Source organism: Pteronotus mesoamericanus, unplaced genomic scaffold (genome assembly GCF_021234165.1).
Source record: "Pteronotus mesoamericanus isolate MK-2021 breed Mesoamerican mustached bat unplaced genomic scaffold, CSHL_Meso_final scaffold_118, whole genome shotgun sequence".
Classification (NCBI taxonomy): domain Eukaryota; kingdom Metazoa; phylum Chordata; class Mammalia; order Chiroptera; family Mormoopidae; genus Pteronotus; species Pteronotus mesoamericanus.
Genome location: NW_026555301.1, coordinates 78,748 through 150,836, shown reverse-complemented (window position 1 = coordinate 150,836; position 72,089 = coordinate 78,748). Strand labels below are relative to the sequence as shown.

Sequence of the window (72,089 nt, the reverse complement as noted above, 5' to 3'; positions counted from 1 at the left end):
TATTGCTGGATGCGGTTTGCCAATATTTTGTTGAGGATTTTAGCATCTATGTTCATCAGCGAAATTGGCCTGTAGTTTTCTTTCTTTGTAGGGTCTTTATCTGGTTTTGGGATCAGGGTGATGCTGGCCTCATAGAAGGAGTCTGGCAGTCTTCCCTCCTCTTGGATTTTTTGGAATAGTCTGAGAAGGACAGGGGTTAGCTCTTCCTTAAATGTTTTGTAAAATTCTCCTGGGAAACCGTCTGGCCCTGGACTTTTGTGTGCTGGGAGTTTCTTGATGACTGCTTCAATTTCCCCAACTGTTATCGGTCTGTTCAAGCTTTCTGTTTCTTCCTCCTTCAGTGTTGGAAGATTATACTTTTCTAAAAATTTGTCCATTTCATCCAGATTTTCAAATTTCTTGGCATATAATTGTTCATAATAGTTTCTGATGATCATTTGTATTTCTGTGGTATCAGTTGTTATTTCTCCTCTTTCATTTCTGATATTATTAATTTGGGTCCTGAAAGCTTTCCCACTAAGATCGGGAACACGACAAGGATGTCCGCTCTCACCGCTTCTTTTCAACATCGTATTGGAAGTCCTAGCCACAGCGGTCAGACAAGAGAAAGAGATAAAAGGCATCCAAATAGGAAAGGAGGAAGTAAAACTATCATTGTTTGCAGATGACATGATAGTGTACATAGAGAACCCTGTAGACTCTACCAAAAAACTCCTCAACCTAATAAGTGAATTTGGCAAAACAGCAGGATACAAAGTCAACATTCAGAAATCAAAGGCGTTTTTGTACACCAGCAATGCAATAGAAGAAGAAGAAATCAGGAAAAATATACCATTCGATATAGCACGAAAAAAGATAAAGTACCTAGGGATAAATTTAACCAAAGACACAAAAGACCTGTATGCAGAAAACTATACAACATTGAAAAAAGAAATTAAGGAAGACACAAATAAATGGAAGCATATACCGTGCACATGGATTGGAAGAATTAATATCCTTAAAATGTCCATACTACCAAAAGCAATCTATAGATTCAACGCAATCCCTATTAAGATACCAATGACGTATTTCACAGAAATAGAACAGACATTTCAAAAATTTATATGGAATCATAAACGACCTCGAATAGCTGCAGCAATTTTGAGAAAGAAACACAAAGTAGGAGGGATCACAATATCGGACATCAAACTCTACTACAAAGCCACTATACTCAAAACAATCTGGTACTGGCACAAGAACAGACCCATAGACCAGTGGAACAGAATAGAAAGCCCAGAAATAAGCCCAGGTCTCTATGGACATCTAATATTTGACAAAGGGGGCAGAAGCATAAAATGGAGCAATAACAGCCTCTTCAACAAATGGTGTTGGGAGAGCTGGATGGCTACATGCAAAAAATTGAAATTGGATCATCAGCTGACACCATACACAAAAATAAACTCAAGATGGATAAAAGACTTAACTATAAGTCGCAACACCATCAAAGTCCTAGAGGAGAACATTGGCAGGAAACTCTCAGATATCCCACGCAGCAGTTTTTTCACTGATATGTCTCCTAAAGCAAGGAGCATAAAGGAAAGAATAAACAAGTGGGACCTCATCAAAATAAGAAGCTTCTGCACGGCTAAAGAAAACATCAGCAAAATGAAAAGGGAGCCAACCATTTGGGAAAATATATTTGCTAATGATACATCAGATAGAGGTTTGATCTCCAAGATATACAAAGAACTCACTCGACTTGACTCCAAGAAGACAAACGATCCAATCAAAAAATGGGCAAAGGACCTGGGCAGATGCTTTTCTAAGGAGGAGATACAGAGGGCCCAGAGGCATTTGAAAGGGTGCTCTGCATCACTAGCCATTAGAGAAATGCAGATCAAAACCACCATGAGGTACCACCTCACACCGGTCAGAATGGCCATCATAAACAGATCCACAAACAACAGGTGCTGGCGAGGCTGTGGAGAAAAGGGAACTCTAGTCCACTGTTGGTGGGAATGCAGACTGGTGCAGCCACTATGGAAAGCAGTGTGGAATTTCCTCAGAAAGCTGAAAATGGAACTGCCTTTTGATCCAGCGATTCCCCTGCTGGGACTATACCCTGAGAACACCAAAACGCCAATACAAAAGAACCTATGCACCCCAATGTTCATAGCAGCACAATTTACAATAGCCAAGTCTTGGAAGCAACCTAAATGCCCATCAGTAGATGATTGGATCAAAAAATTATGGTACATATACACAATGGAATACTACGCAGCAGAAAGAAAAAAGAAGTACTAAACTTCGCAACAGCATGGATGGAACTGGAGAGCATCATGCTAAGTGAAATAAGCCAGGGGGCGAAAGACAAATACCATATGATCTCACCTATAAGCGGAACCTAACCAACAATGCAAAGAAGCAAGGCAAATATGACCAGCAACACTGAAAGGAAAAGAAATCAACAGAGACAAGAGGGAAGGGGGGGGCAGGGAAAGGGAAGGGAAGGGGAAAGTCAAGGAACATATAGCAAGGACTCATGGACAAAACCAAAGGGGAAGAGCTGAGGGAGGGAAGGTGGGAGGGGGTAAGGGAAAGAGGGGGGGAAGGCAGAGACAAATGCATTTAAAAAGTAAATAAATTAATTAAAAAAAATAAATAAAATAAAATAAATATTAAAAAAAAAAAAAAGGCAGTTCCATTTTTAGCTTTTTGAGGAAATCCCACACTGTTTTCCCCAGTGACTGCACCAGTCTACATTCCCACCAAGAGTGTACTAGGGTTCCCTTCTCTTCACAACCTCACTAGCACTTGTTGTCTGTTGATTTGTTTATGGTGGCCATTCTGACTGGTGTGAAGTAGCATCTCATTGTGGTTTTAATTTGCATTTTCCTGATTGCTAGAGGTGATGAGCATCCTTTCATATGTCTCTGGGCCTTTTTATTTCCTACTTGGAGAAGTGTCTGTTCAGGTCCTTTGCCCATTTTTTAATTGGATTGGTGGTCTTCCTGGAGTGCAGTCGTGTGAGTTCTTTACATATTTTGGAGATCAAACCCCTGTCTGAGGTATCATTGGCAAATATATTTTCCCATACGGTTGGTTCCCTTTTCATTTTGCTGATGTTTTCTTTAACCATGCAGAAGCTTTTTATTTTGATGAAGTCCCATTTTTTTTTTATTCTTTCCTTTATGTCTCTTGTTTTAGGGGACCTATCTGTGAAAATATTACTGCATGGGATATCTGAGAGTTTCCTGCCTATGTTCTCCTCTAAGTTTTTTATGTTGCTGTAACTTATTTAAGTCTTTTCTCCATCTTGAGATTTTTTTGTGCATGGTGTAAGCTGGTGGTCAAATTTCAATTTTTTGCATGTAGCTGTCCAGCTCTTCCAACACTATTTCTTGAAGAAGCTATTTTTACTCCATTTTATGCTTCTGCACCCTTTGTCAACTATTAATTGACCATAGAGGCATGGGTTTATTTCTGGGCTCTCTATTCTGTTCCATTGATCTATGTGTCTGTTGTTATGTCAGTACCAGAGCGTTTTGATTACAGAGGACTTGTAATATAGTTTGATGTCAAGTATTGTGATTCCTCCCACTTTCTTCTACTTTCTCAAAATTGCTGCAGCTATCTGGGGTCATTTATGGTTCCATATAAATTTTTTAAATGTTTGTTCTATGTCTGTGAAAGACATCACTGGTATTTTAATAGGGGTTGTATTGAATCTATAAATTTGTTTGGGCAGTATGTACATTTTGATGATGTTAATTCTTCCAATCCATGAACACAGTATATGATTCCATTTATTTGTGCCTTCCTTGATTTCTTTCTTCAGTGTTGTATAGTTTTCTGCCTAAAGGTATTTTACTTCCTTGGTTAAGTTTACTCTTATGTTTTTTATTTTTTAGAGATAAATCCACAAGGAAAAATCGGAGAAGAAATTATAGGAGGAGAGTTTAGAAACTAGAAAGAAGGCAGATGAAAGTAATTGACTTACTCTTTAGGAAACTGAATCATGGTTTGAAGTTGGAAAATGCTTGTGTTCTCTCTCTCCCTCCTCTCTTCTCTTCTCTCTCTCTCTCTCTCTCTCTCTCTCTCTCTATATATATATATATATATATATACACACATATACATATGTGTGTGTGTGTGTGTGTAAAATACATGTACACACACACACACATACATACATATACTGATTAGGTCAGTTACCACTGGAGATAAGGGAGAAGAAAATGTAAAATAGACCTGCTGATCAGAAACAATTAAATCCACACATCCCTTTCCCAGAACCAAAGAGATTTGTTTTCTAGGGAAGGTAAGCCAGAAGGTCTATGGATTGGGGTGTACTGGGTGAGTGCATGCTGATAGATTTGAAGAGTCTGCAGACTTCTGTACCAGATGATGGCATCTAGGTCTCCTTCTCCAGTCAGTAAGTTAGGAAACCCTTCCTTCAGAGTCTTACCATCCAAGAGAAAATCCTAAAGATACTAAGTTACAGATGCCAACCTCAGGGATATTCCAAAAGAACACAAGCAGATCATTACAGTGAGATCCTAATCATCATTTTACTTCCCCTTATAAAATGAGCACACAACAAAGTTTACCAAATATCAATAAAAACCTCCACCCCAAAACACAACCAAAGATAGATGGAAAAGAAACTACTTTGGGAAATAAGAAAGCAATGGAACTATGCATCTACTAGAATGGCTGCAGTTAAAAAGACTGATGGTACTAAAAGCAAGGATGTGGACTTCCACACATTATAGGCTAAAGTGTAACATGATACAATCACTTTAGAAAAGTTTATTATATAGTCAAAAACACACCAATCCCATTGATTTTTGGTTCATGAAGGTTTTTTATACTTTCTCTTTCTCTTTTTTTTCAATTAAACAAAACATCCTAAAAAGAGAAGAAACCCAAGGTGCCTCAGTATAGAGGGATGATAAGAGTATATCTTGAGGTAAATAACACCAGTGGTTGGGGCAGGGAATGAAGCCTGAGATGTGCAGATATTCTAGACCAGTTTTGCCAAGTATATGTGAGAGCCAACTCATACCACTTGCATTCTGAGCACCTGGCTGGTGATGGTGTTATCAAGTGAGATAATTTGTTTATGGATGTTTTGATCTTGATTTAAGCTTTGGACAACTAGGAAGATATGCCTGGATAAGAACTGTAAATACAGATTCAAAGTTTAGGAGAGGTTAGGCATATTTATATATTTATGTCTAAATATGTTTATAAAAGGAAGTTCTAATAAGCAAAAATTCTCTCAGTTTGAGGAAAGTATGCTTATGGTAAATTTATTTTTGTAGAAAGATCATTTGATGAGCTGATTTGAGACTAATAAAACATTTTAGATTATTTTACAGATGAGAACTTTGAAGATTGGAGAAATTAAGTTACTTGCCCAGCATCACAAAATCATGCATATCGGAGACTTAGAGCAGATGGGACCACTCCAAATTTTTTCTACCTGTTACTGGCTCCACCCAAAATTCATATGTTGAGTGATAAACCCAGTATCTCAGAATTTTACCATAGCTGGAATAGAGTCTTTACAGGGAAATAAAAGTAAAATGAGCTCATTAGAATGGGCTCTAATTCAATATGACTGGTATCATTATGAAAAGGGTAATATGGACACAGAGATAGACACACATAGAGGGAACATAATGTGAAAAGATACAGAGAGATCCCAAGAGGACTGCAAGTAGGTGGAAGCTACACTTACCTGTAACTGGGGCCAAATTAAATTTATATATTTAATTATATATTAATAAACCCAAATAACCAACTGATGGCTAGCTGAACTGAAATGTAACTAAGGATATACAAAAAAGCCAACAGACACTGGTGAGAAGGGTAGAGATGCAGAAAGGGCTGGAAATTTGGGGCCTGCAGAATCATCTGTTGGCTGCACTCAGCAGGGACTTTGGAGATCGTTTTCTGCAGAAGCTCTTGGTGGATACTCAAACAGTGATTGAAATGTATAGCTTTAGAAATGGAACCAGTATTTCCCACCTAGAGCACACTGGTGGAAACCCCCCCACCCCCCCACACACACACTTGTTTAATCACTGGGCCTGACTTGCCAAATTTTTATTCCCACCCTGCTGAGTTTAGTCATGCAGGGGGATCAGAAAGCTTGAACATCAGATCATCTTTGAGGGATATTTTTGTCTGCAAATCAGATGGATAGGTGCTGGGTTGTGTGGCTACATTGCAGGAGAGCCACTCCTGCCACCCCTGTGAGCATACCCCACACTATACCAGCAAAAGGAAGAAGTACCTGCCTCCCTGCTACAGACTTGGCAGAAACATCTTCAATAGGAGATTTTTTGGTTAAACCCTCCCAAGTCCCAGTCACACCACATGGCTGAGCTTACTTCTGTGGGAGAAACAGTATGCTGCTTGGAGCTGAGATATTCAAAGTGTGTCATCCTCAGAGGTTATTACCTGGAACTGGAACAAAGTACTTGGGCCCCTCCTTCAGGCTCAGCTGGCAACATCCCCAATGGAATACTCTATTGCTCTTTCTTCCAAAGCCCCAGTGGCTCTACCCTGTTGAACTTGCTCCTGCAAAAATGAGAAATGACTGTACCTAACTTGAACCTGCAGTGCACTCCTCCTGTGGGGTTGGGGTAGCCTTGCAGAGGCTGAGTGTTTGGCTCTGAGTAGTAGCCACTTAAACATCCTTGAGTGCCTGACTGTGAAGACCACAAGTAGGAGGAACCACTAGCCCCCAGGAATCAACCCCTATCAAGCTCATGACATGTGGAAAATTCTGTATTTTGTGGCCAATCTGGACCCACTCTACAACCTTTCTTCAAAAGGCTCTGGAAAAAGGCCAGGCAACCTCTGGAGGGTGACAGAGTAGCTGACAGGTGGAGACAAATCTTAGGGAGTCTTGGACCTTTTATAGATCTGCCCCCCAGATCTAAGATGGAGAAAATGGACCTTTGTACACCAAGGGGCCCCTCCATGCCAACACAAGCCCAGGAAACACAGCCAGTAACAATAAATAGTATGGTAGCTTCAGACAAGTAGTCCAAGGCTGGTTAGACATAATGTCTAACATCAACCTGTAACCTAACCATGCCCAAGTTGACACAAAATCAACACAACCAGTGGCAGGCTTCAATCCAGCCAGCCACACAAATAGCATTCTGTACTACTTGTGGGTTCTGGAAGCCACCAGACCCTACTGGGAACAACTCCACCTTGAAAAGGAGACCCTGCCCAGTGACTCATACATGATGATCAAGGTTTACCCTTACAGTGAGCCAGCCTGAAGGCTTAACTTCACTCAAGAAAGGGACAGCATGATTCAAGACACAAATACAAAAGGAGAGTTCATATCACCCATAAAAAACATTCCTGGATCACCAAGCTAAGGTGTTCTGGAAGATTTTGCCACTGAGCTTAACAAGACACCTTCATCATGAAGCCATAATAACAAGTTTGGGAGTTATCAGATATTTACTTAGTATACAAAAACAAAATGGGGAGAAAAACATGTGCCCTGAATGGGAAAAGAAGAAAGAAATGAAAGAAAGAAAGAAAGAAAGAAAGAAAGAAAGAAAGAAAGAAAGAAAGAAAGAAAGAAAGAAAGAAAGAAAGAAATCCCCAGCAAAAGAATTCAGTGAAATGGAAGCAACCAATATATAAGATTTGGAGTTTAAAATAGTGGTCACAAAAATGCTCAAGGACTTTAGGGAGAGAATGGTGATCTCAGTGAGAACTTAAAAAAGAGAGAGTAAGCATTAAAAACAACATAAAAACCATAAAAAAAAATCAGCCAAAAATAAAGAATACAACACCTGAAATGAAGAATACACTATAAGGAATCAACAAAAGGTTAGATGAAGCAAATGATTAAGTCAGCAATTTAGAGGACAAAAGAATAGTAAGAACCAAGACAGAACACCATAAAGAAAAGAGATTTTTAAAAATGAGGAAAGTCTAAGGAATCAATGGGTCAACATCAAGAATAACAACATTTGTATCATAGGGATAACAGAAATAGAAGAGAGAGAGCAAGGGACTGAGAACCTCTCTGAAGCAATAATGGATGAAAACTTTCTGAACCTGGTGATGAAAAAAGTCACACAATTTCAGGAAACACAGAGAGTCCTAATAAGATGAATCCAAAGAAACCCATACCAAAGCATATGATAATTAATATTGCAAATATAAGAAACAAAGAGAAATCTTAAAAGCAGTAAAAGGGAAAGAATTAGTTACCTAAAGGAAGCTTCCATAAGACTGTCAGCTGATTTTGCAGCAGAAAAACTTCAAGACATAATGAACTGGCATGAAAAATTCAAAATGATGAAAATCAAGAACCTACAATCAAGACCACTCTATCAAGCAAAACTAGCACTTAAAAATAGAGTGAAAAAGTTCCAGTCGGATGGAGGCATAAGTAAACATGGTTAAGCTCCCACAAACCACATCAAAATTACAACTAAAATATAGATAAACCTTCACTCAGAAACATCAGAAATCAGGTTCAATGGAAGTCAACCAGGGTTCCAGTGCCAGGGAGATAAGTTCCTAAAACTTCTGTCAGCAAAAAAACAGTGGGGATTGAATCAGTGGAAGAAATTTCTGGAATCTGAAACAGTTCCCCTTAAAGAACCCACAAAAGGACTTACTCAGACTCACTCCCTCTGAGCTCCAGCATTGGGATAGCAGCTTGAAAGGTACCAGTGGCATACAGGGAAGAACTTAAGTGTCTGGCATCAAGGCAGGAGCTAGGGGAAGCTTTCTCCCAGACAGAAAGGTAAGCAAAGATCACTGCCCCTTTTCTGAGCCCTCTCCTTACAGAGCCACAGAGCTGCAGGTGAGTACCTTATCTGAGATTACATCAACCTGGCTAACAGTGTTTGCCCATCCTGGAGATCCCCTGAGACTCCATCCCACCCAACTTATGGGCCAACCCAAGCTGTTAACAATGACTGTTCCATATGAATGGCTGGTCTTGGCTGATGCTTCACAACTTCCTAAATTATATCAGACAAATAACAGCAGACCTTTGTAAGCCCCCAGCCCCTGTATCTCATGCTAAGTGTCCCTAGGCTCAGAAATAGCAGCAACCAGCCTAGATTCACAGCTTAGCTTTGACTGGGAATCTCCAAACCCAGCATAAGTAGCAGCCATCTTAGATCACTTCATAGATTGTACAGGGTGGTCCCGGTAAGAACACAGGTGAGCTGTCCTTGGCCTGCACCACCCAGGAAACCCCAGAGCCTGTACACCCAGTGGGCAACTATAGACCACACCAGAGCACCACCACCATGCTCCTGCACAGCTGACCCTCCATAGAGAGTGGAGATTGGTGGTCAATGGTAACTGTCAGTCCTTGCAGCTGACTGGCCTCACTAAATTCTTTCCATTGACCTGCCAACAGAAATCAAGGCTCAACTACAAGAGACTGTGTTTTCAGAGCACACAAAAGGGACAGGCACCTTCAGTACCCAGCTTGGGTGATAGGGGAGGCTGTGCCCCTGTACACTACAGGGCACCTGCTACATTAGGCCACACTATCAACACAGGAGTAACAGCAGTTCTACCTAATACATAGAAAAAAACACAGGAGCACCAACAAAGTGAGTAGACAAAGAAACATGCCCCAAATGAAAAAGCAGATCAAGACTCCAGAAAAAAAAAAAAAACATAAAATTAAAAAAAATAAACAAAAGAGATATATGCTGTCTATCAGATGCACAGTTGAAAACACTAGTTACAAAGATGCTCAAGAAACTTAGGACATCAGCAGCATAAAAATGACCTAGTCAGAAATGAAGGATAAACTAATTGAAATAAAGGGGGGGGGAAAAAAAAAAAAAAAAAAAAAAAAAAAAAAAAAAAGAACTATTTACAGGGAAATACACTAGTGGAATGGATGAAGCCAAGAACCAAATCAGAGTTGGAACACAGGAAGCAAAAAACAGTCTTAACAAGAAGAAGAAAAAAAAAGAATCCTCTAAAATGAGGACAGTGTAAGCAGCCTCTGGGACAATTTCAAGTGATCCAACATTCACATCACAGTGGCGCCAGGAGAAGAGAAAGGGCAAGAAATTGGAAGTCTACTTGAAAAGATAGTGAAAGAAAAATTCCATAATTTTATGAAGGAAATAGATTTTCAATTCCAGGAAGCACAGAGAGTCCCAAACAAGATGGATGCAAAGAGGCCTACTCCAAGACACATCATGATTAAAACACAATAGATAAAAGATAAAGAGAGAATCTTAAAAGCAGTCACCTACAAGGAAGTTTCCATAAGACTGTCAGCTGATTTCTCAAAAGAAAATTTATAAACTAGAAGAGATTGGTAAGAAACATTCAAAAATCATGAAAAGCAGGCACATACAGCCAAGATTGCTCTACCCAACAAAGCTATCATTTAAAATTGAATGACAGATAGCTTCCCAGACAATAAAATACTAAAGGAGTTCATTATCACCAAACTGTAATTATATGAAATGTTAAAGGGGCTTATTTAAGGAAAAGTAGATGAAAGCTATGAACAATAAATGGCAATAAATACATATCTATCAACAACTGAATCTAAAAAACAGAGCAAACAAGAACAATGGATACAGACTAATGGACATGAAGAGTGTTTTGGTGGTTGCCATATGAGACAGGGTGTAGGGGGATGAGTGAAGAGATGAGGACCTTAAGACAGAAATGCTTAGTTACATAATAGCCATGGGTATTTAAGGTACAGTATAAGAAATAGAGTAAACAAAGAACTTAAACACATAACCCATGAACATGAACAATTGTGTGGGGATTGCCTGAGGAAGTGGGGGTACTCAGTGGAAGGACACAAAGGGAAAAATTGAGACAACTGTAATAGCATAATCAATATAATATAATTAAAAATAGAATTGAAAGTGAAATAGATTCCCAAGTTTTTTTTTAAAAAAAGGCTAGAGGTCCAATATTGCAAGAAATGTTAAAAAGGCTGTTTTAGAAAGAAGAAATGGACAAAGAAAGAAGCATATATATAAAGAATAAAGTGACAATAATTATGTACCTACCAATAATAACCTGAAATGTAAACAGATTAAATGCTCCAATCAAATGACTGGGTAGCTGAATGGATAAAATAACATCGCCGATAATATGCTGTCTACAAAAAAAAAAAAAATGAAAACAAAAACACACAGAATAGAGTGGAGAAATAGAAACAATATTCTATGCAATTTACATGAGACAAAATGAACTTCAAAACAAAGGCCATAACAGGAAGAATCAGGATGATGGAAGAGTGAGTGGAAGCGACACTGACCTCCTCCAAGGACCAATTTGGAATTACAACTAAATTGTGGAGAATAACCAGGAACAAACAACTGAAAAATAGGGAGAGAGGAGCCTTAAAACCTCAGAGACATAAGAATAAGCTTTAGAGCAATCTAACTGGTAGAGAGTGTGGTAGAGACTCAAGAAGGTAAGCAGGGTGCCCACGGGCAGCAACACCAGAAGTATATGAAAAGGGTCATTAGATCCCCCTAAGAAGAGTGGGGTCTAAATCAAAAGCAAGAATCTCCAGCCTACAGCACCAGAGCCAAAAAAATACACAGATAACAGCCAGTTGCAAAAAGTGGCAGGGTTGTTCTCTGCCAGACACAAGCAGCTGGAGAGGCAAAGAGACATTTAAAGGACCAACGCATAAATTTTTATTTGCAGCCACTTACCCTGGTCTCTGGCAAAGGTGGGGGCTGAGTTGGCTAGAGATGCCTTAGGAGAGACAGAGAAAGGAGGCTTCAAAGAGCGAACTGAGAGAGTAGCGGATGAGATCCCATTGCTGACCATCCCCCATGCATCAGCAGCCATCTTGATCAGGCAGAGACCACTCCTCTTAGTGACAGCAGCATCAGAGGACCCAATAACCATGCCCCCCAGGTGGGATTCCAACCAGTCCTGTGCTTTATAGGCTGCCTGCTGAGTGCAGGGTGGCAGCCACAGACAGGAGATGTCTGGCTAAAGGGGGTGCAGAGTGCTCTGAAGACACTTGAGAAGACCTTGGAGAAGGAGGTTTTGGGAAAGAATGGAGAGAGTAGCCAACTGGATGCCAGTAATGACTCCTCCCCCATATGGCAGCAGTAATCTTGTTCACACAAAGACCACTGCCCTGAGCAGCAGCAGCTTGAGAGGACCCAAAAATGCCCCCCTCAGGAGGGAGTCTGCCCCATTCTGAGGTGTCTAAGGTGGCCTCCTGAGCACACAGTGACTAGATTAACAGCTAAAGGAGACAGCCACAGACAGTAGATTCCTGGAAGTCTCAAACAGACTGCCTAAGGTCAAACAAGGTCAACATCTGATATCATCAGAGGCAGATCCAGAAAGAAAAAAAAAAAAAAAACAGCGGTCTCCTACGATAAAAGTTGAAACCACAAAGTCAGGAATCCAAGATAGATCAACTTAAGAAGCAGAAGCAAAAAAGAATCTCACAAATAATGGGAAGACAAAGAAATACCCCCCACTTGAAGGGAAAGTAGGAATCCCCAGAAGGAGAACTCAATGAAATAGTGATGACTCAACTATCAGATATTGAGTTCCAAACAACAGTTCTAAGGAAGCCCAATGAGTTCAGTGAGCTCAGAGAGAATTACAAAACTACCAAGAAACTATGAGAAACTTACTACAAACCATATAAGCATGAAAAAGGACATAGAAACTATCAACAAAAATCAATAGGAAATGAAGAATACAATTTCTGAATTGAAGAACACAGTAGAAGGGATCAAAAGTAGGCTTGATGAAGCAGAGGATCAAATCAATGAGCTGGAGGATAAGGTAGAGAAAAGCTCCCAGAAAGAGCAAGAAAATGAAAAAAAGACTCAAGAGAATGAAGAGACATTGAGGGAAATGCAGGAAACTTGAAATGTAAAAATATCTGTATAATAGGGATACAAGAATGAGAAGAGGAACAAAGGATAGAGAATATGTTTGAAAAAATAATCATGGAAAACTGCCCTAATTGGAGGAGTGAAAGTCACACAAGTCCAGGAAGCACAGAGGGTCCCATTCAAGTGGATCACAATGAGGCCCACTCCAAGACACATCATCATTAAAATGGCAAATATCAAAAACAAACAGAGAATCCTAAAGAAAGCAAGGGAGAAAGAGGTAATAACATATGAGGGAGCCCCGATATGGCTAGTAGCTGACTCCTCAACACTGGAAATGACAAGGGAGTGACAAGAAATATTCCAAGTAATGAAAAGCAAAGACCTGGAACCAAGACTGCTCTACCTAGTAAGGCTCTCAATTAAAATGGAAGCCAAAATAAGGAGTTTCTCAGACAAAAGAAGGCTAAAAGTTATACTACCACCAAACTAGCATTACAATAAATGCTAAAGGAGCTGCTTTAAGATGAATAAAAAGAGGCTACAAATACCCATTTCCTTTCACAGTTGCCAATACTTGATATTACCAATATTTTTAATATACATTAATCTGATTGTGACAATGGTGTGTTATTTTAATTCTTCCTTTATTATTTGTTGAAACTAAACCTGTTTTTGTATATTTCTTGCCTATTTCTATTATTTTTAAAAAAGTTTTAAGTGACTTTTTGCTATTCTTTATCCATTTATTGATAAAGGTTTGTAGAATATTTTTGCCTTAAAATCACAAAACAAAACCTATTAACCCTTTTTTAGATGTCTGGCAAATACTTTCCCATTCTATTTCTTGTCCTTTTTTTTAATATATGTACATTATATACTCTTAAATGTTTAATATAGTCAAATTGTCAATTTTTACTTTATAGCTTCTGGGTTTGAATATTTTACCTCAGGGCAAGAGAAATATTAATTTGTATTTCCTCTTAAAACTCATTATATTTCACATATTGATTTTTAACTCACCTGAATATTTCTTTTTTTAAATTAATTAATTAATTTATTTTTTCAAATACATTTGTCTGCCTACCACCCACCACTTTCCCTTGCCCCCTCCCTCCTCCCCTCCCTCCCTCCCTCAACTCTTCCCTTTTGGTTTTGTCCATTAGTCCTTGCTATATGTCATTGACTTTCCCCTTCCCTTCCTTTTCCCCTGTCCCCCCTCCCTCCTTCCCTCTTGTCTCTGTTGGTTTCTTTTCCTTTCAGTGTTGCTGGTCTTATTTTCCTTGTATCTTTGTATCATTGGTTAGGTTCCGCTTATAGGTGAGATCATATAGTATTTTTCTGAATATTTCTTGTATAATGTGTGAAATAGGGCTCTATATTTGTTTTATTTCAACTACTAGTAGTTCATGCTCCTTATTTGTTTAATAAGCCTTATTTTCCCCATTGATTTGAAATACCAATTTAATCATGTATTACATTGTCACACATATATGTTTTTTTCTAGAATGCTTATTATATTTCATTGATCTACTTGATTATTTCTTGCTTGTGTCATCTTGTTTTAATTGCTGAGACTTTATACTGGTTTTAAATTTTTAATATTTTATAATTGATTTGACACTAAAAAGTAAATAAAATTAATCTGCATTTAGAAAGAAAAAGTGAAAGATAAAAAGAGAGAAAGAAAGAAAGGAAGAAAAGAAAGAAAGAAAGAAAGAAAGAAAGAAAGAAAGAAAGAAAGAAAGAAAGAAAGAAAGAAAGAAAGAAAGAAAGAAAGAAAGAAAGAAAGAAAGAAAGGAAGGAAGGAAGGAAGGAAGGAAGGAAGGAAGGAAGGAAGGAAGAAAGAAAGAAAGAAAGAAAGAAAGAAAGAAAGAAAGAAAGAAAGAAAGAAAGAAAGAAAGAAAGAAAGAAAGAAGGAAAAAGATGAATCTCCTACCTTTTGCAACAACATGGTTGGAACTGGAGAATATTACCCTAAGTGAAATAAGCCAGTTGGTGAAAGACAAATATCATATGATCTTATCTATAAGTAGAATCTATTCAACACAATAAACTAATGAACAAAATAAACCCACAGGCATGGAAACATGGAGTAGACTGAAAGTGTCTATAGGGAATGGAGGAAAAGGACAATTATGGAAAGAAGGGTAAGGAACTAGACAAAGAACATGTATGAATCACCCACGGACATGGACAACAGTGGGAGTTAACTATGGGCATGGGGGTGGGGGTGGGATGGGTGGAGGGATGCAAAGGGAGAAAAATTGAGACAACTGTAATAGAATAAGCATGACTTAAATTTTTTTTAAAAAGATTAAAAAGTACTTCATGAGTAGTAAATAAAAAAGGCCACAACAATAGTCAAAGAAACTGACTACATAATAGTAAAGGGATCAATTCAACAAGATAATATAACCCTTGTAAACATGTATGCCTACAAAATACAATCCCTTAAATAAATAAAAAATATTGTGGTTAACATTAAGGGAAAAATCACAACAATACAGTCATAGTAGGGTATTTAAACACCTTACTGACATCAATGGATAGATCTTACAGGCAAAAAAATATCAAAAAGGCAACAGTGACATCCAATAATCCACTGGATTCATGGATTTAACTGTTATTTATAAACATTTCATCCAAAAGAAGTATAACAGGTTGGAAAAAAGATGGTAGAGGAATGAGTGGGAGTCACTCTTACCTCCTCCCAAGACCAAACCAGAATTGTGATTAAATACTGGAGAAATCACCTGGAAAACAATGGAATGCTAGAGGGAGAGGAGCCTTAGAGCTGCAGACAGATAGTGGAATCAAATTTCACACATCCAACTGGGTGAGAAGTGCAATGGAGGCTCGAGAGGGTGGACTGGGTACCCACAGGCACCAGCACCAGAGAGATATTGAAATGGCCAGTTGGATCCCCCTGAGAAGAACAGGATCAGAATCATAAACAGGGACCCCTAGACTATAGCAGCTAAAACCAGGAAAACACACAGACAAAATGCAACCCCTAAAAGCTTAGGGGCACTCTGCCAGAGACAGGTGGCTGGAGATACAAACAGACATTTAAAGGGCCAATGCAAAAATTTGCAGTGGCAGCCGCCTTCCTTGATCTCTGGGTAGAGGCAGCAGGACAGTAGGCTGGTGCCTGATGAAAGATTGGTGAAGAAAACTTTGTGAAGAGAACTGAGAAGGTGGCAAGCAGAACCCCAGTGATAACTCACCTCCCACTCTGCAGCTACTATCTTGTTCAGGCATAAGGCAATCAATTAACCTGCCTTTTGCATGCTCCACACACAGCTTGTGTGCATGTGGGCTGGGGGCTTAGTGCAGACTGGCAGGAAGAAATAGAGGATCCCTGGCCAAAGGGGTCACACAGCTGCATAGAGACTTGAGGAGAGAATGGAGACAGAGGTGTTGGGGAAAGAACTGGAGGATTATCTGAGATCCCCAGAGCAGACTCCCTCCCCATTCCATAGTCCTCATTTCGCACAGGCAGGCCATTCCCCAAGGAGACAGAAGCGGGAAAGCACACAATAGAAGACTCTAAACTGACCAGTGCAGGGGCTCACACAAGTGAGCCAGCGTGCAAGTGCAGAGCGGTCCATAGAAATAGTGGATCCCTGACAGAAAGCGTCACAGAGCTGCACAGAGACCCTTGTGGAGAGACACTGGAGACAGGAATAACTGGAGAGACCTGTATCTGACTCCTTCCCCTTTCCATAGTCTCCAAAATGCATGGGCAGGCCATGCCCCCAAAGAGCCAAAAGTGGGAAAGCACACAATAGAACACCTTAAAATGACCAGTGCTTGGGCGCGCACCAGTGAGTCGGCCTGAGAGTGCAGAGCTGTCCATAAAAATAGTGGACCCCTGGCCAAAGGGGTCTCAGAGTTGCCAAGGAATCCTTGAGGAGAGACTGGAGAGAGAGGTATTCAGGAGTCCCAGTGCAGACTCTTCCCCAGTCCACAATCTCCATCTTGCACAGGCGGACTACTCCCCTGAGTGACAGCAGCCTATGAGGACACAATAGTCCCACCATCTGGAGGCACTGCTCTTCCCTGTGGAGCCTAAAACTGACAGGTGAGGACACAGTGACCAGATTGACAATCACAGGAGACAGACACAGACAGGAGATTCCTGGAAGGCTCAAACAAATGACCCAAGGTCAGACAGGGTGAAAAACTGACACCATCAGAGGCAGAATCAGAAAGAAAAATAAAGAAAAATAAATAAATAAAAAGACTCGCCCACTACCATAGAAGTTAATCCACAAAGTCAGGACATCTAGATGGATCATTTGAAGCAGAAGCAAATAATAATAATAATAAGAGACTCTCACAAAAATGGGAAGAAAAAGAAGTTCCCCCCAAATGAGGGGAAAGGAAGAATCAGAAAAGAGAGAGCTAAATGAAATAGAGGCAAGAGAACTATCAGATATTGAATTTAAAACAATGGTTTTAAGGAAGCTCAATGAGCTCACCAAGCTCAAAGATAACTATGAGAAACTGCAGAGAAAATATCAGGATATTACAGAAAAGTATATCAACCTGGAAAAGGACACAGGAACTATCAAGAAGACACAAGAGGATATGAAGAATACCATTTCTGAATTGAAGAACACAGGAGAAGGAATCAAAAACAGACTAGATGAAGCCAAAGATCAAATCAGTTAGATGGAGGATAAGGTACAAAAAAAGTTCCAGAAAGAACAAGAAATGGAAAAAAGACACAAAAAGAATGAAGAGCCATTTAGGAAAATTCAGGACAACCTGAAACACAATAATATCAACAAAATAGAGATATCAGAAGGAGAAGAAGAAGAAGAAGAGCAAGGGATAGAGAAACTCTTTGAGAAAGATGGAAAGTTTCCCCAATTTGAGGAGAGAAAAGGTCTCACTAGTCCAGGAAGCACAGAATGCCCCACTCAAGAGCAACTCAATGAGGCCCACTCTAAGACACATCATCATTAAAATGGCAAATATCAAAGACAAATAGAGAATCCTAAAGACACCAAGGGAGGAACAGGGAGGAACATACAAGGGAGCCCCAATATGGCTAGGAGCTAACCTCTCAACAGAAACACTGCAAGCTAGAATGGAATGGCAAGAAATATTCCAAGTAATGCAAAGCAAAGGCCTACAACCAAGGCTGCTCTACTCAGCAAGGCTCTCAACTAAAATAAATGGGGAAATAAGGACTTTCCCAGACAAAAAAAAAAAAAGAATAAAAAAATACATCTCCACCAAACCAACACTGCAAGATATGCTAAAGGGACTGGTTTAAGAAGATGAAGGAAAAGAGTAAGAAGAAGAAAAACACAGGTACAAAGAGAAAAAATGAATGTTTCTATCAATAACAAATCTTAATGTAAATGGATTAAATGCCCCAATCAAAAGACACAGGAGAGCTGAACAGATAAGAAAATATGATCCACACATATGCTGCCTACAAGAAACCTACCTCAGAACAAAGGATCTACACAGACTGAAAGTAAAGGAATGGAAAAAATATTCCAAGCAAATGGACAGGAAAAAAGAGCAAGGTTAGCAATACTTATATCAGACAAAATAGATTTCAAAACAAAGGCCATCAAAAGAGACCCAGAGAGACACTTTATAACACTTAAAAGAAGAATCTATCAAGAAGACATAAACATTGTAAACCTATATGCACCCAACATAGGAGCACCCAAATATATAGGGAAAATCTTGGACGACTTGGATAAAAGATATAGACAACAACACACTGATAGTAGGGGATTTTAAGACTTCACTGTCAAAAATGGACAAATCTACCAAACAAAACATCAACAACGATATTCTGGAGCTGAACGATGCACTGAATCAAATGGACTTAACTGACATATATAGAACTTTACATCCCAAAGGAGCAAAATACACATTCTTTTCAAATGCACATAGAACCTTTTCAAAGATAGACCACATGATAGTGTTGGGAAATGCCCAGCCTGGTTTCAGAAGCTGTAACCCTGACAACACACTGGAGGGCCCCACAGCTGGAGATAATCAGGAGGCCTTGGAGAAACAAGCTCCTGAGGAGACTTGGCCTGTCCCTTCCTGGCAGGAGCATAGCCCCTGCCTCTATGCTTTACCATGGGCGGTAAATTAGCCCATAATGGGTAAGGGACCTCGTGCTGAGGTATTCAACCTAAGACAGGCATTGGCCCAATTTTGACAGCAGATGAGAAATTGGGGGACATGGAAAAGGGGCAAAAAGGCCCCCACACCTCTCAGCTTGGCTTGGACATGACTGGAGTCCTCATTGCAGCCGAGAAGCAGTATCCTTATCTCTTGGTGGTTCATTCCCTTACCTGAGGCTCAGGCTTGAAAGAGTGCAGATCGAAAAAACAGCCCTAAATCTTTGGTTGGTTAGGCTCCACTTATAGGTCAGATCATATGGTATTTGTCTTTATTGAATGGCTTATGACACTTAGCATAATATATGCCCAGGTCCTTTGCCCATTTTTTAATTAGATCATTTGTCTGCTTGGAGTGGACTCATGTGCATTCTTTATATATATTTTGGAGATCAACCTCTCTCTGATGTATCATTAGTGAATATAATTTCCCATATGGTTGGCTCCCTTTTCATTTTGCTGATGTGTTCTTTAGCCATCCAAGCTTCTTATTTTGATGAGGTCTGACTTGTTTATTCTTTCCTTTATGTCCCTTGCATTAGGAGACATATCAGTGAAAAAATTACTGCATGGGATATATGAGAGTTTCCTGCCAATGTTCTTCTCTAGGACTTTTATGGTGTTGCGACTTATATTTAAGTCTTTTATCCATCTTGAGTTTATTTTTCTGTATGGTGTCTGCTGATGATCAAATTTCAATTTTCTGCATGTAGCTGTCCAGCTCTTTCAACAGCATTTGTTGAAGAGGCTATAAGTGCTCCATTTTATGCTTCTGCCCCCTTTGTCAAATATTAGTTGCCCATATCGACCTGGGCTTATTTCTGGGCTTTCTATTCTTTTCTACTGGTCTATGGGTCTGTTCTTGTGCCAGTACCAGATTGTTTTGAGTATAGTGGCTTTGTAGTAGAGTTTGATGTCTGGTATTGTGATCCCTCTGACCTTGTTTTTCTTTCTAAAAATTGCTGCAGCTATTCAGGGTCGTTTATGGTTCCATATAAATTTCTGAAATGTCTGTTTTACTTATTTGAAATACGTCTTCGGTATCTTAATAAAGATTGTGTTGAATCTATAAATTGCTTTGGAAGCATGGACATTTTGATGATATTAATTTGCCTAATCCATGAGCACGGTATATGCTTCCATTTATTTGTGCCTTCCTTAATTTCTTTCTTCAATATTATACAGTTTTCTGCATAAAGGTCTTTTACCTCCTTGGTTAAATTTATTCCTAGGTAATTTATTATTTTTGTTGCTATATAGAATGGTAATTTTTTTCTGATTTCTTCTTCTTCTATTGCATTGCTGGTGTACAAAAATGCCTTTGATTTCTGAATATTGACTTTGTATCCTGCTGCTTTGCCAAATTCACTTATTAGGTTGAGGAGTTTTTTGATGGAGTCTGCAGGGTTTCCTGTGTACAATATCATGTCATCTACAAACAATGATAGTTTTACTTCCTCCTTTCCTATTGGGATGCCTTTTATTTCTTTTTCTTGTCTAACCACTGTGGCTAGGACTTCCAATACAATGTTGAAAAGAAAGCCAACATCCTTGTCGTGTTCCGATCTTAGTGGGAAAGCTTTCAGTTTTTGCCTGTTGAGTATGATGTTGGCTGTAGGTTTTTCATATATGGCCTATTTTGGAGTAGCCTGAGAAGGACAGGGATTAGCTATTCCTTAAATGTTTTGTAAAATTCTCCTGTGAAACTATCCAGCCCTGGGCTTTTGTGTGCCGGGAGTTTCTTGATGACTGCTTCAATTTCCTCAGCTGTTATTGGTCTGTTCAAGCTTTCTGTTTCTTTCTCCTTCAGTGTTGGAACATTATATTTTTGTAGAAATTTGTCCATTTCATCGAGGTTTTCAAATTTCTTGGCATATAATTGTTCATAGTAGTTTCTGACAATCCTTTGTATTTCTGTGGTATCAGTTCTTTCTTCTCTTTCATTTCTGATATTATTGATTTGGGTCTTCTCCCTTTTTTTCTTGATGAGTCTGCTTGAAGGCTTGTTGATTTTACTTATGTTTTCAAAGAACCATTCTGGATTGGTTGATCCTTTGAATTGTTCTTTTTCTCTCTATGTCATTCAGTTCTGCTCTAATCTTGACTATTTCCTTCCTTCTACTTGCTCTGAGATTTATTTGGTGTTGTTTCTCCAGTTTTTGAAGTTGTAGTGTTAGTTCTTTTATTTGAAATGTTTCTCTTTTTTAGGTAAGCCTGTATTGCTATGAACCTCCCTCTCAGCACTGCCTTTGCTGAGTCCCATAGGTTTTGGACTGTTGTCTGTTCATTTTCATTTGTTTCCAGAAACTTTTTGATCTCTTATCTCATTATTGACCCATTCATTGTTCAATAGTGTACTGTTCAGTCCCCATGAGTTTGCAAGTTTTTGAAGTTTCTCTTTGAGGTTAATTTCCAGTTTCAAGCCCTTGTGGTCCAAGAAAAAGTTTGGTATTATTTAAATTTTCCTGAATTTGCTGGGGTTTGCTTTGTGTCCTATCATGTGGTCTATCTTTGAAAAACTGCCATGAGCATTTGAAAAGAATGTGTAATTTGCTTCTTTGGGATGGAAGGTTCTATGTATGTCACTTAAGACTATTTGATTCAGTGCATCATCAGCTCTACAATATACCTATTGATCTTTTGTTTGGAAGATCTGTCCATGTTTGACCGTGCGATGCTGAAATCCTCTACTATCAGTGTGTTGCTGTCTATATCTTTTTTGAAGTCATCTAAGATTTTCCTTATATACTTGAGAGACCCTCTGTTGGCTGCATATAAGTGTATAATGTTTATGTCTTCTTGATAGATTTTTACTTTAAGTGTTATAAAGTGCTCCTCTGAGTCTCTTTTCATGGCCTTTGTTTTGAAATCTATTTTGTCTGATATAAGTATTGCAACCCCTGCTTTCTTCTCTTGCCCATTTGCTTGGAATATTTTTTTCTATCCCTTTTCTTTCAATCTGTGTAGGTCTTTTGCTATGAGGTCGGTGTCTTGTAGGCAGCATAAGTGTGGGTTATGTTTTCTTATCCATTCAGCCCTTTTTTGTCTTTTGATTGGGGCATTCAGTCCATTTACATTGAGAGTTATTACTGATAGAAACCTATTCATTATTTCTCTTTATACCTGTGTTTTTCTCTTTTTCACTCTTTTCCTTCATCTTCTTAAACCAGTCCCTTGAGCATATCTTGTAGTGCTGGTTTGGTAGAGATATATTCTTTGAGCCTTCTTTTATCTGGGAAACTCCTTATTTCCCCTTCTATTTTAATTGACAGCCTTGCTGGGTAGAGCGGACTTCGTTGTAGGCCTTTGCTTTTCATTACTTAGAATATTTGTTTCCATTCCCTTCTGGCTTGTAGTGTTTCTGTTCCAATGTCAGCTCCTAGCTTATCAGGGCCCCCTTGTTTGTTACTTTCTCCTTCTTCCTGGCTGCCTTGAGGATTCTCTCTTTGTCTTTGATAGTTGCCATTTTAATGATGATGTGTCTTGGAGTGTGCCTCCTTGGGTCCCTCTTGAGTGGAGCCCTCTGAGCCTCCTACATCCAGGAGACCTTTTCTCTTCTCAAATTGGGGAATTTTTCTATCATTAGTTTTTCAAGGAGGTTCTCTATCCCTTGTTCCTCTTCTTCTCCTTCTCGTATCCCCATTAGGCAGATATTATTGCGTTTCATGTTGTCCTGCATTTCCCTAAATGCCTCTTCATTCTTTTTGAGTCTTTTTTCCATTTCTTGTTTTTTCTGGGAGCTTTTTTTCTACCTTATCCTCCATCTCACTGATTTGATCCTCAGCCTCATCCAGCCTACTTTGGATTCCTTCTCCTGTATTCTTCAATTCGGAAATGGTATTCTTCATATCCTCTTGTGTCTTCTTGATAGTTTCTATGTCCTTTTCCAAGCTGATACATTTTTTCTGTAAGATCCTGATAGTTTCTCTGCAGTTTCTCATAGTTATCTTTGAGTTGGCTGAGCTCATTGAGCTTCCTTAGAACCATTGTTTTGAATTCAGTATCTGATAGTTCCCTTGCCTGTATTTCATTTAGCTCTCTCTGTCGGGATCCCCCTTTTCCACTCCTTTGGGGGAACTTCTTTTTCTTCCCATTTTTGTGAGAGTCTCTTAAGTAAGTGATTAATTAATTAATTATTGCTTCTGCCTCAATTGATCCATCTAGATTTCCTGACTTTGTGGATTAAATTTCTATGGTAGTAGGCTAGTTTTTTATTTATTTATTTTTCCTTTACTTTTCTTTCTGGGCCTGCCTCTGATGATTTCAGTTGTTGACTCTATATGACCTTGGGTCATTCGTTTGAGCCTTCCAGGAGTCTACTGTCTGTGTCTGACTCCTGCTTTGGGCAGCTCCGTGACCCCTTCAGCCAGGGATCCAGTATTTCTGTGGATCACTTTGCACTGTCACGCCGGCTCCTTGAGCGCGCTCCCAGCTCAGCAAGATCCTCCACCCGCCTGGGCTCACACGTGCTTGCCCCAGCCCAGGGAGCTCATTTGGGATGTTGGGTATTCATCTGGCCCCCCAGGAGAGCGGGCACCCCGGCATTGGTCAGTTTAGCGTTTTCTATTTCTCAGAGCCGCTTTTGGCTCTTTGGGTGTGTTGCCTGCCCTCACTAAATGGAGACTACAGAAATGGGAGTAAGTCAGCTCCAGGACTCTCTGGTTTACCCTGTCTCTAGTCTCTCCTTCAGAGTCTTGGGGCAGCTCTATGACCCCTTCGGCCCAGGATCCACTATTTCTGCAGACCACTCTGCACTCGGGGGCCTGCATGGGTCAGTTTACACCTGCCCCTGCCGATATGCACACTCCCTCATAGGCCCCATCTGCGCCAACCTGCGGGAGTCCTCGCCAGCCTCCGTGGGTCCACACACACGTTGGTCAACCCTTGCCGGCCACTCGGCGCAAGTGTGCGCCTGCACTGGGTGGTTTTGGGCTGTCTATTATGTGCTTTTCAGTTTTTGGCTATTTGGGGGTATGCCCTGTTCCTGCACAGTAGAGACTATGGAAAGGAGAAGGAGTCCAGTCTCCCCAGTTCCTCCTCCCGTTCTCTCCCCAACACCTCTGTCTCCTGTCTCTCCTCAGGGGTCTCTGGGCAGTTCTGTGACCCCTTCGGCCGGGGATCAACTATTTCTGTGGACCATGTTGTAATTGCGGGCCATTTGGCTCATCTGTGCCCTGCTTCTGCTTCTTTGGCGGCACTTCCTCCAGCGCAAAATGGAGATTACCAAATGGGGAGGGAGTTGGGACTCCCTGGTTCCTCCTCCCGTTCTTTCCTCAATGTCTCCATCTCTAATCTCTCCTCAAGTATCTCTATGCAGCTATGTGACCCCTTTGGCCAGGAATCCATTATTTCTTCCAGCTTGTCTGCACTTAGCCCCCCAGCTCAAATGTGCACAAGCTGTGTGCGGAGCGCACAAAAGGAAGGTTAATTGATTTCCTTATGCCTGAGCAAGATGGTAGCTGCAGAGTGGAAGGTGAGTTATCACTGGGGCTCCACCAGCCACCATCTCAGTTTTCTTCAAAAAGTTTCCCTCACAAAGTTTCCCTCACCAATCTTTTCCCAGGCACCAACCCACTCTTCTTCCGCCTCTACCCAAAGATCAAGGAGGGTGGCTGCCACTTCAAATTTTTGCGTTGGCCCTTTAAAGGTCTCTTTGCATCCCCAGCCACCTGTCTCTGGCAGAGAGCACCCCTAAGCTTTTTGGGGTTGCGCTTTGTCTGTGCATTTTCCTGGTTTCAGCTGCTGCAGTCTAGGGGTCCCTGTTTATGGTTCAGACCCTGTTCTTCTCAGGGGGATCCAACTGGCCATTTCAATGTCCCTCTGGTGCTGGTGCCTGTGGGTGCCCAGCCCACCCTCTCGAGCCTCCACCGCACTTCTCACCCATTGGAATGTGTGAGAGTTGATTCCACTGTCTGTCCACAGCTCCAAGGCTCCTCTCCCTCTATTGTTCCATTGTTTTCCAGGTGATTTCTCCACTAGTTAGTCACAATTCCAGTTTGGTCTTGGGAGGAGGTCAGCATGACTCCCATTCACTCCTCCACCATTTAGCTCCCTCTCCTGATTCACTTTGAATTAACTTTTGTACATGCAGACAAACTAATTTAGTTTTATTTTGTTTTGTTTTGTTTTTGTTTTTCATTTGTTTGTTTGTTTTTGCATGTATCTTTCCAATTCCTCCAGTACCATTTACTGAAGAGGCTTTCTTTTCTCCATTGTGTGTTTTGGGGCCTTTGTCACAAATTATTTGCCTATATACATGTGGTTCTCTTGTGGGTTCTCAATTCTGTTCCATTGGTCAGTGTGTCTGTTTTTCTACCAATACCATGCTATTGTTATTCATGTAACTGTGTAGTGTAAATTGAAGTCAGGTAGTGTGATACTTCAAGATTTGTTGTTTTTTTCTCAGGATTGCTTTGGCTATTTGTGGGGTTTTTTTCTGCTTCTGTACAAATCTAATGACTTTTTGGTATTATTTCTTTTAAAAATGACAGAGGTTTTGATGAGGATTGCATTAAATATACATGTTGCTTTGGAAAATATGGCTATTTTAACTATGAACACATGCTTTGAAATTAGAAATCAACTCCAAAATAGAAGGAAAGAAATCCACAAATACGGAGAATACAGAACATATTACTGAAAATGACTGGGTCAAAGAATAAATAGAAGGTACAATCATAAAATGTGTAATTGCAAATGAAAATAACAATATGACATATTAAAATTTCTGGGATACAGTAAAAGCAGTAATAAGAGGGAAGTTTATATCACTACCAGACTATTTCAAGAAAGAAGAGAAATACCCAGGATGGTGAAAGAGTAAATGGAAGCTACACTAACCTCTTCCCAAGACCAAAATGAAATTACAACTAAATTATAGAAAAATATTCCTGAATAACTCCTGGACACTAGCTGGAAAGAAGCCTTATAACCACAGAAAGACAGAAGAAGCCATATCACCATAATGTGCCTTGTAGAGAGTGCAAAGGAGGCACATTATGTCTGGCTGGACTCCCATGGGTGGCGGCTAAGTTCCAGAAGGAGATTTCAAGAATGAAAAGGAGCAGGGTTTCTGAGAGATAGCTGGAGATGAAAAGAGATTCTTAAAATCCCGATTGTGTTGCAGCCTCTTTAGGCTGGGCAGGTCCACTCAGGGCTCAGGTAGATGGAAGAAGATGCATGGAGCCTTGGGGATACTTGACATGCTTTTATTAAGAAGTGTCACACAGGCACAAGCCTGGTCCAGGGAAATCACACAGGCTACAAAACTTGTATCCGCACTGCACACAGGCCATGAGCCCGTGTGGAGGGAGTCACACAGGCCACAGCCCGTGTCCAAGTTGGCACCCCAACTCTCCACACTGTCCAAAGCTCCTGTCCATTTTATACTACCCCCCAAAACAGCAGGGCAATCATGCCAGAAAGTGAAGGAACTATCATGAACTGCACATGCGATCCTACTCAAGGCTACAGCGTAGTTTATTGCACCCGTGGCTCAAGACCGTGAGACCTGGCAAAAGTGTGTGAACACTGCTTTATCAGACTCCTTCAAGGTTGTGAGGAGTTGCTCCTTCTGGTTACCAACACATCTATGTGAGGGAACCAAACCGCCTCCATGTACCCTACACCAATGCACAAAATTTCATTTGCAGACATTTACCCTGGGCTCCAGTAGAGTGCGGGAGACTTCCAGTAGGAAGAGAGAGTGCTAGATACATATGAGGGGAGTCTGAGGCTGGTGGCTCTAGGGAGAGAACTGAAGGAACAGAAACTAGGATCCCTGTGCTTAGTCAATCCCCATACTGCAGAGGCCACTTTCCTGAAGCAAAGCATTCCCCTCCAACTGGCATCAAACTGAAGGGAAGCAAGAGCCCTACCCACATGAATGCTCTGTCACACCCTGTGAGAAACAAGGAGATTCCCTGGCAAAAAAAAATAAAAGGTTAAGATTTGGTAACACCAAATCAGTTCTGCAACAAATAGTATAGGTTTTACAGAAAGAGGAGGAAGAGGAGGAAGAAGAAGAAAGAAAGAAGAAGAGGAGGAGGAGGAAGGAGAAGAAGAAGGAGAATAAGGAGGAGGAAGAGCAGGAGGAGAGGGAGGAGGAGAAATAAAAACAGAGGAAAAAAGTCTTGCAATAAAAAGGCACTACATATGTACCTATCAATAATCTCCATAAATGTAAATGACTTAAATGTTCCAACCAAAAGACATAAGATAGCTGAATGGATAAGAAATCAAGACCCATATATATGCTGCCTCCGAGGGATTGACTTCAAATCAAAGAACACACACAAACTGAAGTAAATGGATGGAAAAAGATATTTCATGCAAATATGAAGCAAAAGAAACTGTAATAGCAACACTTATATTCAACAAAATAAACTGTAAAACAAAGACTATAGTAAGAGACAAAGAAGGACACTACATAATGATAAAGAGAACAAATCTACAGAAGAATATAAGCCTAGTAAACATTTACACACCCAACATAGAAGCACCTAAATATGTAAACCAAATTTTTATGGACATAAAGAGAGAGATCAACAGAACTAAAGTCATAGTTGGGGATTTTAACACCTCATTGGTTTTAATGGATAAATCTTCCAGAAAAAAAAAACTGAAAAGGAGAGAGAGGTCTTAAACTACACACTAGATCAAATGGATTTAATTGATATCTTCAGAGCATTTCACCCAAAGCAGCAGAATATTCATACATTTCAAGTGAACATGGAACATTTTCTAGGATAGATTACATGTTAGGACATGAAACAAGTCCTAATAAATTTTTAAAAATTGAAACTACATCAGACATTGTCTCTGACCACAGTGCTATGACCAGAACTCAAACAAAATGTGATCATAAAAAAATTCCCACAAAGAGAACTCAATGACATAGAGGCAAGAAAACTATCAGATATTGAGTTCCAAACAACAGTTCTAAGGAAGCTAAATGACCTCAGTGAGCTCAGCAAGAATTACCAAAAACTACAGGGAAACTATGAGGAACTTACTGCAAACTTTATCAGCATGAAAAAGGATATAGAAACTATCAATAAGAGACAAGAGGAAATAAAGAATACAATTTCTGAACTGAAGTACACAGTAGAAGGAATCAAAAGCAGGCTATATGAAGCTGAGGACCAAGTCCGAGGGTTGGAGGAAAAGGTAGAAAAAAAGCTCCCAGAAAGAGCAAGAAAATGAAAAAAGACTCAAGAAGAATGAAGAGGCATTGAGGGGAATGGAAGACAACCTGAAACGTAATAATACCCATATTATAGGGAGACCAGAAGGAGAAGAGGATGAGGAAGGGATACAGAGCTTGTTTGAAAAAGTAATGATGGAAAACATCCCTAACTGGAGGAGAGAAAAAGTCACCCAATTCCAGGAAGCACAGAAGGTCTCATTCAAGAGGAACCCAATGACGCCCACTCCAATTCACATCATCATTAAAATGGCACATATGAAAGAGAAAGTGAGAATCCTAAAAGCAGAAAGGGAAAAACAGGTAGTAACATACAAAGGAGCCCCCATATGGTTAGCATGTGACTTCTCAAAGAAACACTGCAAGCCAGAAGGGAATGGCAAGAAATAGCCCAAGTATTGAAAAGCAAAGGCCTGAAACCAAGCCTGCTCTACCCAGCAAGTCTCTCAATTAAAATGGAAGGCAAAATAAGGAAGTTTCCCAGACAAAAGAAGGCTAGAAGAATACACCTCCACCAAACTAGCACAGCAATATATGTTAAAAGGACTGCTTTAAGATAAAGAAAAAGTTTCTATGAATACCCAGTTCCTTTCACAGTTACCAATACTTCTTATTACCAATATTTTTAATATTCATTAATCTGAGTGTGACAATGTTATTTTAATTGTTCCTTTACTTTTTGTTGAAACTAAACCTGTTTTAGTATATTTCTTGCCTATTTCTATTATTTTTTTTAAAAAGCTTAAATGACTTTTTGGTATTCTTTATCCATTTATCAATTAAAGGTTTGTAGAACTTTTTCCCTAAAAAAAGAAAAAAAACCTATTAACCATGTTTTAGATGTGTTGCAAATACTTTTCTATTATATCCTTTGTCCTTTGATTTTTTTATATGTATATTACTGTATAGTTAAATGTTTAATATAGTCATATTGTTAATATTTATAGCTTCTGGGTTTGAATATTTCACTTCAGGTCATGAAAAATATTAGTTCTATTTTCTTCTAAAACTCCTTAGATTCTACATATTGATTTTTTAACTCACCTGAGTATTTCTTGTATAATGTGTGAAATGGATCTCTATATTTGTTTTATTGCAAGTAATAGTGGTCCATGTACCTTATATGTTGAATAAGCCTATTTTCCCCATTGAATTGAAATATCAACTTAACCATATATTGTTAGACAGATATATACATTTGTCTCTAGAATGCTCATTATATTTCATTGATCTACTTAATTATTTCTGTGCCAGTGTCATGTTGGTTTAATTGCTGAGACTTTATAATGGTTTTAATTTTTTTAATATTTTATAATTAATTTTGACATTTAAAAATAAATAAAATCAATCTGCATTTAAGAAAGAAAGAGAGAGAAATGGAACTCCTACCTTTTGTGACAACATGGGTAGTAATGGAGAATATTAAGCTAAGTAAAATAAGCCAGTTGATGAAAGACAATTACTGTATGCTCTCACCTATAAGTGGACTCTATTCAACAAAACAAACTAATGAACAAAATAAACCACAGGCACGGGAACATGGAGCAGATTGAAAGTGACCAGAGGGGATGGGGAAAGAGGACAATGGTGGAAAGAAGGGGAAAGGACTAGACAAAGATCATGTATCAATGACCCATGGACATGTACAACAGAGTGGGAATTGACTGTGGGAGTGAGGGGTGGGGGTGAGATGGGTGGAGAGGGGTAAAGGGGTAAAAATTAAAACAAGTGTAATAGAATAAACATGATTTATAAATTTAAAAAATAAAAATAAAAAAGAAGAAAATTAGACCCTATAAATTCCAACACACCCCCAAAAGAAAACCTCAGTTAAAAAATGGACAAGGATCTGAATAGACACTTTTCCAATAAGGACATATTGATGACCAATAGACATATGAAAATATTCTCGACATCATTAACCATCAGAGAAATGCACATTAAAACCACAATGAAATACCATCTCACACCTGTCAGAATTGCTATGATCAATAAATCAATAAGAATAAGTGCTGGCAAGGATGTGGAGATCAGGGAACCCTTTTGCACTGTTAGTCGGAATGCAGATTAGTGCAGCCACTCTGGAAAGCAGCATGTAGATACTTCAAAAAATAAATAAATGGATCTGTCTTTTGACCCAGTGATTCCATTTCTGGGAATATATCCAAAGGAACCCAAAACACTAATTCAAAAGAATATAATCACCACTATCTTCATTGGAGCATTACTTGCAATCACCAAGATATGGGAGCAGCCTAAGTGTTCTTCCGTAGATAAGTGGATAAAACAACTGTGGGACACTTACACAATGGAATACTACTCAGCCATAAAAAAAGAAAATTTTGTCTTTTTCAAGAGGATGGACATGGAGAACATTATGCTAAGTGAAATAAGCCAGTCAGAGGAAGACAAATACCATATAATTTCACTCATATGCATAATCTAATGAACAAAATGAACTAACAAACAAAAAAGAGACAAACTTAGAGAGCAGGATGACAGCTAACTGGGGTGGAGTAGGTTAGGGGGTGAAGCGATTGAGCAAAAAGGAAAAAGGACTCATGGACATGGAAAAAAGTGTGGTTATTCCAGGAGGTGGGTGGTAGTGTGTGGATTTAATGGGACTAAATGGTAATGGGGAAAAATACAATTAAAAAATAAAATAAGAAGGGAAGAAATAGTTTTCTTGAGAAAGGGGGAGGGGGAGCAAAAGATAGCAAAGAAAAGGGGAGTGGATAGAGGCGAGAGTGTAGAAACCAGAATATTCCACAGGGTTATCCACCCACTCGTTGTCATTTGCTTGAAGATGTCTGTCTCCCAAGATGGCCAGTTCTAGTCCTGTCTCACCTTAAAGAGGCTCAGTTCTGGTCATTTCTGCTGAAGAGTTCAGTAAGGAGTGGCTGCTGCCATCTACTGGAATTTGCTTTGTTTAGTAATATGCAGTGTTACCATTTGGCCCAAAACCGGGAGAACAGGGCCAGGAAATGTGTTCCCTAGAACCCAAGATAGCACTCAGGAAGAGTTTGGTTTGCAGAGCCCCTTCTCAGAAGTCTGATCTTAAGTCACCCCAGAGGAGGCTTGAAAAAAGTGCAGCACAGAAATGAGCCTGGGATAAGAAGCTGGAGGAGAAGGCTCATAACCTATGAAGTGAATGCTCCCCTCTGGTGGTCACTGTTGTCACGTGGATTCTCTGCAAACTCCTAAATTCAGCAGGGTTTACAGAGCAAGGAGACTTCAGGCCCTGGAATGGTCCTTATCATTGTGGTTGATGTGCCAGATTCAATGATTTTTTTCTTGGTGTCTTCATCTTCATATTTGGTATCTCAGTGTATCAATTGTTTCTTCATTGTAGATTGGGGCTTGTCCTTTATGTGAGCATCTTTCTTTTGTTCCCCCCCTCCAGAGGTCCTCCACTTCCCAGAGCCCTAAAGACTGACCTTCCTGCACTGTGGCACAATCCCCTCATTCCTCTCAGATATCATCCAGGCCATGTGGTGCAAGATGGACATTACCATAACAAGGCTTTTTTTTTTTTTTTAATGAACAATGCTAATGTTTTTATCTTCAGGTAAGATTGTCAAAGAAAAAAATCTAGCATCATTCCTAATAGAAAGACATTGCAATACTGTCAAAAATGAAGGCTGTCATCAAAATGCAGGGGTGTCTGCCTTCAATTTAATTAATAAAAATTATCCCCTTAGGCTGAAAACATGTGTTGGTGTCTGACATCCACAGACCTACTCCCATGTTTTCCCCAGGATCTGAGAACAGCTCTCTATTCCTCCCCCAGCCCAAGGCAGGGTCTTGACAGTCTGTGCATCTTCACCTCTTCTCCAGTAACTGTCACTTCCATTTGCTCAAGCCTGGGCTTCAGCCTTTGTTCTTTCCTCTCCTCTGAATCATACCCACACCCTCAGCAAGTCCACTTCTCACATACATCTTGAGTCTCTCTTCTTGCTTCATCTCTGTGCCACTACAGCAGTGTAGGTCACTGTCCTCTCTTCCCTCAGCCACTGCAATATCTTCTTGACTGTTCTCCATGTTTTCATTCTTTCTGACTTAAAACCCATTCCAGCCAATGTGGCCATGCTCATCTTTCAATAATAGAGGGCCTTGCACAAATACTGCCTATTTTTTATTACAAAATCATACGTATGTAAATCTGTAACATAACGATATCACACTTAAGCACACCATATGACATTTTAGGTGAAATTTTCAAATTAAAACTATACATTATTACCCTACCAACCACACTCAAGCAGGCTACTTACTTCTGCTGGACTCTGTATATAAGTTGTCATGCTGTGTTCCTATAAAGCCTTTCAAAGTTTTCTCATTACATTTTCAATAAAATACAAATTCATTATGAGGGTATATAAAGTCTGTCATAAACTGATGTTCTTTTATCCATCAAATCCAATTTCCTTTACCTCAACCCTGCCAGTACCTGGCACTTCATTTAAGAGCTTAAATTGTTAAGAACTTTTGTGCCTTATGGTCATCTCAATGGTTCTTCTAAGGAACATTCATCCTTGGTTTCTGCAGCTTGCTGCTTCTCTCCCTTCAGATTTTAGCTCAGATATAATCTCCTCTAAATTATATTTCCTAATTATTCTTTCTAGGTAGGTAGGCTGTTATTTGGGTGTAAGCTCCTTGAAGCCAATACTGTACTTGTTCTTCATAATGTGTCTTATATGGGCTTGTCAGAGATATTCCAGTATGCATAAGATGTTCTGGGGTGGATGTCTTACTGTCAGTATTATTAGGTCATAATGATTTTAAGACAGTTTGTTAAGATGGATATTTTCAATGGCTGGAGCCTAGATTACCTTTAGAACTTTTGGGAAAATAACAAACATTTGGGAAAAAGTATCACAATGCAATCAGGGAGGGATGAACAAATGGTTGCAGACAGGGTGATACATAACCCAGGGTATCCCAGAGGTGGGGTCCTGGGACCATCTAGCACAACATTCACTGCCAACACTTGGTGCCCTCTCTCAAGTGTTTCTGTGTGCAAGCAGATTTCAGAGGACCTCACAAACATCATCATTTTCTCTTCATGACTTCCCTAATAGATGTGTACCTTTGCCAATGAGACAGTGATCCCTGGGTGGGACAGGGTGAGTTAGGTAAATGAAGTCAAATATATGGTACTAGAAGAAATCTGGATTCAGGATAATAAGCATGCAGTACAATATACAGATATCAAATTATAATGTTCACCTATTTACATTTTATTAAACAATGTTACCACTATAAATTGAATTTAAAAAATCATCCCTGACATAGACTAGGCACACCATTAACTTTTTTGACTGACTGAATTGAAGTAGCTGTTTTCCTTCCTTAAATGTGACTTCACAGGACAGTTCCAAGATCCCAGGCAAAGCATGGCAGTGATTAGATCATGCATATGAGTTCTGACGGTGCTGTATTCCAATTCTTCCATAACACTTATTACATGTTCCTCACCTGAAAATGTAGAAAATACATTTCATAAAGAGTTTGAAAAGGTAATTCATTCAAAAAATTTTCCACTTGTCCCTGCGAGTGAATCCGGGCTATAGCAATCAGCAAGCAGACAGGTGCCAGAGTCAGAGCAAATGTAGCACACAGAGGAGCAAAGAGGATCAGTGATGAACAATCATTCCCTCTTTCCTGGCCTGGATCTCGTGAGAAAAAAAGGTGCATTGTGGTGGAATGTGTCCATTGGTAGAAATCACCTGGCAGAAAGTGAGTGCTTTTAAAAAAAAAAATATGAGGGGGCGGGGAAAAGGAAGGGAAGGGGAAAGTCAAGGAACATATAGCAAGGACTCATGGACAAAACCAAAGGGGAAGAGCTGAGGGAGGGAAGGAGGGAGGGGGCAAGGGAAAATGGTGGGGGGTAGGCAGAGACAAATGTATTTGAAAAAATAAAATTAAATTTAAAAAAAAATTAAAATAAATAAATAAAACATACGGAATTAAAAAATTAAAAAAATAAAAAAAACATATGGAATGCTTCACGAATTTGTGTATCATCCTTATGCAGAAGCCATGTCAATTTTCTCTCAATCATTTCAATTTTAGTATATGTGCTTCTGAAGTGAGCATGTGAGTGTACCTTTGATATGATGCTGCCCTAAAGAAAAGCCACCATACTGCCAAGCACCTGGTAACCACAAAAATCATGGTGCTAATCTAGGGACCTGGTAAAAAGCACAAGATGGTCAGGGGGAATGCAGGGGTTACTGAATGAGGGTAAGCCAGGCTCATTGTTAGGAGACAAGTAAGAGTCAACTCAGTCTCCTGTGGAAGGATTGGAGCCTGTCACTTGTCCAGATGCATACACACGCTATCTTTAAGTGTATTCAAAGGAAACATGCTTTACTGATATTTTTCAACATTGAATATCTTAAAAATAACCAAACACTTTATGTTCATTGCAGGATGAGAAATATCTAAAACAACATTTTGCAAAGAGTTGCATGCTGCAGAAATGTGGCTTGATGGATTAATATATGCTCCTAATTAAAATTTTAAAAATTCCTTGATCAAATTAATTGAAAACATTTTGTATACAAAAACCTCTTTTGAGAGATACCAATTCACATTAAAACACTCATTAAAACACTGAAAATATATGCAATAAATAATCTGGTTATTTGTCTTGAAACTTTCATTGATGATTTTAATTCTCATACTTTTTTACAGGGAGAATAGGGCAATGGCTAACACTTATCAGCAAGCTGTAGAGATAGTGTCCTGTGAAAATATATTATAAAACACTAACCTAAAATAAAGTTCTACTTTCTGTGAATTTTAGTTTTGAGAAACTATATTGATGATAATGAGATCCAGGTTTATAGCGGTCACATAAATGAGTCACAGGTATAAAAAAAGGACTAGAATGAGTCTTATTGTGTTGAAATCGGTGTCAATATGAACTCATGGTTTTTAATACATAGACATATAATATAAAAATGATGTCAATATGTATGTTAATGTGTGTATTTCTTTGCTCTGTCCATGGAGAGGGTCTAGAACAAGATTCCTCAATCACAGTACAATTGATATTTTGGACCTAATAGTTGTTTTTTGTGGGGGCTATCCTATGCATTGCAGAATGATTAGCAGCATCACTAACCCTCTAGATGCCACTAGCACCATGTCCCCTGCAACTTGGAACAGCCAGAACTGTCTAGAGACAAAAATAAATGTCCACTGGGAGGCAAAAATGACCCAGTTTGAGAACTGCTATCTTAGATACAATGGCATCCCAGTATTATGAGCAAACTTAGCATTCATGTATTAGTTCCTATATGCCATTTACCATGAATTCCAAACAACGAATATGAAATAAGAACCTAGAATTTATGTTTTATGGGCACATGTCAATAGGACATAAGAAGCAGCTTCAAGGAGTTTCCATCAGCCAAATCTGAGATAACATATATTAGAATAAACAGTAATAAAGGATTGTAACTCAAGAAATAAAATAAGAAACTGTGTGTCAGATAGATATAGAAAGTGAAGGGGAGCAAAGAGAGAGAGAAAGAGAATGGCTATAATATCATTTTTCTGAAAATTACAAGAAATTTCAGAGGGTCCTGAATCAGCAGTCAATGGTGGAAAAAATGAGGAAATAAACAGATGTCTTTTATACCTATAACGGGAATTGTTAAAAAGAAAACCACAGTGTAAAGAATGCAAGTGAAACCAAATCAAATTGACTTAAGAGCAATAATGTTCATTTTTTTTTCCTTTTATTTATTTTTATTTTTTTTAAATGCATTTGTCTCTGCCTCCCCCCCCCCTCTTTCCCTTGCCCCCTCCCTCCTTCCCTCCCTCAGCTCTTCCCCTTTGGTTTGTCCATGAGACCTTGCTATATGTTCCTTCATTTTTCCCTTCCCTTCCCTTTCCCTGCCCCTCCCCCTTCCCTCTTGTCTCTGTTGATTTCTTTTCCTTTCAGTGTTGCTGGTCATATTTTCCTTCCATCTTTGCATTGTTGGTTAGGTTCCGATTATAGATGAGATGATATGGTATTTGTCTTTTGCCCCCTGGCTTATTTCGCTCAGCATGATGCTCTCCACTTCCATCCATGCTGTCGCGAAGTTTAGTAGTTCTTTTTTTCTTTCTGCTGCATAGTATTCCATTATGTATATGTACCATCACTTTTTGATCCAGTCATCTATTGATGGGCATTTAGGTTGCTTCCAACACTTGGCTATTGTAAATTGTGCTGCTATGAACATTGGGGTGCATAGGTTATTTTGAATTGGCATTTTGGTGTTCTCAAGGTATAGTTCCAGCAGAGGAATCGCTGGATCAAAAGGCAGTTCCATTTTCAGCTTTCTGAGGAAATTCCACACTGCTTTCCATAGTGGCTGCACCAGTCTGCATTCTCACCAACAGTGGACTAAGGTTCCCTTTTCTCCACAGCCTCGCCAGCACCTGTTGTTTGTGGATCTGTTTATGATGGCCATTCTGACTGGTGTGAGGTGGTACCTCATGGTGGTTTTGAGCTGCATTTCTCTGACGGCTAGAGATGCTGAGCATCCTTTCAAATGCCCTCTTTATCTCCTTCTTAGAAAAGCATCTGCCCAAGTCCTTTGCCGATTTTTTGATTGGATCATTTGTCTTCTTGGAGTGGAGTCTAGTGAGTTCTTTACATATCTTGGAGATCAAACCTCTATCTGATGTATCATTAGCAAATATATTTTCCCATACGGTTGGCTCCCTTTTCATTTTGCTGATGTTTTCTTTAGCCGTGCAGAAGCTTCTTATTTTGATGAGGTCCCACTTGTTTATTCTTTCCTTTATGCTCCTTGCTTTAGGAGACATATCAGTGAAAAAACTGCTGCGTGGGATATCTGAGAGTTTCCTGCCAATGTTCTCCTCTAGGACTTTGATGGTGTTGCGACTTATAGTTAAGTCTTTTATCCATCTTGAGTTTATTTTTGTGTATGGTGTCAGCTGATGATCCAATTTCAATTTTTTGCATGTAGCCATCCAGCTCTCCCAACACCATTTGTTGAAGAGGCTGTTATTGCTCCATTTTATGCTTCTGCCCCCTTTGTCAAATATTAGATGTCCATAGAGACCTGGGCTTATTTCTGGGGTTTCTATTCTGTTCCACTGGTCTATGGGTCTGTTCTTTTGCCAGTACCAGATTGTTTTGAGTATGGTGGCTTTGTAGTAGAGTTTGATGTCCGGTATTGTGATCCCTCCTACTTTGTGTTTCTTTCTCAAAATTGCTGCAGCTATTCGGGGTCGTTTATGGTTCCATATAAATTTTTGGAATGTCTGTTCTATTTCTGTGAAATACGTCATTGGTATCTTAATAGGGATTGCGTTGAATCTATAAATTGCTTTGGGTAGTATGGACATTTTGATGATATTAATTCTTCCAATCCATGAGCACGGTATATGCTTCCAATTATTTGTGTTTTCCTTAATTTCTTTTTTCAATGTTGTATAGTTTTCTGCATACAGCTCTTTTGTGTCTTTGGTTAAATTTATCCCTAGGCACTTTATCTTTTTTCTTGCTATATCGAATGGTATATTTTTTCTGATTTTTTCTTCTTCTATTGCATTGCTGGTGTACAAAAATGCCTTTGATTTCTGAATGTTGACTTTGTAGCCTGCTGTTTTGCCAAATTCACTTATTAGGTTCAGGAGTTTTTTGGTAGAGTCTACAGGGTTCTCTATGTACACTATCATGTCATCTGCAAACAATGATAGCTGTACTTCCTCCTTTCCTACTTGGATGCCTTTTATCTCTTTCTCTTGTCTGACCGCTGTGGCTAGGACTTCCAATAATGTTGAGAAGAAGCAGTGAGAGTGGACATCCTTGTCGTGTTCCCGATCTTAGTGGGAAAGCTTTCAGATTTTGCCCGTTGAGTATGATATTGGCCGTAGGTTTTTCATATATGGCCTTTATTACGTTCAGGAATGCCCCATTTATTCCCATTTTGCTGAGTGTTTTGATCATAAATGGGTGCTGTACCTTGTCAAATGCTTTTTCTGCATCTATCGAGATGATCATGTGGTGTTTGTCTTTTCTTTGATTTATGTGATGTATCACGTTTACTGATTTGCGTATATTGAACCATCCCTGCCTCCCTGGGATGAATCCCACTTGATCGTGGTGGATAATCTTTTGAATGTATTGCTGGATGTGGTTTGCCAATATTTTGTTGAGGATTTTAGCATCTATGTTCATCAGCAAAATTGGCCTGTAGTTTTCTTTCTTTGTAGGGTCTTTATCTGGTTTTGGGATCAGGGTGATGCTGGCCTCATAGACGGAGTCTGGGAGTCTTCCCTCCTCTTGGATTTTTTGGATAGTCAGAGAAGGACAGGGGTTAGCTCTTCCTTAAATGTTTTGTAAAATTATCCTGGGAAAACATCTGGCCCTGGGCTTTTGTGTGCTGGGAGTTTCTTGATTACTGCTTCAATTTCCCCAGCTGTTATCGGTCTGTTCAAGCTTTCTGTTTCTTCCTCCTTCAGTGTTGGAAGATTATACTTTTCTAAAAATTTGTCCCTTTCATCAAGATTTTCAAATTTCTTGGCATATAATTGTTCATAATAGTTCCTGATGATCATTTGTATTTCTGTGGTATCAGTTGTTATTTCTCCTCTTTAATTTCTGATATTATTAATTTGGGTCCTCTCCCTTTTATTCTTGATGAGTCTGCTTAATGGCTTGTTAATTTTATTAATCTTTTCAAAGAACCAGCTTCTGGATTGGTTGATCCTCTGAATTGTTCTTTTTGTCTCTATGTCATTCAGTTCTGCTCTCATCTTGACTATTTCCTTCCTTCTACTTGCTCTGGAATGTATTTGTTGTTGTTTCTCCAGTTCTTGAAGTTGTAGAGTTAGGTCTTTTATTTGAAATGTTTCTATCTTTTTTAGGTAAGCCTGTATTGCTATGAACTTCCCTCTCATGACCGCCTTCGCTGTGTCCCATAGGTTTTGGACAGTTGTCTGTTCATTTTCATTGGTTTCCAGAAATTTTTTGATTTCTTCTCTTATCTCATTATTGACCCACTCATTGTTTAATAGTGTACTGTTCAGTCTCCATGAGATTGCAAGTTTTTGAAGTTTCTCTTGGAGGTTGATTTCGAGTTTCAAGGCCTTGTGGTCGGAGAAAAAGTTTGGTATTATTTCAATTTTCCTGAATTTGCTGAGGCTTGCTTTGTGTCCTATCATGTGGTCTATCTTTGAAAAACTGCCATGAGCATTTGAAAAGAATGTGTATTTTTCTTCTTTGGGATGTAAGGTTCTATATATGTCAGTTAAGTCTCTTTGATTCAGTGTGTCATTCAGCGCCACGATATGTTTATTAATGTTTTGATTGGAAGATCTTCCATTTTTGACAGTGGGGTGTTGAAATCCCCTACTCTCAGTGTGTTGCTGTCTATATCTTTTTTGAAGTCATCCAAAAATTTCCTTATAAACTTGGGGGCTCCTATATTGGGAGCATATAAGTTTACAATGTTGATGTCTTCTTGATAAATTCTTCCTTTAAGTATGATAAAGTGCCCCTCTGGGTCTCTCTTTATGGCCTTTGCTTTGAAATCTATTTTGTCTGATACAAGTATGGCAACGCCAGCCTTTTTCTCATGTCCATTTGCTTGGAATATTATTTTCCATCCCTTTACTTTCAATCTGTGTAGGTCTTTTGCTCTGAGGTGGGTCTCTTGTAGGCAGCATATGTGTGGGTCATGTTTTCTTATCCATTCAGCTCCCCTGTGTCTTTTGATTGGAGCATTTAGTCCATTCACATTGAGAGATATTACTGATAGAAACTTACTCATCTTTTCTCTTTGTACTTGTGTTCCTCTCTGTCTCATTCTTTTCCTTCATCTGCTTAAAACAGTCCCCTCAGCATATCTTGGAGTGCTGGTTTGGTAGAGATGTATTCCTTTAGCCTTCTTTTGTCTGGGAAACTCCGTATTTCTCCTTCTATTTTAATGGAGAGCCTAGCTGGGTAGAGCAGCCTTGGCTGTAGGCCCTTGCTTTTCATGGCTTGGAATATTTGTTGCCATTCCCTTCTGGCTGTCGTGTTTCTGTTGAGAAGTCAGCTCCTAGGTGTATCGGGGACCCCTTGTATGTTACTTTCTCCTTTCCCCTTGCTTCCTTGAGGATTCTCTCTTTGTCTTTGACATTTGCCATTTTAATGATGATGTGTCTTGGAGTGTGCCTCCTTGGATCCCTCTTGAGTGGGGCCCTCTGTGCCTCCTGGATCCATGAGAGCCTTTCTCTCCTCAAATTAGGGAAATTTTCCATCATTACTTTTTCGAGGAGGTTCTCTATCCCTTGCTCCTCTTCTTCTCCTTCTGGTATCCCTATTATACGGATATTATTGCGTTTCAGGTTGTCCTGCATTTCCCTAAATGCCTCTTAATTCTTTTTGAGCCATTTTTCCATTTCTTGTTCTTTCTGGGAGCTTTTTTCTACCTTGTCCTCCATCTCACTGATTCGATCCTCGGCTTCATCCAGCCTGCTTTGGATTCCTTCTGCTGTGTTCTTCAATTCAGAAATGGTACTCTTCATATCCTCTTGTGTCTTCTTGATAATTTCTATGTCCTTTTTCCAGGCTGATATAGTTTGCTGTAAGATCCTGATAGTTTCTCTGCAGTTTCTGAAAGTTATCTTTGAGCTGGCTGAGCTCCTTGAGCTTCCTTAGAACCATTGTTTTGAATTCCATATCTGATAGTTCCCTTGCCTCTATTTCATTTAGCTCTCTCTGTGGGGAGTCCCCTTTTCCACTCCTTTGGGGGGAACTTCTTTTTCTTCCCATTATTGTGAAAGTCTGTTAAGTATTTTTGTCCTTTACTTTTCTTTCTGGGCTTGCCTCTGATGATGTCAGTTGTTGACCCTATAGGGCCTTGGGTTGTTTGTTTGAGTCTTTCAGGAGTCTGATGCCTGTGTCTGACTCCTGCTTGGAGCAGCTCTGTGACCCCTTACGTCAGGGCTGGGGTATTTTTGGGAATCTCTCTGAGCTCTCACGCGGGTTCCTTGAGCGCGTTCCCAGTGCAGCAGAGTCCCCCACCTGCCTGGGCTCGCATGTGCTTGCCCCAGACCAGGGGGCTTATTCGCGACCTTGTGTACTCATCTGGCCCCCCCTGGCACGCGAGCTTCACGGCACTGGTCAGTTTAGGGTGGTCTATTGTGTATTTTCCCCGCTTTTGGCTCTTTGGGTGCGTTGCTTGCCCTCACCAAATGGGGACTATGGAAATGGGAGGAAATCAGCTCTAGGACTCTCCGGTTAATCCTGTTTCAGGTCTCTCCTCCAGGGACTCTGGGCAGCTCCACTTATTTTGTGGGCCGCTCCGCAATCACGGCGGGTCAGTCAATTTATGCCTGCCCTTGCCCCTCTGTGCACTCCCTTGCAGGCCGTGTGGGTGCCAGTCTGTGTGAGGCCTTGCCGGCCAGTGCAAGTGTTTGCCAGCCCGTGTGGGTCACACACACGCTCGCCAACCCTCGCTGGTCACTCGGCGCAAGTGTGAGCGCCTGCTCTGGGTGTTTTGAGGGTGTCTGTGTTTGCTTTTCAGCTTTTGGCTCTTTGGGGGTGTGGCCTCTTCCCACGCAATGGAGACTACGGCAAGGAGAAGGAGTCGGGACTCCCCGGTTCCTCCTCCCGTTCTTTCCCCAATGCCTCCATTTCTAGTCTCCCCTCAGGGGCCTCTGGGCAGTTCTGTGACCCCTTCGGCCAAGGATCCAACCCCTCTGCGGACTGCGTTTCAATCGCAGGCAGTCTGGTTCATGCGCGCCCCGTTTCTGCCTCTATGGGGTCGGGCCTTTCCAGCCCACAATGGAGACTACCTAATCGGGAGGGATTCGGGACTCCCCGGTTCCTCCTCCCATTCTTTCCCCAATGCCTCCGTCTCCAGTCTCTCCTCAAGGCTCTCCCAGCCAGTCTGCACTCAGCCCCGTAGCTCACACACGCAAGCTGAGTGCGGAGCACACAAAAGGCAGGTTAGTTGATTCCCTTATGCCTGAGCGAGATGGTAGCTGCAGAGTGGGAAGTGTGTTATCACCCGGCTCCACTGGCCGCCGTGTCAGTTCTCTTCACAAAGTTTTCCTCACCAGTCTTTTGCCAGGCACCAGCCCACCCTGTTGCCGCCTCTACCCAGCGATCAAGGAGGGTGGCTGCTGCTGCAACTTTTGCGTTTGTCCTTTAAATGTCTTTTTGCATCCCCAGCCACCTGTCTCTGGCAATGTGCACCCCTAAGCTTTTTGGGGTTGCGTTTTGTCTGTATTTTCTCATCTTTAGCTGCTGTAGTTTAGGGGTTCCTGTTTATGATTCAGACCCCGTTCTTCTCGGGGGAAGCTAACTGGCCATTTCAGTGTCCCTCTGGTGCCAGTGCCCGTGGGCACCCAGCCCACCCTCTCAAGCCTCCATCGCAATTCTCACCTGTTGGGATGTGTGAGAGTAGAATCCACTGTCCACGGCACCAAGGCTCCTCTCCCACTATCGCTCCACTGCTTTCCAGGTGATTACTCCATTATTTAGTTGCAATTCCAGTTTGGTTTTGGGAGGAGGTCAGCGTGACTCCCATTCACTCCTCCGCCATCTTTCCAACCGTGAAAAGGAATTCCCTGGGGTTGGTGCACCACCCCGGCAAGAAACGTGCCTCCAGACAGGATCGCATGGGTCACCGCCCCCCAATAGTTTTCATTTGAAAGGAAATTAGGTGGTTCACAAACTTGAGGGATACCTGGATAAGGAGATTTGGAAATGAGCACAAACTGAGAGGCATCAGAAATCCAGAACATGCCCTAGGTCTCTCCTCACAAAGCACCTGGCCTAGGCTGAACCTCCTGCTATCCCTAGGCAGTGGACCATTCCATTCGCATTGTGGTGTGATGGTCAGCATGGAGGCCCACCAACTCTGCCTCAACAGACATGGACATTGCATCACTCCACTTCTTATTAATCTGTCCTTTTCCTTTTGTAAACTTATTCCCAATTTATAATCCAGAATCAGAATGTCTGGTGTCTGTGTCCTACCTTCCAAGTGGGAGGAAGCTTGCACAGAAGATGGAGCTCTGACTTCCTCCACAAAACAAGGGGATACCCAAAAGAGGAAGGTGGTTCAGACAAAAATATCTCAAAAAATTAAATGTTAAAGCTGCAAATTTTCAGTATAAAAAACTTAAAATAAATATTAGGTTTGATTAAAATTTTAAATAATCAAAACTGTTTCAGGAGCATAAGTAGCAAAGAGTCATTGGGTTATTATTAAAGTGTTTTCTTCCTTAGCGCATTTCTAAGATAAAACTAGGATTACTAGATGTAAAGTAACTGGAGCCTTCAGTCATAAGTAAAAACTAACTTAAAGTTACTACTTTTATCATAGTATATGAAATGGATGTATACACCTGTGTTGTGTAGTAGTTGAACAGATTTCACTCCTGTATGTTAAGGGAACAGTTAAATGCTAGTCATTCATTGCTCTTGATTCATTGGTACTCAGTTCCACCTATATGGTCCAATTTAGATTTACCTCTCAATGTCCTGTTAGCCAAACAAGGACACTAGTCAACCATACAACAAGATACACATCAACTCTCTGGGCCTAAAACCAAGGATTGGCTCAATACCATGAAGACGATGCTTTTGCCCATATCCTGTGTACACAGCCCTGCCACCAGTGGGCCATACTCTGGCAACATCAACATCACCTGGGAGTGTGTCAAAAATGAACAATCTCAGATTTGCCCCAGACCTACTGAATCATAACCTTCATTTAACAAGCTCCATAAGCAGTTTGGGTGCACATCCAGTTTGAGAAGCCCAAGTGCACAACTCCCCCAGACAAAGGTAAGCTTTATGGGCAGTGCTGTCCTGACTGGGGTGTTGCTCACCTGCTCTGCCCATCATGTCACCAGCATCTTACTTCCAGTTGTCAGCAGGGATAAACTGAGTTTGAAGATTGTTTATTACTAGGTTCTTGCTTTAGTCCCGTGCCCCTGTGCTGTGGGAAGCCTGTGTTATGACATCTTGCCAACAGCCACTTTGTGATATTCAAGCCCCATTTTCCAAAGTGAGATTAAGGGTAAAAGGGACTTCACACTTGGTTTTCCTCTAATCAAACCATTTTTCCCTCCTCTTCTCTCAGGCCCCTTCCAGAGATGCACTCACAGTCAAGAATGGCCCAAAGGAAAGGAAAGTTCCTCCAAGGAACTCCCAGGGCAGATCTTCCTGGTAAATTCCAAGGTACAGTCTTCATGCTGCTTTTCTTCACAGACTCGAGTGGACCCCCTGGTCCACTTGGTAAACACATAGACAATGACCAGTCTGCCATAAGCCCATCCTTCACAATGTGCTCACAGCTTGAGAATGGGAAGTGAGAGGGAAAAAGAGAAGTTCTGGACTTCCTCTTATGTGCTAGGAGAAGTTTGGTCCTCCATTTTAGTCCTTCAGGAAGGAAATGAAAGGGGAAGTGGAAAGCAGACATGCTGTGAATGGGGCAGGAAATGATGGAGCTAAGAAAACCCCAGTTCCTCAGTGGAAGACCCAGTCTCACAGGCTGATTTGTCTGGACCCCAGAGAGAGCAGCCAGAGCCATTCAGTGAGCATGTGCTGAGGAAAATAAAAGCCTGGGCCCAGACACCACATTATAAGAAGGAGTGTATTTTGCCAATTCCAGACCAATTCCCAAACCACGCATCATTTTCCAGCCTCTGCAATGCAGGGGAGGCCCTTTCCAACTTGCTCCAGATGCTGCTCCTTCTCTATCCAGTCAAGTCAGGTAGCAAAGTCAGCAAATCTGAGATTTCTGTCATTTAATTTAAGTACAAGAGAGTTGGAAGACAATAAAATACTTTATTCTACTTTCTTCAGTTCTCACAAGGAGAAATTTAAATTCTGGAAGTGACAGAGCTCAAACTTATCCAAACTATTTAAAGAGGAAGGCTGGGCTAAATGTTGAGAATTCAGACTATTTAAGAAATCAGCTTTATAATCCTCAAAGTATTCCAAAATTGAGCAAAGAAGAACCCTTTCTCCCACTAATTACTTGTTTTGTTTTAATCAACTCCTTTACCCCTTTTGGGGTCAGTATCTCCATACCCCAAAAAGATTATATCATTAAAAATGTGATCACTTCTTGGTCTTTTGGCTAAGATCAAGTGTAGTATCTGTTCTTATCAGTTTAAAAATGTTTAATTGCACTCATTGTTTTCTTCTTCTTGAAGTATCAACATAGAAACCTTGAGTGTGTTTTGTAATTTGTTGAGCTCTTGTATGGATCAGTAGGACTGGAATTACTGAATGTTACTGAGAAGGAAGTGTAATTCAAAGGTTACATAAACAAATGTAAGACTGTCCAGGCACTTATCAATAATGATAAACCTGATGATTGTCATGGCATCTGTGCTGAGGTTGGAGAACAAACACTGTTGCTCCCCTTTCAGTTCCCACCCGGACCAGGCATGCTCATGTGTTTCCAGTTTGACACTGGTCACTCCCTTTTCTGTTCCTTATTTGGCCTTACTCATCGCATCATTTTCACAGAAAGAGAACAGATTTAGTTCACATGCTTTTTCAGACTGAATGATTATGAGGGATGCATTGACCTTTTCTAACTTCCATTTTGATATGTACAAAATAAGGGTCACATATCCCAGAATTATCTGTAAATTAACTGAGGAAGCACAAATAAAAGGGCCTGGAACATGCTGGGGAAGCAGAGATTATCTTAAAAGCATTCATTTCCCTTGCCTCAACCTCTCTATTCCCACCCTTGATTTATCAAGGTCACCTCTCTTCCTTACTTTGCAGCATTACCCTCTTCCCACCCATTCTCACAGCCTCAGAGTGACAGGGAATTAAGTTTATTAAGCACTGTGGTGGTGATTTTAGGGAAAAAACCCACATTCATAGGATGACCCTTTCTACTTCAGATAACTTAACCTCACCTCTCTATGCAGCCATTGAATACTTGCCTGGACACAGGAATCGGATTAGCAGAACAGGAGAGTCAGAATGAGGACTTCAAACTCACAAAGTACAAATAATATTTTCTTAACATTTGGCTTCTCAACAGAGATGAGCAACAATCTCAGACACCATTGACCTCAGCGTTGGAATTCTACAGAGGCTGGTCCTGCTTCCTCAATGGCCATGTCCTCTGAGATTTTCATAGGAGATCAAAAGCTATAGTGGCCTGGTCTCACCATCTAGCAGTTAATCAGAAACTGGGTGATACCTGACCTCAACAGCGTACCAGAAGACACTGCTATGTGTCTGGACCATGAGTGAGCCTCTCAAAGGCACAACCTTCAGGGATGTCAACCTCAGGTAGGCTGTGTGCCATATTCTCCTGTCCTGACCCCAGAGAGGACAAAAGGAGAGAGTTCTTGGCCCACAGAGTAGGGGTGGGGGAGGCAGTTCTGCCCACTCCAGCAGGGCAGGGAGATCACAGATGGCAAAGGATGGGGTGAGTATAAGAAGAGAGAAAGGGAAAGAGGAACAGCCTAAGTTCAGTCCCTAAGATCAGGTACTCCTCCACCTCAGTGCCCCAGAAGCAGTGGCTCTTATGGTGTGGTTCAGAATTGGGTGGGACCTCACTGAGCCTGAGAGGTATGTGGGTTCTTTGGGTTGCCCCAATCACCCATCAGGTCCTCTCATTTAAGGACCCTTCTGAGATTCTTCCTGACTCCTTTTCAGGGCTGGGCTGCCCAAGCCCACCAAGAAACCACCAGTTCCTCTTAAATACACACTTTTAAATCTGTTACACTGGTAACTTTAGGCAGAGCACTGACTTCTAAGTTGAAACGACTGTCTCATTTCCAGACTCCAGTCGGGGTATTTAAGGCCTATAGACTTTGGTTGATGTTAAAGTGAAAAGGTGCTATTATAAGCAGAATCTGCGAGGGGGCTTTCAGGTCTGGAAAAGGGGCTTTCAAACAAAACTTGCCCAAAGGAAGCCATATATTTCCCAGAGTAAAGAAAGTGAATGGAGTCTTGGCTGACTCTGAGCATACCACCATTTTTGCAGTCCAGTATTCTGGGCTCTGCCCTACCCCAACAGTCAGAGCCCTTCCCAAAAGCTCACTGCAGCAGGAGCCTATGCTAAGAGATGAATTTTAGAAGGAAAAAAATAGGACATAATGATAATCATAATAAAATCATAATAGATTCAGACAAAAATCACCAGTAGATACTAAACCACTGGAGAAAGTGATTGAAGAACAAGATATTTACAGAGTCTCAAAGTTTCTCCCCACAGATAACTTAATTGTTGCAAAACAAGCGAGATACATGGAGAAACATGGAAGACACTGCCTTAAACAAATAATCAAGTCAGTGTCATCAGGGATGGGACAAACCCACATGGTGTGTCTCCCGTTACAATGCCCTTGAGAGCACAGCATCATTATGTGGTGTTTCTGCCAGAAAAATTTACCTTGAATCTAATCATCAAGAAACCATTAAACAGTTCCAAGTTATTATAATATAACATATATAAAATTTTATTATAAAAAGCTGTTCTATATTCTTCAAAAATATAAATGACGTAGAAGACGAAGGCACAATAGTTGTTCCAGATTAAAGGAAATTAAAGAAACAGTAGCTAAATGCAAAATGTGATACTGTATTGAATCTTTGAACAGGTGGGAAAAAATGTATAATGGACATTTTGGGGACAACATGAGGAATTTATAAAGAGGACTGACTATAGGATAATAATAGTGTATCAGTGTTAAATTTCTGAATTTGAACACTATGTTGTGATTCTATAAAATGAAATAAAAAGTCCTTTTCTTAGAGGTAATTAATTCTTCCTTAGTCAGAAGTATTTGGGAGTGAAGAACCATAATATCTACAACTTACTTTCAAAAGGGTCAGCAAGTAATTATAGTTCTAATATGTGTATGTGTATATATAATTTTATATTTCAGATGGCATCCATGGCTCTTATAATGAGCCCAGCTTTCAAAATGCATGTTTTCTTTCAAGCTATTGTTTCTAAGCATTTATGAGCTACAAAACCAGAAAATGAGGTTTCTTTGATTTGTGTTTAAAACGAGTTAATCAACTCTGAATGAGACCATAAGGATTTTCTGATGAATAAATTACATTAAATAAAATAATAAATCTTTGGCCATTTAATTAGACTGTAATTTCATGCTTACTCTTGAATTTTTGGGTGGTTAAGTTTCCTGGAAAAGTAATTTGCAGATAAAGTCTTGTATTTTATACTAATTTAGAAAATCCAATTTTTAATATATTTATTTTAGAGAGAGAGGAAGGGAGGGAGAGAGAGACAAACATCAATTTGTTGCTCCTTACTTGTATACTCATTGGTTGACTCTTGTATGTTTCCTGACCAGGGATTAAACCTGCAGCCTTGGAATATCAGGGTGACACTTTATCTAACTTGAGACCTGGCCAAAATGTAGAAAATCCAATTTTTTATAAAATGGTTTAAAAATTCCTGAAATGTTCTTAAAATTATTATTAAATTTTTGTAACCTATATAAGAAAACCTTTCAATAATTCTTTTCCTGAAATATGGAAGCCTTAAAAGCATACGCTTGCTTTTTCATATGCTAATTTGCTTAAAGCAGGTCATGTTAGTTTTGTTTGTTTGTTTGTAAATGTACACTTCAGCTAAGCCTATGAAGGACTTCCATTTTCAAGAACAAGGCAGAATAGGAATCAGACTAACTTCTCATTAAAAACAACCCAAAATGCTGACAAAAAATGTTTTATCTTCTTAAAAATATCAAAGATAGTAAAAACCTAGAGTCCAAAATTGAAGGGAAAACAAGATCTCTCCAAGTTAAGTAGCACCCTATAGCTGCTTTTGAACTAAGAGCATTCGCCAATATAGGCAAACTTGAATTTTTAATTTTATGCGTTTTAGTAATATGTACATATGTGTACATATATATAAAAAACAAATAAAGCCAATACTGACAATTGGTATATAGGTGTGTATCATCAGGGTTCAACCAGAGAAACAGAACCAGAAAGGATTTATGGCAAAGCATTGTCTTGTACAGTTTTGGTGGATGGCAAGGCAAAAAAGGTAATATCCTCAGGAAGGACAGGCTGGAACTCTGGGGCACATACTGGAGCTGCTGTCTCTCCACAGGCAGAATTTCTTCTTCCTTAAAAAAACTCATTTCAAGTCTTCTGGTGTTTAGGCCAATCAAATCAGCCCTCCCAGACTGTCTAGAATAACCTCCTACTTTAAAGTGAACTGGTCATGGACTTTAGCCACATCTACAAAATATCTTTATAATATCCATATTATTGTTTGATTGAATAACTGGGGCTGAAAGACTATCCAAGATCCCACATAAAACTGTCCATCTCTTTTTGTAGCTTTTCTATAATTTTGAAATCTTTCTAAATAAAATGTCTCAAACTATGTGCTCCCCATTCCTATCTGAAACCTTAGTGAGTGAAGGATGCTACAGAATAAGAGTCTAAGAATCCCCAGCCACCCCTCTGAGCTGCCCTGGACTCTGTCTCCATGGTTAATACAGCAGCAATTAAAGAACCAGACCTACCCTTCTTGACCATGGTGAAGAAATAAATTCATAGCTTCCATGACAAGTGTTATGCTTTAATCATATGAGATGGTGCTTCTTGAACCATAATGTTCATGAATCACTAGTTTCAGAAAGAAAGAAAACAGTATAGGTCACATGCTAATATCCATGTAAAGAAAGGAACAGCATTAGAGAATGAATAATTAATCTCAATACTTTAACTTAATTTTCACTTTTTGACCATATTCCAACTTTCCCAAATAGATCTGTTTTCTATTTATGCCTTTTCCACCTGGCAAACTGACTTGAATGTTTTTATGCACAGGCAAGTAAACACAAATGCTGTAGTTGTAAGCATGACAGGGCCACACATTTGAGGACCACTAGTGATCCTCAAAGGAAGAGTCATAGTCTAGGAGAAAACCCAAGCTAACACCCAATTTTCTTTGCAAAAAAAATCTTCTTTTGGGGGGCAAATTAGACGTAAATCAATCCTTACTGCCTGACACTGAAAAGTGTTTAATGTATCAAAATAAGAAATGCCCATACCTGTAAGGATTTTTATAAGAATTTATTTGAGTCAAACCGATGACGTAAGGGGAATATGATCTCAAATACTACAGGGAGTGCAAGTTTGCAGTATCTTTTATTCACTTGAAATTAAGGAGGAGAGGAACCAAATGGCAGAAGAGTGAGTGGAAGTCACACTGACCTCCTCCTAGGACCAACCTGGAATTATATCTAAATTGTGGAGAAATCAACTGGACCAACAATGAACAAAGATGAGAGAGGAGCCTTGTAACCTCAGACACAGAAGAATCAGCTTTAGTGTAATCTAACTGGTAAGGAGTGCGGTACAACCTGAGAAAGTGAGCGGGGTGCCCACAGGTGGCAGCACCAGAAGGATATTGAAATGGCCAGTTGGATCCGCCAGAGACGAGAGGGGTCTAAACCAAAAGCGGGGATCTCTAGCCCACAGCACCAGCACCCAAAAAGTACGAAGAAAACAGCTTTCCCACTAAGATTGGGAACACAACAAGGATGTCCACTCTCACTGCTTCTTCTCAACATCGTATTGGAAGTCCTAGCCACAGCGGTCAGACAAGAGAAAGAGATAAAAGGCATCCAAGTAGGAAAGGAGGAAGTACAGCTATCATTGTTTGCAGATGACATGATAGTGTACATAGAGAACCCTGTAGACTCCACCAAAAAACTCCTGAACCTAATAAGTGAATTTGGCAAAACAGCAGGCTACAAAGTCAACATTCAGAAATCAAAGGCATTTTTGTACACCAGCAATGCAATAGAAGAAGAAATCAGAAAAAATATACCATTCGATATAGCAAGAAAAAAGATAAAGTACCTAGGGATAAATTTAACCAAAGACACAAAAGAGCTGTATGCAGAAAACTATACAACACTGAAAAAAGAAATTAAGGAAGACACAAATAAATGGAAGCATATACCGTGCTCATGGATTGGAAGAATTAATATCATCAAAATGTCCATACTACCCAAAGCAATTTATAGATTCAACGCAATCCCTATTAAGATACCAATGACGTATTTCACAGAAATAGAACAGACATTCCAAAAATTTATATGGAACCATAAACGACCCCGAATAGCCACAGCAATTTTGAGAAAGAAACACAAAGTAGGAGGGATCACAATACTGGACATCAAACTCTACTACAAAGCCACTATACTCAAAACAGTCTGGTACTGGCACAAGAACAGACCCATTGACCAGTGGAACAGAATAGAAAGCCCAGAAATAAGCCCAGGTCTCTATGGACATCTAATATTTGACAAAGGGGGCAGAAGCATAAAATGGAGCAATAACAGCCTCTTCAACAAATGGTGTTGGGAGAGCTGGACGGCTACATGAAAAAAATTGAAATTGGATCATCAGCTGACACCATACACAAAAATAAACTCAAGATGGATAAAAGACTTAAATATAAGTCGCAACACCAACAAAGTCTTAGAGGAGAACATTGGCAGGAAACTCTCAGATATCCCACGCAGCAATTTTTTCACTGATATGTCTCCTAAAGCAAGGGACATAAAGGAAAGAATAAACAAGTGGGACCTCATCAAAATAAGAAGCTTCTGCATGGCTAAAGAAAACATCTGCAAAATGAAAAGGGAACCAACCGTATGGGAAAATATATTTGCTAATGATACATCAGATAGAGGTTTGATCTCCAAGATACATAAAGGACTCACTCAACTCCACTCCAAGACGACAATCGATCCAATCAATAAATGGGCAAAGGACCTGGGCAGACGCTTTTCCAAGGAGGAGATACAGAGGGCCCAGAGATATTTGAAAGGATGCTCAGCATCACAAGCCATCAGAGAAATGCAGCTCAAAACCACCATGAGGTACCACCTCACACCAGTCAGAATGGCCATCATAAACAGATCCACAAACAACAGGTGCTGGCAAGGCTGTGGAGAAAAGAGAACCCTAGTCCACTGTTTGTGGGAATGCAGACTGGTGCAGCCATTGTGGAAAGCAGTGTGGAATTTCCTCAGAAAGCTGAAAATGGAACTGCCTTTTGACCCAGTGATTCCCCTGCTGGGACTGTATGTACCCTAAGGATACCAAAACGCCAATTGAAAAGAACCTATGCACCCTGATGTTCATAGCAGCACAATTTACAATAGCCAAGTGTTGGAAGCAACCTAAATGCCCATCAGTAGATGACTGGATCAAAAAATGATGGTACATATACACAATGGAATACTATGCAGCAGAAAGAAAAAAAGAACTACTGAACTTTGCGACAGCATGGATGGAACTGGAGAACATTATGCTAAGCAAAATAAGCCAGGGAGTGAAAGACAAATACCATATGATCTCACTTATAAGTGGAACCTAACCAACAATATAAAGATGCAAGATAAATAAGACCAGCAACACTGAAAGGAAAAGATACCAACAGAGACAAGAAGGAAGGAGGGCAGGGGGGTGCGGACAGGGGTAAAGGAAGGGAAGGGAAAAGTCAAGGAACATATAGCAAGGACTTATGGACAAAACCAAAGGGGCAGAGCTGAGGGAGGGAGGGAGGGAGGGGGCAAGGGAAAATGGTGGGGGGTAGGCAGAGACAAATATATTTGAAAAAATAAATATATATATAAATAAAAAAAGAAAGAAAGATACTGCACAGACATTGTCCCCTTTTATCTAACTATCAAAAGTATTAAATTCTTAACATACTTTAAAAAAAACTATACAGGAGAAAAAATAATTGAAGTAATGAAGACCATTGTGGAATTCATCTCAGCAGAGTTTAGTGTTTGCCACTGTCTTTTCTTTCTGGACCTGCCCCCTGGTAACCTCAGATGGTATCCTAGTCTAGCCCTAGGCAGCCTGCTCAAGACTACTAGCGATCCAGTCTCTATCTCTTTTAGGCTTGGCTGGTCCCCTTTCTGCCCTGCTGGCTTTCCATCAGCATAAGGCCCAGGAGTAGTTTATCAATGTATGAGAGCACTGCCAGAACCACCCCCACCTGCCTCCAGAGGGGACCTCTGATGTGATCAAGAGGATAGAATCCCTGGGTCACCCTCAGGGGGCACTGTTCAGTCTTCAGGGAAGATGATGGGAGTATTTCCCCATCCCTTCACCACACATCTTCATCTGTCCCTGATTATTTCCAATAATGTACGGTTTCTGGTGAATTAACTGTCTGTTTTCTGTGAGAGATCAATCTGTGTAAAAGGAGCAGTTCTTCCTGGTTGGCACTGACAGAAGCTCTGTATAAGAGCTGAGATTGGGCAGGGCCCTGACCACCCCTTGTTGCACTTGTTTATAATCTCTCTGTTCTTCTGATTTCTGTGGATCTGGGTCCAAAGAATCAAGGTAGCTTGTAGTGTCTGATAGTTCAGAAAGGGCCTTTTCAGAGCTTCTCCTTCTTTCTCCTGTTAACATGCACCAAGTAGGGGGCTCCAGAGCCTAGCCTCACTGATCTACAAAGCCTGCAATCTCACAGGTAGAGGTTGGGCATGCCTGCCTATGAGAGGGCTTGCCTGGGTGCAACAACTCTCAGATTTTCAGCTCCTAGATATCCAGGCTCCAGCCAGCCCCTCTTGCAAGAGACTCATACCCGAACTCTCCACTCTGCATAGTTCCTTACTCACTAGCCATGTTGGATCAGGTCCCACAGTCCCTCCAGTGTAACACTTTCTGTTATTCCCATGCATCTGGACTCAGTGAGACCTAACTGCACTTTCACTCTGGCTTCTTTGTTGGCAGAGCTGATGTACACACAGCCATGCAGGAGCATAGGTCCCTGTCAAGTCTCAAGTCTACTCTTTTAAAAAGAGTCTCTATATGGCCCCCTCATTTCAGCACCAAGCACTGGATTGATTCTCCATGTGCTCTACCTCCCACAAAATACAAAGTCTCTCTCAGTCAGGACTAACCACACCCTGACCATGCCTCCAACAGTTTCAGATAGTTTTTCTCTGGAATTCTCCTCAATGGTGCTGCAGCTATGGACATGCTGCTCACTGTGTGTGTGTAGCCTTAGTCTCTGTCACAAGCTAATGTTTACAATGTAGACTTTCCTATAAGTTGGCTGGGCCACTGCTCAGCTAGCTGCTTGCTGAGCATCCCAGCACCAAGGAATAGAAAAGAGTCATGCAAAGCAACTTTGCTATTCACTCAGCTTTTATTGAATGCAGGTCCATGCAAAGTAGAACATCAACATACATCAATATCCTACTCACACTCTGACAATCTAAGAGAAACATAACAAACACAAAGCATTTAGTAGGGAATAACAAACCCAAATCCCAGAGTCTCAGTCTGTAGATCTGGGAGACAACACAATGGGCAAGGGAATCATCAGCATCCTGCAAGGAAGGATCTCTGGAGTCAGGTGGGTGGCAATGTAGACAAAGCCCTCAGTACAGCAGGGCAGAGCCTATGGTGGCAATGCCGAGGGAGATCAGCATGGCATGGAGCAGCTCTCTAGTGTGTGGAGCTCAGTTGTCTCAGCAGTGGCCTGGAGCCTGCCTCAGTTATACCTTGAAAGTGATGTACGCTACCCTTCTGGGTCTCTCAATAAGTGTCTTAGCACCCCTGATGGCAAGTGTGGAATTTCACCAGGAGCCTATCTATGGGTGGCCCGCTTTGTAGACATGGCTGTTCTGATCATGTGTGTACATATCTTGAGTGTGTTTCCTTGACAGGTGTGTCTAGCATGACTTAGGTACTGTATTTTCTGTGTGTAATGTGGTACCATCTATAATGTACACCTATGTTTTGGTCCAAACTTTTCAGGAAAAAAATCATTTTAATTTTTAATTCAATTTTTATTTATCTATACTTAGATACCTGTTTTTTGTATTATAAAGGAATTTTAGCATTTATTTTTAACATATTATGTTACAAGAAATTTTATGTAACAAATAATTACAAAACACTTGTATTTGTTCTTACAAATGCAAGATATTTCATATACGCACCATGTATAATGCATATTCTTATTTTTCCCTAAAAAATTTGGGCAAAAGACTGTGCATTATACATGGAAAAATATGGTAGTTTCCCTCTTGAACTAAAGTGTCATGGTTGATTGGCAGCCATCTTGGCTGATATAAGTGACTCCATTTTGTTTTATATATTTTATATTATCTTGACATACCTGATGTAATGTTATCAGTCCTGCTCTCCACAGTCTCCCAGACTTTGTATGTCCTTCCAAGTCTCTCCAGATTAGGATTGGTAGCTTCCTTGTTTGGGACAAGGGCCTCATTCCAGGTGGGAAAGGAGCCACTAAACACCATTTTCTGACTGATTCCTCTTCTGCTTCAGGCACCTTGCACAGGGCATTTCTTCTTCAACTTATAAAATCTCTTACCGGGAGAATCAAGATGGCCGAGGAGTGAGTGGAAGTCACACTGACATCCTCCCAAGACCAACCTGGAATTAAAACTAAATTGTGGAGAAATCACCTGGAACAAACAACTGAACAATAGCAAGAGAGGAGCCTTATAACCTCGGACACAAAAGAATCGGCTTTAGCACAATATAACTGGTAAGGAATGTGGTACAGACTCAAGAAAGAGGGTGGGGTGCCCACAGGCGGCAGCACAAGAAGGATAGTAAAACAGCCAGTTGGATCCCCCAGAGACGAGTGGGGTCTAAACCAAAAGCGGGGATCTCTAGCCCACAGCACCAGAGCCCAAAAAGTACAAAGAAAACAGCCAGCTGCAAAAAGCAGCTGGATTGCTCTCTGCCAGAGACAGGCAGCTGGAGAGGCAAAGAACTGTTTAAAGGACCAACACATAAATTTTTAACTGCAGCCACTAACCCTGGTCTCTGGCAAAGGTGGGAGTAAAGTGAGCTAGAGACACCTGAGGAGAAATGGGAGAAGGGGCTTTGGGGAGAAAACTGAGAGAGTGGCTGGCGGGATCTCAGTCCTGACTCATCCCCCATGTGGCAGCAGCCATCTCGCTCAGGTAGAGACCACTCCCCTGAGCAGTTCCAGGATCAGTGGACCCAATAACCCTGCCCCTAGGTGGTATTCCAGCCTGCCCTATACTGCCTAAGCCTCCTGCTGAGTGCAGACTACCAACCACAGACAGTAGATCTCTGGCTAAAGGGGGCATAGAGAGATCTGGAGACACATGAGGAGAGACTAGGGATAGAGGCTTTGGGGAAAGAATAGAGAGAGTAGCCAACAGGATCCCAGTGTGACTCCTCCCTCATATGGCAGCAGCATGAGAAGACTCAATAACCCTGCCCCCAGGAGGGACTCCACCTTGCTTTGAGCTGTCTAAGGCAGGCTGCTGAGTGCAGAGTGATTAGTTTAACAGCTGAAGGAGACAGCCACAGACAGCAGATTCCTAGAAGTCTCAAACAGACTGCATAATGTCAGACAGGGATGACATCTGACATCATCAGAGGCAGATCCAGAAAGAAAAAAACAGTGATCTCTGACCATAGGAATTCACAGAACAAAATCAGGAAATCAAGACAGATCAGCTTAAGAATCAGAAGCAAAATAGAAGAGTCTCACACATAGTCAGAAGACAAAGAGATATGCCCCACTTGAAGGGAAAGGAAGAATCCCCAGAAAGAGAACTAAATGAAATAGAGGCAAGTAAACTATCAGATATTCAGTTCAAAACAATCGTTCTGAGGAAGCTCAACAAGCTCAGTGAGCTCAGAGAGAATTACCAAAAACTACAGGAAAGCTATGAGGAATTTACTGCAAACTATATCAGCATGAAAAAGGACATAGAAACTATCAAAAAGAGATAACAGGACATGAAGAATACAATTTCTGAACTGAAGTACATAGTAGAAGGAATCAAAAGCAGGCTAGTTGAGGCTGAGGACCAAATCAGTGAGCTGGAAGGCAAGATAGAAAAAAGCTCCCAGAAAGAGTAAGAAAATGAAAAGACTCAAGAGGAATGAAGAGGCATTGAGGGAAATGCAGGACAACCTGAAACGCAATAATTTCCATATAATAGGGATACCAGAAGGAAAAGAGGATGAGGAAGGGACAGAGAACCTGTTTAAAAAAGTAATGATGGAAAACATCCCTAACTGGATGAGAGAAAAAGTCACACAAGTCCAGGAAGCACAGAAGATCTCATTCAAGAAGAACCCAATGAGGCCCACTCCAAGACACATCATCATTAAAATGGCAAATATCAAAGACAAATAGAGAATCCTAAAGCAAGCAAAGGAGGAACAGGCAGTAACATATAAGGGAACCCCAATATGGCTAACTGCTGACTTTTCAACAGAAACACTGCAAGCCAGAAGGGAATGGCAAGAAATATTCCAAGTCATGAAAAGCAAAGTCTGCAACCAAGACTGCTCTACCCGGCAAGGCTCTCAATTAAAATGGAAGGTAAAATAAGGAGTTTCCCCGACAAAGGAAGGCTAAAAGAATACACCTCCACCAAACCAGCATTACAATATATGCTAAAGGGACTCTTTTCAGATGAAGAAATAGAGCCTATGGATACCCACTTCCTTTCACAGTTGCCAATACTTGATATTACCAATATTTTTAATACTCTTTAATCTGATTGTGACAATGATGTTATTTTAATTTTCCCTTTGTTATTTGTTAAAACTAAACCAGTTTTTGTATATTTATTGCCTATTTCTATTATTTTAAAAAAGCTTTCAATGACTTTTTGGTATTCTTTACCCATTTTTTGATTAAATGTTTATAGAATGTTTTCCCTAAATAAAACCAAACAAACCATTAACCCTGTTTTAGATGTTTTGCTAATACTTTCCTGTTCCATTACTTGTCCTTTAACATTTTTCATATGTATATTACTGTACAGTCTTAAATGTTTAATATAGTCATATTGTCAATATTTTACTTTATATCTCCTGGGTTGGAATATTTTACTTTGGGGTAAGAAAAATATTATTTTGTATTTTCTCCTAAAACTCCTTAGATTCTACATATTGATTTTTAACTCATGTGAGTATTTCTTGTATAATGTGTGAAATGGATCTCTATATTTGTTTTATTGCAAGTAATAGTGGTCCATGCACCTTATTTGTTGAATAAGCCTTATTTTCTCCATTGATTTGAAACATCAACTTAATCATATATTATGTTGTTAAACAGATATATACATTTGTCTCTGGAATGCTCATTATATTTCATTGATCTACTTAATTATTTCTGTGCTGGTGTCATGTTGGTTTAACTGCTGAGACTTTATAATGGTTTTAAATTTTTTAATGTGTTATAATTAACTTTGACATTTAAAAAATAATTGAAATCAATCTGCATTTAATATATAAAGAAAGGAAGAAAGGAAGAAGAAAGAAAGAAAGAAAGAAAGAAAGAAAGAAAGAAAGAAAGAAAGAAAGAAAGAAAGAAAGAAAGAAAGATGGATCTCCTACCCTTTGTGACAACATGGATGGAAATGGAGAATATTAAGCTAAGTAAAATAAGCCAATTGATGAAAGACAAATACCATATGATCTCACCTATAAGTGCACTCTATTCAACAAAATAGACTAATGAACAAAATAAACCACAGGCACAGAAACATGGAACAGAATGAAAGTGATCAGAGGGGATGGGGAAAGAGGACAGTGGTGGAAAGAAGGGGAAGAGACTAGACAAAGAACATGTATGAATGACCCATGGACATGGAAAACAGAGTGGGAACTGACTGTGGGAGTGGGGGTTTGGGGGTGGGGTGGGTGGAGGGGGGTAAAGGGGGAAAAATTGAGACAACTGTAATAGAATAAACATGATTTATAAATTAAAAAATAAAAATAAAAATCTATATTTTAAGGAGAAAAAACATAATTGAGAAAAAGCAGTATTAAATTATAATTATCCTGTGACCTCAGTGTGGTAAATAATAATCAAGTGCACTAATGTACATGCAGATACATAGTCACATGTGCACATGCAATTTACCTTCCCTATTCTTTCCTTTTTTCATATCTGTTTTTACAATAGCATATTGTTATAATTTGATTTTTTTTAACTTTTATTTTCATGCATGAGTGCGAGTCTGAAAAATTTATTGACTTTTAAAATCAGGTTTTCCTCTACTGATGGTTGCATCTTTTTTTATAAAAACTGGCTTTGGAGGTAACCTGAGATAGGAAGGAAAGGAAGGAAACAGGGAGGGAAGAAGGTTCAGCAGGTAAGCGGGGGAGGAGGGAGTTGTTACTGATTAACAAGGGGAAAAAAGAGAAAAGCAGCAGCAAAAATTTGAGTAAATAAGGGTTACCTCCTCATTATGGCACAATCTGTCTGTGATCCAGAGCCTGAGGCCCTCCAGAGACACTTCTGAAGTAGGTTCATTCGGCAACCAAAGACTGACATAAACATAGCAATTTAAACAAGGATGAATCTTAACAACTTCAAGATGAATAAGAAAAGGCACAAGGAGAAATTTATGTACTGTAGAATTCCATTTATATAAACTTCTAAAATTGTAAAAATTAATCTATAGTAGAAAAAAATCAACTACATGGTTGTCTCTGGGAATGAGAGCCCAAATTGACTGGGAAAGGGAATAGGGGGACTTTTTTGGACAACAGTCATATTCTGTCTTGGATAAGGGTTTGGATTACACAAAGGTATGCATTTGTCAGAATTAAGTGAATGTACACTTAAAGTTTGTGCACTTCATTGCTGGCAAATTTATAACAAGTGAAAAAGTTGTAAATAACTGTTGAACTCTAGTTAATGCTACTCACACTTAAATGTTTATGAGTGAAGTGTACTGATGTTTTTAACTTACTTTGAAATGCATTCAAATAGATAAGTTAATGGGTGAATAGAAGGTAGAAAGAAGAATAGATGTGATGAAAAGAGTAAAGTAAAATATTAATAATAGAATCTAGGTTGTAGATATTTTGTTTATATATATATAAAATATGTAATTCTTCTAACTTTATATATCAGGGAAAATGTATCCCATTTTCCCACCCTCTACCTCCCCTGTGTCTCTTCCTTCATGCTTACTTCTCTCTCTCTCTGACATCTCACCTTTCTCTGTTCTTCTCCAGTCTCACTGACCCTTGGGCACCTACCTGGCAGCAGTATTCTCACCATGTTCCAGGAAAAGCTGGGATAGGAGGAGCACTGGACTGACCTCCTTCTAGTGTTAAAGAAATATTATTCAGATGCTTGTTAAAATGGTAAGAAAGACTCTATTCAAAACTAGTACAATAGGAGTCAAGACTATGAAAATAGGAGAGAAAAGGAGCTCAACTGTAAATACAACCAGGACAAATGAAGATTTGTAGCCAAGTTGCAGGGGTGCAGTCAGAGATTACTAGAAGACACTGGGGATATTTTGGCTAAATTTACCTAACAGGAATCTTTTAAAAGATTTAAACATCAAATATGGGGGTTAAGGAACTTGATCTGATAATCAGGGTGAGGGGATTCTCACCAAGAAAGGATTAGCAGGCCTGGCAAGGACGGGATAGAGCCAAGGCCTAGCCTAATGAAGATGCAGGCTTAAAGGAGCCAGACTAATGCTTCATCAAGTCAATGTTACTATATCCAACTCTGTGAATGGCAGAAGGGATGTAGACTGCAGCAATCACCATAGAAATGGCAGGCTTTCCTGAGTGGTCTCTGAGTTCCTGCTCAAAAATCTTGTATGTCAGTTTTAATTGGATCCCAGGCAGGAACAAACTTCCTTCTGCCACCTCATTTCAGATTGTTAAATAAAACAGAAACGCATGATTGCAAGAACACTGAGAGGAAAGTCACAGAAGCAATATTGTACATTTGGAAAGGAAAATGACTGCCCACAGATGCCAACGGGATTGCCCAATCTGACTCAGAGCTGTTCTGTTTTCCTCATGGCCAGAGATGAGGTTCAGAGAGAAGGCAGAATACACCCCACTGCACAAAACACCCACCTGAATCTCTGGCTGCCCTCTCCCTCTACCTCCCCCTTTGCTGTGATGCTTCTGACACTGGAGCTACTCTAGCAACTGTGCAGCTTGTGCAACTAAACGATATCTCATAATAAAAACAGTAAGTGCACAGTGGATCATTTTTTAAAAAAAAACCCTCCAAAAAGATTCTTTTTTTCCCCTATTAAGTGTAAAACAGGTGATGCTACCGTACTCTCTCTTGCCGGTTTGTACAGAACTTGTACGCAGGCTTTCTCATGTGTATCACAGTTTCAATATAATAAAACATCAATCTTTATCAGAGCCCTAAATGTTTTACAATGTTAGCATGTGGTGTAAAAGCATCCCCACATCCCTCTGAGTTGGGCAGTGGAAAGGGAGGAAAGAAAAACCATGTGTAAAGACTTCAGAGCTCATGTGCTAATAATGTCCTAACCATGTCTGGAGGAATAAAGAAGCAACAATTAGGTTATCATAATGTCACTAGTAGATGGGTTCTTGACCTCTTCCCAAGAGAGAAATCAAGGGAGGAGGCAAAATAGATTCAAAAGAAGAGGTTTCCTGAAAACAAGGTGGAGGGAAAGGAGAAAGCAAGGGAGTTTGGTGTATCAAAAGAGGACACACTAATAAAGAATATGGCTCCTTGAACTGCTCCCAAAGCCTGGATACATAGGGCTGGGCTCTTCATGCATGTGCCAAACTGAGCTCTTTGCTCTCCAGGTTCCCTCCATGGGCTCATATCCACTGGCACAGGCACAGAACTGAGCTCTCTCAACAGTGCCTTCAAATAAACTTTAAACTTACCTAGAAGAGGCTTAAAAAGTAACTGAAGAACATTCCCCTCCATTTAAGAGAGGCTCAGTCTGTCTCAACAACAACATGGGGCAGCTCAAGTATGATGCTGAGTGAAAGAATACAGACACACATGCTCTAACACTGCATGATTCCCTTTTGGGGAGTGCAAGAACAGGCAATACCCAAGTATACAAGAACAAGTGTGTGCATTGCCAGGAGCCAGGGGTGGGCATGGGACTGACTGTAAAGGTACTAGGCAACTATCCAGGGTAATGGAAAAGCTCTAGACCTTGAAGGAGTTGTGATACTGGTGTATACATTAGCTAAAATTTCTCATTCTGAATACATAAAATAAGGTGTTTATTGCATGTAACTAAAACTCATTCAAGGTGATCTTAAACATCAAGAAAGTTTACCAAGCATCAGATAAAAAACCAGAGTCAGTAATGTAGCTCCCTGAGGAGACAAGCAAGAGAAGCCCTTGTGCTTTGACATACATTCTCTTAGTTTCCTGCTATCTTCATTGTCTCCTTCCCACCTGCCTCCTGTATCATCCTGGTATGGGTCTCCCTGCATGTTCTTCTCTTAACTCCTACTCACAGTTCATTGTCTACACAGCTGCTAAGCTGAGTTTCTGGATCATATCCCTTCCCTGTTTAAATATTCTCCAGCCAATTCTTGTTACTAGAAAGGTCAGCTCAGCTCCACTTCAGGACTTTGCCCTGGTTGTTCTTATAGCCTGAAGCTCTCCTTCCCTGGTCTCAGCAAGATTTTTGCCCCATAGGTTTGCCCCATAGGTTAAATATCTGTCTTCTCAAAGAGGTCTCCCTCATCTGTGTCCAGTATTAACCATATCTCTCTTTCACTGCTTCTATTTTACTTTCTTTCTTTTTTGTTATTGTTCAAGTACAGTTGTCTCCATTTTCCTGCTACCACTTTCCCCTCTTCCCACCGACCCCTACCTCCCACCCTAAATCCTCTCCCACCAATGGCTTTGTCCATGGGTCCTTTATACATGTGCCTTGATGACCGTCCTCCTTCTTTCCCCCATTGCCCCACTCTCTCCTCCCCTCTGCTTACTCTCAGTTTGTTCTTTATTACAATGTCTCTGGTTATATTTTGCTTGCTTGTTTGTTTTGTTGATTAGGTTCCACTTATAGGTGAGATCATATGGTAGTCATCTTTCACCCCCTGGCTTATTTCATGTAGCATAATGCTCTCCAGATCCATCCATGCTGTCTCTAAGAGTAGGAGCTCCTTCTTTCTTTCTGCTGCATTGTATTCCATTGTGTAAATTTACCACAGTTTTTTGATCCACTCATTTACTGTTGGGCACTGGTTCTATTTAACTTTCAGCAAAACCCCTATCACCCCTTGATATAAATTATTGATCATTGACCCCTGCACCCACACACACCCCCTAAAGCTGGGCTGTGCAATACCACAGCCACTAGACACACTTGGCCATGGGAATCCTGAAATGAGTACAGTTTGAACTTACACCTGCTGTAAAGTGCAAAATATACACAGAGGAGACCAGACTTAACACACAGAGAAATAAAGTAAAATATCTCATTAACAATTGCTTGTATGTGTTGAAATAATATTTTGTTTTGTAAAAAATTATATAAACTGAATCACTTCAAAATGGTGTCAAAGCTGCCATCCCAGAGGAACCTACCTTGAAGGTCTTACTCCTCAAATATTGGGAAAGTTAAAAATGAGAAAAATAACCCTTGAACTGAGCCTACAACAATATTATGGGTTTTTTTTTAAAAAAACTACTAAACTCACAGGTGTCAACCAAATGTTATCATTGCCAATTCTATGGCAACAGGACTTCTCAATTTGGAGTGCAGTACTGGGAGAGAGACTTCACTGAGTTAAAAGAGCTCAATTGTGAAACAGCATAGCTGAGAAAAAGCAGGATTTTTCCCCATTACCATTTATCCCTTTTTACCTGTTCTACCTCCACTCACCTCCTTTTCCATCTGCTTATCACTATACTGCTATGTCCATGAGGGTTTTTTTTTTTCTCAATCCCTTCACCTTTTAACCCAACCCCTCAAGCCCACTCCCCTCTTACAACTGTCAGCCTGTTCTCTGTATCTATGAGTCTGTTTTAATTTTTTTGTTAGTTTATTTTGTTCATTAGATTTCATATATAAGGCAAAATCATATGGTACTTGTCTTTCTCTGATTGACTTATTCATTATCATAATACTCTACAGATCCATTCATACTGTCATAAATATAAGATTTCTTTCCTTTTTATCGCCAAGTAATATTCCATTGTGTAAATATAATGCAGTTTTTTATCCACTTATCTAATGGCAGGCAACTCAGCTGCTTCCAAATCTTGGCTATTATAAAAACACTGCAATGAACGTACTGGTGCAGATATTCTTTTGAATTAGTGTTTAGGTTTTCTTTGGGTACATTGCCAGAAGTGGAATTCCTGGGTCATAAGGCAGTTCCATATCTACATGTTTTTATTGTTGTTCTATTACAGTTGTTCCAATTTTCACCCATGGCTCTCTACTGCCCTACCCAGCACTCACTCCCAGTCAATCCCTACACTGTTGTCCATGTCTGTGGGTCATTTATACCTGTGCATTGACTAGACACTTCCCTTTCTTTTCCCCCTTGTACTCCTCTCCCCTCCCCTCTGGTGACTCAGTCTGCTCCTTGTTTCTATGCCTCTAGTTCTGTTTTGCTTGTATGTTTGTTTTGTTCATTAGGCTGCTGTTATAGGTGACACCATATAGTATTTGTATTTTGCTGCCTGACTTATTTCATTTAGCTTAATACTCTCCAGTTCCATCCTTGCAGTTGCAAATGGTAGGAGTTCCTTCTTTTTCCCTGATGTATAGAATTACATTGTGTAAATGTACCATAGTTCTTTGATCCACTCATTTACTGATGGGCCCGTAGGTTGTTTCCACCACTTGACTATTGTAAATAATACTGATATAAACACAGGAGGGCATGGGTTTTTGAATTGGTGTTTCAGGATTCTTAGGGTATAATCCACATAGTGGAATTGCTGGATCAAAAGGAAGTTCTATTTTTATTTTTTGAAGAAATTCCATACTGTTTTGCACAGTGGCTGCACTAGTCTGCATTCCCACCAACAGATGACTAGGGTTCCCTTTCCTCCACAACCTCACCAGCACTTGTTGTTTGTTGATTTCTTAATGATGGCCAGTCTGACTGGTGTGAGGTGGTATCTCACTGTGGTTTTAATTTGCGTCTCTCTGATGGCTAGCGATGTTGAGCATTCTTTCATATGACTATGGGTCCTATGGATGTCTTCCTTCGAGATGTGCCTGTTCAGGTCATTTGCCCATTTTTTAGTTGGTTTGTCTGTCTGCCTGGTGTTGAATTGTATGAGTTTTTTATATATTTTGGAGATCAAACCTTTGTATCATTTACAAATATGTTTTCCCATATAATTTGTTCTATTTTCATTTTGATGATGTTCTCTTTAGCTGTGCAGAAGTTTCTTCATTTGACATAGTGCCATTTGTTTATACTTTATTTCTTTTGACCAAGAGGATACATTGGCAAAAATATTACTTAATGGGGTATCTGAAATTTTACTGCCTATGCTTTTCTTTAGGACCTCTATGGTGTTACAGCTTATTATTAAGTCTTTTATCCTTTTTGCGTTTATTCTGGTGTATGGTGTAAGTTGGTGGTCTAGTTTAATTTTTCTGCATGTACCATTCAAGTTCCTCCAACACCATTTGTTGAAGAGGTTATTTTACTCCATTTTATGCTCCTGCATCATTTGTCAAATATTAATTGACCATAGACACATGAGTTTATTTCTGGGTTCTAAGTTCTGTTCCATTGATCTATGTGTCTGTTCTTATGCCAGTACCAGGCTGTTTTGATTACACTGGTGTTGTAATATAGTTTGATATCAGATATCATGATTCTTCCTATTTTGTTCTTCTTCTTCAAGATTGCTGAAGTTGATATGGCGGAGGAGTGAGTGGAAATCACACTGACCTCCTCCCAAGACCAAACTGGAATTGCAACTAAATTGTGGCGAAATCACCTGGAAAACAATAGAACAATAGAGAGAGAGAGGATCCTTGGACCCTTGGACAGACAGTAGAATCAACTTTCGCACATGCTAACGGGTTAGAAGTGTGGTGGAGGCTCGAGAGGGTAGGCTGGGTGCCCATGGGCACCAGCACTAGAGGGATATTGAAATGGTCAGTTGTATCCCCCTAAGAAGAACAGGGTCTGAATCATAAGCAGGGACCACGAGACTACAACATCTGAACCCAGAAAAGCACACAGACAAAAGACAACTGTGAAAAGCATAGTGGCACTCTCTGCCAGAGACAGGCAGCTGGAGATGCAAAGAGACGTTTAAAGGGCCAACGGAAAAATTTTCAGTGGCAGCCACCTTCCTCGGTCTCTAGGAAGTGGCAGGAGCAGGGTGGGCTGGAGCCTGAGAAAAGATTGGTGAGAAAAACTTTCTGAAGATAACTGAGATGATGGCCTGTGGGGCTGGTGATGACTCACCTCCCACTCTGCAGCTACCATCTCTCTCAAGCATAAAGGAATAAACACCCTTGCTCTCAGGACACTCTGCCCAGGACCTTCCTGAGCTGGCCTGGGTGCTGAGGGTGGTGCGGCCAGCAGAGATAGTAGATCCCTGGCCAAAGGGGACACAGAGCTTCCTAGAGATGTCCTTGAAAAGAGACTGGAGACAGAGGCAGTGGGGAGAGAATTGAGAGAGTAGCCGCGGATTCCCGGAGCTGACTCCTTTTTCATTCTGCAGTCTCCATTTTTCGCAGGCAGGCCACATCCCTAAAGAGGCAGCAGCAGGAAAGGAAAATAACCCTTGCCCTCTGGGCACTCCACCCACAACTTGTGTGGGGCCTGGGTGCTGAGGGTGGTGCGGCCAGCAGAGAGACTAGATCCCTGGCCAAAGGGGATACAGAGCTGCCTGGAGAACCTTGATGAGAGACTGGAGAGGAGGTGTTGGAGAAAGAACTCGGGGAGTTGCCAAGGGGTTCCCGGTACTGACCTCTTCCTCACTCTGCAGTCTCCATTTTGTGTAGGCAGGCCATCCCCCAAAGAGGTAGCAACAGAAAAGGAAATAATAGCTCTGCCCTCAGGACAGTCCAACCCAGACAAGAGTTCTGTGTGGGAATTGGTGCTGAGTGCAGAGCTGCCTGCAGATAGTAGACCCCCAGCTAAAGGGGACACAGAGATGCCCAGAGACTCTCAAGGACAGACTGGAGTCAGAGGCATTGGGGAGAAAACTAAGGGAGTAGCCAGGGGAGATCCTGGTGCTGACTCCTTCCTGATTCCACGGTCTCCATCTTGCTCAGGTAGACCACACCCCTAAGTGACAGCAGCCAGTAAGTACACGATAGTGCCGTCCTCAGGAAGCACAGAGTGCTCTATGCTGCCTAAGCCTGACAGCTGAGGGCAGAGTGATTAGATTAACAATTGCATGAGACAGACACAGACAGCAGACACCTGGAAGTCTCAAACAGATGGCTTAAGGTCAGACAGGGTCAATAAATGAAATCATCAGAGGCAGACCCAGAGAGAAAAGAAAAGAAAAAAAATAACTAAATAAAAAGATCCACCTATTACCATAAAAGTTTAATCCACAAAGTCAGGAAATAGAGACTGATTAAAAAAAAAAAAATTGAGGCAGAACAACAACAAAAAAAAATGACTCTCTCAAAAAATGGGAAGAAAAAGAAACATTCTCAAATGAGGGAAAAAGAGGAATCACCACAGAAAGAACAAAATGAAATAGAGGCAAGTACACTATCACACATTGAATTCAAAACAATGGTTCTAAAGAAGGTCAATGAGATTAGTGAGCTCAAAGAGAACCATGATAAACTACAGGGAAACTATCAGGAACTTAATACAACCTATATCAACCTGGAAAAGTACATAGAAAATATCCATAAGAGAAAAGAGGAAATTAAGAATACCATTTCTGAATTGAAGAACACAGTAGAGGAATCAAAAGCAGACTAGATGAAGCAGAGGATCAAATCAGTGAGCAGGAGGACAAGGTAGAGAAAAGCTCCTAAAAAGAACAAGAAATGGAAAAAAGACTCAAAAATAATGAAAAGGCATTGAGGGAAATTCAGGGCAACCTGAAATGTAATAATATCTGCATAATAGGGGTACCAGAAGGAGAAGAAGAGGAGCAAGGAATAGAGTACCTGTTTAAAGAAGTAATGATGGAAAACTTCCCTAATTGGAGTAGAGAAAAAGTCACATGAGTCCAGGAACCACAAAGGGTCCCATTCAAGAGGAACCCAATAAGACCCACTCCAAGACACATCATCATTAAAAGTGGCAAATATTAAAGACAAAGAAAGAATCCTAAAGGCAGTATGGGAGAAACAGGTAGTAACATACAAGGGAACCCTGATACAGCTAGCAGCTGACTTCTCAGCAAAAACACTACAAGCCAGAGAAGAATGGCAAGAAACATTCCACGTAATGAAAAGCAAAGGCCTACAACCAACACTGCACTAACCACCAAGGCTCTCAATTAAAATGGAAGGTGAAATAAGGAGTTTCCCACACAAAAGATGAAAAGAATTCATCTCCACCAAACCAGCACTATGAGATATGCTAAAGGGACTGGTTTAAGAAGATGAAGGAAAAGACTGAGAAGAAGAAAAACACAGGTACAAAGGGAAAAAATGAATATTTCTATCAATAATAACTCTCAATGTAAATGGAATAAGTGCCCCAATCAAAAGACACAGACATTAATAAATAAGAAAACATAACCCAAATATATGCTGCATACAATAGACCCACCTCAGAACAAAGGACATATACAGATTGAAAGTAAAGGGATGGAAAAAAGTTTTCCAAGCAAATGTGCAGGGAAAAAAACAGGGTAGCAATACTTACATCAGACAAAATATATTTCAAAACAAAGGCCATAAAAAGAGACCCAGGGGGACACTTTATAATACTCAAAGGAAAAATCCATAAAGAAGTTATAAACATTGTATACTTATATGCACGCAACATAGGAGCACCCAAATATATAAGGAAAATGTTGGAGGACTTCAAGAAAGATATAGGCAGCAAAACACTGATAGTAGGGGATTTTAACACTCCACTGTCAAATTGGATAGCTCTTCCAAACATAACATCAACAAGAATATTGCGGAACTGAATGATGCATTACTCAAATGGACTTAACTTGTTATACATAGAACCTTACATCCCAAAGAAGCAAAATACACATTATTTTCAAATGCACATGGAAAATTTTCAAATATAGACGACATGATAGGACACAGAGAAAGCCTTAACAAACCCAGGACAATTTAAATAATAACAAACATTTTCTAGGACCACAAGGGCTTGAAACTGGAAATCAACCTCAAGGAAAAAAAAATAAAAAAATTGCAAACTCATGGAGACTGAACAGCATGCTATTAAACAATGAATGGGTGAATAATGAGATAAGAAAAGAAATAAAAAGCTTCTGGAAACAAATGAAAATAAACATAAAACAGTCCAAAACCTATGGGACATAGTAAAGGTAGTTGTCAGAGGGACATTCATATCAATAAAGGCTTACCTAAAAAAGATAGAAAGATTTCAAATAAAAGACCTAACACTACAACTTCAAGAACTGGAGAAACAACAACAAATAAATCCCAGAGCAAGTAGAAGGAAGGAAATAGTCAAGATTAGAGCAGAACTGAATGACACAGAGATGAAATGAACAATTCAAAGGATCAACCAATCCAGAAGCTGGATCTCTGAAAAGATAAATAAAACTGACAAAACTTTCAGCAACCTCATCAAGAAAAAGGGGAGAAGACCCAAATAAATAATATCAGAAATGAAAGAGGAGAAATAACAACTGATACCACAGAAATACAAAGGATTGTCAGAAACTACTATGAATCAAGACATTTGAAAACTTCAATGAAATGGAGAAATTTCTTGAAAAGAATAATTTTCCAACACTGAAGGAGAAAGAAACAGAAAGCTTGAACAGACTGATAACAGCTGGGGAAATTGAAGCAGTCATCAAGAAACTCCCGGCACACAAAAGCCCAGGGCCGGATGGTTTTACAGGAGAATTTTACAAAATATTTAAGGAAGAGCTAACCCCTGTCCTTCTCAGACTATTCCAAAAAATCCAAGAGGAGGGAAGACTCCCAGACTCCGTCTATGAGGCCAGCATCACCCTAATCCCAAAACCAGATAAAGACCCTACAAAGAAAGAAAACTACAGGCCAATGTCACTGATGAACATAGATGCAAAAATGCTCAACAAAATATTGGCAAACTGCATCCAGCAATACATTAAAAAGATTCTCCGCCATGATCAAGTGGGGTTCATCCCAGGGATGCAGGGATGGTTCAATATACGCAAATCAATAAACATAATACATCACATAAATAAAAGACAAGACAAAAACCACATGGTCATCTCAATAAATGTAGAAAAAGCATTTGATAAGGTACAGCACCCATTTATGATCAAAACACTCAGCAAAATGGGAATGAATGGGGCATTCTTTAATGTAATAAAGGCCATATATGAAAAACCTACAGCCAACATCATACTCAACAGGCAAAAACTGAAAGCTTTCCCACTGAGATCCAGAACACAACAAGGATGTCGGCTTTCACCACTTCTTTTTAACATCGTATTGGAAGTCCTGATCATGGCAGTCAGACAAGAAAAAGAAATAAAAGGTATCCCAATAGGAAAGGAGGAAGTAAAACTATCATTGTTTGCAGATGACATGATAGTGTACACAGGAAACCCTGTAGACTCCACCAAAAAACTCCTCAACCTAATAAGTGAATTTGGCAAAACAGCAGGATACAAAGTCAATATTCAGAAATCAAAGGCATTTCTGTACACCAGCAATGAAATAGAAGAAGAATTCAGAAAAAAAAAATACTATTTTCTATAGCAACAAGAAAAATAAAGTATGTAGGAATGATCTTAGATAAGGAGGTAAAAGACCTGTATGCAGAAAACTATACAACACTGAAGAAAGAACTTAAGGAAGACACAAATAAATGGAAGCATATATCATGTTCATAGATTAGAAGAATTAACATCATCAAAATGTCCCTACTACCCAAAACAATGTATAGATTCAATGCAATCCCTATTAAGATACCAGTGACGTATTTCACATAGAGCAGACATTTCAAAAATTTATATGGAACCATAAATGACCCCAAATACCTGGGCAATTTTGAGAAAGAAAAACAAAGTAAGAGGGATCACATACCAGACATCAATCTGGTACTGGCACAAGAACAGAGCCATATACCAGTGGAACAGAATTGAAAACTCAGAAATAAACCCATGTCTCTATATTCAATTAATATTTGACATAGGGGGCAGAAGCATAAATTGGAGTAAAAATAGCCCCTCAACAAGTAGTGTTGGGAGAGCTGGAGAGCTTCATGAGAAAAATTGAAATTTGATCACCAACTGACAACATACACAAAAATAAACTCAAGATGGAGAAAAGACTTAAATATAAGTAGCAACACCATAAAAGTCTTAGAGGAGAACATTGGCAGGAAACTCTCAGATATGCCATGCAGCAATTTTTTCACTGATATGTCTCCTAAAGCAAGGGACATAAAGGATAGAATAAACAAGTGGGACCTCATCAAAATAAGAAGCTTCTGCATGGCTAAAGAAAACATCAGCAAAATGAAAAAGGAACCAACCATATGAGAAAATATATTCGCTAATGATACATCAGATAGAGGTTTGATCTCCAAAATATACAAAGAACTCACACAACTCCACTCCAGGAAAACAAACAATCCAATTAAAAAACGGGCAAAGGACCTGGACAGACCTTTCTCCAAGGAAGAGTTAGAGAGGGCCCTGAGACATAGGAAAGGATGCTCAGCATCATCTGCCATCAGACAAATGCAAATTAAAACTACAGTGAGATACTACTTCACACCAGTCAGAATGGCCATCATAAACAGATCCACAAACAGCAGGTGCTGGCTAGGCTGTGGAGAAAAGGGAACACTAGTACACTGCTGTTGGGAATGCAGACTGGTGCAGCCACTGTGGAAAACAATTTGGAATATCCTCAAAAAGTTAAAAATGGAACTGCCTTTTGACCCAGTGATTCCCC

At 40.1% G+C, this 72,089-nt stretch overlaps 1 non-coding gene and 1 pseudogene across 1 annotated transcript; one reads left to right on the top strand and one right to left on the bottom strand.

Annotated features, from left to right (window-relative positions):
* Positions 1-34,218: 34,218 nt before the first annotated feature.
* Positions 34,219-34,325, bottom strand: LOC129081827 (U6 spliceosomal RNA). The gene has a single exon (XR_008530345.1). It is a non-coding gene; the product is annotated as a U6 spliceosomal RNA (small nuclear RNA).
* Positions 34,326-45,323: 10,998 nt separating this feature from the next.
* LOC129081839 (uncharacterized) lies at positions 45,324-45,438 on the top strand (annotated as a pseudogene).
* The last annotated feature ends 26,651 nt before the right edge of the window (positions 45,439-72,089 follow it).